The sequence below is a fragment of the Bufo gargarizans genome, chromosome 2, assembly GCF_014858855.1.
Source record: "Bufo gargarizans isolate SCDJY-AF-19 chromosome 2, ASM1485885v1, whole genome shotgun sequence".
In the NCBI taxonomy this organism is placed as follows: Eukaryota; Metazoa; Chordata; class Amphibia; order Anura; family Bufonidae; genus Bufo; species Bufo gargarizans.
This window is the reverse complement of record NC_058081.1, coordinates 8,222,826-8,294,914: the sequence shown is the minus strand read 5'-3', so window position 1 is coordinate 8,294,914 and position 72,089 is coordinate 8,222,826. Positions and strand designations below refer to the sequence as shown.

At 43.7% G+C, this 72,089-nt stretch overlaps 1 protein-coding gene across 1 annotated transcript; it reads right to left on the bottom strand.

Annotated features, from left to right (window-relative positions):
* Positions 1–19,911: 19,911 nt before the first annotated feature.
* On the bottom strand, positions 19,912–57,747 carry LOC122929486 (olfactory receptor 2B2-like). Its single transcript, XM_044283084.1, has 5 exons — positions 57,713–57,747; positions 57,522–57,611; positions 57,314–57,461; positions 49,923–50,816; positions 19,912–20,853 (listed from the first exon to the last, which is right to left on the bottom strand). Exons 1-5 carry the CDS (start codon positions 57,745–57,747, stop codon positions 19,912–19,914), a joined length of 2,109 nt encoding a protein of 702 aa, XP_044139019.1.
* Between the last annotated feature and the right edge of the window lie 14,342 nt (positions 57,748–72,089).

Here is a 72,089-nt window from a genome sequence, read left to right as displayed (position 1 = left end):
CTTACGAACAGAAAAGGACTGAAGCAGGTTGAGGTCAGGTGAGGACACAAGGCCTGCTCCCGAGCCAAGCCAACTAAGCATCATGTCAGAGGAACCCACCGACTCTTGGCTGGTGGTGTCTGATGTCACTTGGGAGGAAGTGGATGACCGAGTCAACCATTCAAGTACTGCTGGGTTGCTGGTCAAGACACGACCACTAGATGACACCGGAACCTCAGGCCTCTCGCTACAAACCATGCTGCCACGCCCCCTTACTCTGCTGCGTCCTGTGCCAGAAACATTTAGGCCTCTGCCACTCCCTTGTGCAGGGCCTGGCACTTCTCTGTCTGACATACTGTTAGAGCAAATAAATAAATAAAAAGGAGATTTAAAACACCCCAAAAAAACTCTGTAAGTTTGTCACTTCAACACATAACGGAAAATACTTTTTTTGTGGCAGTATCACACGCCAACATGGCTTTAGGACATATAACAGCACCACTGACTGGCAAATATATTTTTGGTTTGCCACTAATACATGGTCAAATTGGCTTTAAAACAGATAACTGCTCCGCTGAGCGGCAAATGCATTTTTTATTTTTCTGATAATTCACGTCACAAAAGGCTTTACCACAGATAACTGAACCACTAAACGTAAAAAATACATTTTCTTTTTCTGCTAACACACTACAAAAGGCTTTAACTCCTTAAGGACATAGCCTTATTTCACCTTAACCACCTCAGGACCGCCGTACGCAGGATTGCGTCCTGCCGGCGGTCCTGCTCTTCTGGGTGGACGCATATACGCGTCCTCCCGCGAGAGCCGAGATTTCCTGTGAACGCGCGCACACAGGCGCGCGCGCTCACAGGAACGGAAGGTAAGCGAGTGGATCTCCAGCATGCCAGCGGCGATCGTTCGCTGGCAGGCTGGAGATCTGAATTTTTTAACCCCTAACAGGTATATTAGACGCTGTTTTCATAACAGCGTCTAATATACCTCCTACCTGGTCCTCTGGTGGTCCCTTTTGTTAGGATCGACCACCAGAGGACTCAGGTAGGTCAGTACAGTCGCACCCAACACCACACTACACTACACCCCCCCCCCGTCACTTATTAACCCCTTATAAACCCCCGATCACCCATGATCACCCCATATAAACTCCCTGATCACCCCCCTGTCATTGATCACCGCCCTGTCATTGATCACCCCCCTGTCAGGCTCCGTTCAGACGTCCGTATGATTTTTACGGATCCACGGATACATGGATCGGATCCGCAAAAAGCATACGGACGTCTGAATGGAGCCTTACAGGGAGGTGATCAATGACAGGCGGGTGATCACCCATATACACTCCCTGATCACCCCCTGTCATTGATCACCCCCCTGTCACTGATCACCCCCCCCTGTAAGGCTCCATTCAGACATCCGCATGATTTTTACGGATCCATGGATACATGGATCGGATCCGCAAAACACATGCGGACGTCTGAATGGAGGGTGATCAATGACAGGCGGGTGATCACCCATATACACTCCCTGATCACCCCCTGTCATTGATAACCCCCCTGTAAGGCTCCATTCAGACGTCCGCATGCGTTCTGTGGATCCGATCCATGTATCCATGGATCCGTAAAAAATCATGCGGATGTCTGAATGGAGCCTTACAGGGGGGGTGATCAGTGACAGGGGGGTGATCACCCTGATTACCCTGATCACCCCCTGTCATTGATAACCCCCCTGTAAGGCTCCATTCAGACGTCCGCATGCGTTCTGTGGATCCGATCCATGTATCCATGGATCCGTAAAAAATCATGCGGATGTCTGAATGGAGCCTTACAGGGGGGGTGATCAGTGACAGGGGGGTGATCACCCTGATTACCCTGATCACCCCCTGTCATTGATAACCCCCCTGTAAGGCTCCATTCAGACGTCCGCATGCGTTCTGTGGATCCGATCCATGTATCCATGGATCCGTAAAAAATCATGCGGATGTCTGAATGGAGCCTTACAGGGGGGGTGATCAGTGACAGGGGGGTGATCACCCTGATTACCCTGATCACCCCCTGTCATTGATAACCCCCCTGTAAGGCTCCATTCAGACGTCCGCATGCGTTCTGTGGATCCGATCCATGTATCCATGGATCCGTAAAAAATCATGCGGATGTCTGAATGGAGCCTTACAGGGGGGGTGATCAGTGACAGGGGGGTGATCACCCTGATTACCCTGATCACCCCCTGTCATTGATAACCCCCCTGTAAGGCTCCATTCAGACGTCCGCATGCGTTCTGTGGATCCGATCCATGTATCCATGGATCCGTAAAAAATCATGCGGATGTCTGAATGGAGCCTTACAGGGGGGGTGATCAATGACAGGGGGGTGATCAGGGAGTCTATATGGGTGATCACCCCCCTGTCATTGATCACCCCCCCCTGTAAGGCTCCATTCAGACATTTTTTTTGGCACAAGTTAGCGGAAATTTTTTGTTTGTTTTTGTTTTTTCTTACTAAGTCTCATATTCTACTAACTTGTGTCAAAAAATAAAATCTCACATGAACTCACCATACCCCTCACGGAATCCAAATGCGTAAACATTTTTAGACATTTATATTCCAGACTTCTTCTCACGCTTTAGGGCCCCTAAAAAGCCAGGGCAGTATAAATACCCCACATGTGACCCCATTTCGGAAAGAAGACACCCCAAGGTATTCCGTGAGAGGCATATTGAGTCCATGAAAGATTGAAATTTTTGTCCTAAGTTAGCGGAAAGTGAGACTTTGTGAGAAAAAAACAACAAAAAAAATCAATATCCGCTAACTTATGCAAAAAAAAATAAATTCTAGGAACTCGCCATGCCCCTCATTGAATACCTTGGGGTGTCTTCTTTCCAAAGGGGGGTCACATGTGGGGTATTTATACTGCCCTGGCTTTTTAGGGGCCCGAAAGTGTGAGAAGAAGTCTGGGATCCAAATGTCTAAAAATGCCCTCCTAAAAGGAATTTGGGCCCCTTTGCCCACCTTGGCTGCAAAAAAGTGTCACACATGTGGTATCGCCGTACTCAGGTGAAGTTGGGGAATGTGTTTTGGGGTGTCATTTTACATATACCCATGCTGGGTGAGAAAAATATCTTGGTCAAATGCCAACTTTGTATAAAAAAATGGGAAAAGTTGTCTTTTGCCAAGATATTTCTCTCACCCAGCATGGGTATATGTAAAATGACACCCCAAAACACATTCCCCAACTTCTCCTGAGTACGGCGATACCAGATGTGTGACACTTTTATGCTGCCAAGGTGGGCAAAGGGGCACATATTCCAAAGTGCACCTTTCGGATTTCACCGGTCATTTTTTACAGATTTTGATTGCAAAGTTCTTCTCACACATATGGGCCCCTAAATTGCCAGGGCAGTATAACTACGCCACAAGTGACCCCATTTTGGAAAGAAGACACCCCAAGGTATTCCGTGAGGGGCACGGCGAGTTCCTAGAATTTTTTATTTTTTGTCACAAGTTAGTGGAATATGAGACTTTGTAAGGAAAAAAGAAAAAAAAAAGAAAAATCATCATTTTCCGCTAACTTGTGACAAAAAATAAAAAATTCTAGGAACTCGCCGTGCCCCTCACGGAATACCTTGGGGTGTCTTCTTTCCAAAATGGGGTCACTTGTGGCGTAGTTATACTGCCCTGGCAATTTAGGGGCCCAAATGTGTGAGAAGTACCTTGCAATCAAAATGTGTAAAAAATGGCCTGCAAAATCTGAAAGGTGCACTTTGGAATATGTGCCCCTTTGCCCACCTTGGCAGCAAAAAAGTGTGACACATCTGGTATCGCCGTACTCAGGAGAAGTTGGGGAATGTGTTTTGGGGTGTCATTTTACATATACCCATGCTGGATGAGAGAAATATCTTGGCAAAAGACAACTTTTCCCATTTTTTTATACAAAGTTGGCATTTGACCAAGATATTTTTCTCACCCAGCATGGGTATATGTAAAATGACACCCCAAAACACATTCCCCAACTTCTCCTGAGTACGGCGATACCAGATGTGTCACACTTTTTTGCTGCCAATGTGGGCAAAGGGGCACATATTCCAAAGTGCACCTTTTGGATTTCACCGGTCATTTTTTACACATTTTGATTGCAAAGTTCTTCTCACACATTTGGGCCCCTAAATTGCCAGGGCAGTATAACTACCCCACAAGTGACCCCATTTTGGAAAGAAGACACCCCAAGGTATTCTGTGAGGGGCATGGTGAGTTCCTAGAATTTTTTGTCGCAAGTTAGTGGAATATGAGACTTTGTAAGAAAAAATAAAAAAAATAAAATCATCATCATTTTCCGCTAACTTGTGACAAAAAATAAAAAGTTCTATGAACTCACTATGCCCATCAGCGAATACCTTAGGGTGTCTACTTTCTGAAATGGGGTCATTTGTGGGGGTTTTCTACTGTCTGGGCATTGTAGAACCTCAGGAATCATGACAGGTGCTCAGAAAGTCAGAGCTGCTTCAAAAAGCGGAAATTCACATTTTTGTACCATAGTTTGTAAATGCTATAACTTTTACTCAAACCATTTTTTTTTTTGCCCAAACATTTTTTTTTTATCAAAGACATGTAGAACAATAAATTTGGCGAAAAATTTATATATGGATGTCGTTTTTTTTGCAAAATTTTTCAGCTGAAAGTGAAAAATGTCATTTTTTTGCAAAAAAATCGTTACATTTTGATTAATAACAAAAAAAGTAAAAATGCCAGCAGCAATGAAATACCACCCAATGAAAGCTCTATTAGTGAGAAGAAAAGGAGGTAAAATTCATTTGGGTGGTAAGTTGCATGACCGAGCAATAAACGGTGAAAGTAGTGTAGTGCCGAAGTGTAAAAAGTGCTCTGGTCATGAAGGGGGTTTCACCTAGCGGGGCTGAAGTGGTTAAGGACCAGGCATTTTTAGCAAATCTGACCACTGTCACTTTAAGTGGTGATAACTTTAAAACACTTTGACTTATCCAGGTCATTCTGAAATAGTTTTTTCGTCACATATTATACTTCATGACACTGGTAAAATGAAGTAAAAAAAAATAAAAAATAAATTTTATTTATTAAAAAGTACCAAATTTACCCAAAATTTGTAAAACATTTCCAAGTTTCAATTTCTCTACTTCTATAATACATAGTAATACCTCCAAAAATAGTTTTTACTTTACATTCCCCATATGTCTACTTCATGTTTGGATCATTTTGGAAATTATATTTTATTTTTTGGGGATGTTACAAGGCTTAGAAGTTTAGAAGCAAATCTTGAAATTTTTCAGACATTTTCAAAAATCCAATTTTTAGGGACCAGTTCAGGTCTGAAGTCACTTTGTGAGGCTTACATAATAGATACCACCCAAAAATGACCCTATTATAGAAACTACACCCCTCAAGGTATTAAAAACTGATTTTACAAACATTGTTAACCCTTTAGGTGTTCCACAAGAATTAATGGAAAATAGAGATATCATTTCAAAATTTCTCTTTTTTGGCAGATTTTTTTTTTTTTTTTTCAGTTACAAAGCAAGGGTTAACAGCCAAACAAAACTCTATATTTATTGCCCGGATTCTGTCGTTTACAGAAATACCCCATATGTGGTTGTAAACTGCTGTACGGGCACACAACAGGGCGCAGAAGGAAAGGAACGCCATACGGTTTTTGGACGCAGGTTTTGCTGGACTGTTTTTTTTTTTACACCATGTCCCATTTGAAGCACCCCTGATGAACCCCTAGAGTAGAAACTCCATAGAAGTGACCCCATATAAGAAGCTACACCCCTCAAGGTATTCAAAACTGATTTTACAAACATTGTTAACCCTCTAGGTGTTCCACAAGAGTTATTGGCAAATGGAGATGAAATTTCAGAATTTAAATTTTTGGGCAAATTTTCCATTTTAATCCATTTTTTCCAGTAACAAAGCAAGTGTTCAACAGTCAAACAAAACTCAATATTTCTTGCCCGGATTCTGTAGTTTACAGAAACACCCCATATGTGGTTGTAAACTGCTGTACGGGCACACGACAGGGTGCAGAAGGAAAGGAATGCCATACGGTTTTTGGAAGACATATTTTGCTGGACAGTTTTTTTTTACACCATGTCTCATTTGAAGACCCCCTGATGCACCCCTGGAGTAGAAACGCCATAAAAGTGACCCCCATCTAAGAAACTACACCCCTCAAGGCATTCAAAACTGATTTTACCAACGTTGTTAACCCTTTAGGTGTTCCACAAGAATTAATGGAACATAGAGATGCAATTTCAAAATTTAATTTTTTTGGCAGATTTTCCATTTTAATATTTTTTTTTCCAGTTACAAAGCAAGGGTTAACAGCCAAACAAAACTAAATTTTTATGGCCTTTATTCGGTAGTTTACAGAAACACCCTATATGTGGTTGTAAACTGCTGTATGGGCACACGGCAGGGCGCAGAAGGAAAGGAATGCCATACGGTTTTTGGAAGGCAGATTTTGCTGAACTTTTTTTTTTTTTACACCATGTCCCATTTGAAGCCCCCCTGATGCACCCCTAGAGTATAAACTCCAAAAAAGTGACCCCATTTTAGAAACTACGGGATAGGGTGGAAGTTTTGTTGGTACTAGTTTAGGTTACATATGATTTTTGGTTGCCCTATATTACACTTTTTGTGAGGCAAGGTAACAAGAAATAGCTGTTTTGGCACCGATTTTATTTTTTGTTATTTACAACATTCATCTGACAGGTTAGATCATGTGGTATTTTTATAGACCAGGTTGTCACGGACGCGGCGATACCTAATATGTATACTTATTTCTTCATTTATGTAAGTTTTACACAATGATTTATTTTTTGGAACAAAATCATACTCTGAGAACCATAATTTTTTTCAGTTTTTGGGCCATTACCTTGGGTAGGGTATTTATTTTTATTTTTTTATGGCATTCACCTGAGGGGTTAGGTCATGTGATATTTTTATAGAGCAAGTTCTTACAGACGCTGCGATACCAAATATGTATACTTTTTTTTATTTATGTAATTTTTACACAATGATTTCATTTTTAAAGCAAAAAAAATAATATTTTAGTGTCTCCATAGTCTGAGAGCCATAATTTTTTTGGCACTATTTTGGGGTGCATGTGACTTTTTGATCGCTTGCTATTAAACTTTTTATGATGTAAGGTGACAATTTTTTTTTATTTAGCACAGTTTTTATTTTAAATTTTTTACGGTGTTCATCTGAGGGGTTAGGTCATGTGATATTTTTATAGAGCCAGTGTATATGGACGCGGCGATACCTAATATGTATACTTTTTTTATTTATGTAAGTTTTACACAATAATATCATTTTTGAAACAAAAAAAAAATCTGTTTTTAGTGTCTCCATATTCTGAGAGCCATACATTTTTCAGTTTTTGGGCGATTATCTTAGGTAGGGTCTCATTTTCCGCAGAATGAGATGACGATTTGATTGGCACTATTTTGTGGTGTGTGTGACTTTTTGATCGCTTGCTATTACAGTTTTTGTGATGTTAGGTGACAAAAAATGGCTTTTTTGACACTTTTTTTTTTTTTTTTCACGGTGTTCACCTGAGGGGTTAGCTCATGTGATATTTTTATAGAGCAAGTTCTTACGGACGCTGCGATACCTAATATGTATACTTTTTTTTTATTTATGTCAGTTTTACATAATAATATCATTTTTGAAACAAAAAAGAAAATCATGTTTTAGTGTCTCCATATTCTGAGAGCCATAGTTTTTTCAGTTTTTTGGCGATCATCTTAGGTAGGGTCTCATTTTCTGCGGGATGAGATGACGGTTTGATTGGCACAATTTTGGGGTGCATATGATTTTTTTGATCGGTTGCTATTTCACTTTTTGTGATGTAAGGTGACAAAAAATTGTTTATTTAGCACGGTTTTTATTTTTTATGGTGTTTATCTGAGGGGTTAGGTCATGTGATATTTTATAGAGCTGGTTGATATTGACGCGGCGATACCTAATATGTATACTTTTTTCATTTATGTAAGTTTTACACAATAACAGCTTTTTTAAAACAAAACAAATATATGTTTTAGTGTCTCCATATTCTGAGCCATAGTTTTTTTTTTTTTTTTTGGGGCGATTGTCTCAGGTCAGGGCTCATTTTTTGCCGGATGAGGTGACGGTTACATTGGTACTATTTTGGTGGGCAAACCCCTTTTTGATCGCTTGCTGTTGTACTTTTTGTGATGTAAGGTGACAAAAAATGCATTTAGCAGTTTTTCTTTTTTCTTTTTTATGGTGTTCATCTGAGGGGTTAGTTCATGTGATATGTTTATAGAGCCAGTTGATTCGGACACGGCAATACCTAATATGTATGCTTTTTTTCCCCCCTATTTTTTATTTTTCCATCTTTTTTTCACTTTGTCCCACTTTGGGACTTCAACTTTTTGGGGTCTAATCCCTTCACAATGCATTCCAATACTTCTGAGTATGCGGGATATTAGACAATCTCGACATAGTCAATTTATACTCGACTTACTTAACTTCATTCTAACCAGAAACTACTTTGTCTTTAATGACCACTTTTACCACCAGCTCAGGGGCACCGCGATGGGCTGTTCCTGTGCGCCATCATACGCAAATCTGCTCCTGGGCTGGTGGGAAGCCAATATAATTGGCTCAGAAGAGATGGAAAGGTGGCAGGACAAGATAGTTTTATGGCTTAGATTCATTGATGATGTCTTTGTAATGTGGCGAGGGACGGTGGAAGAATTTGGGGAATTTATGGAGTCAATAAATGATAACAACATGGGCTTAAAATTTACATCTGAACATAGCTATAACAATCTAGCTTTTTTAGATGTGCTCATAGAGAGAGGACCCAATAATAATATTATAACATCTGTATACCGCAAGAAAACAGCGACAAACAGCTTACTCCGCTGGGATAGTGCCCATCCCTATTCCCTACGGAAAGGTATACCGAAAGGCCAGTACCTAAGAATCCGACGAAACTGCTCGACTTTCAAAAAATTTAAGAGTGAGGCAGAAGAATTAAGATGCAGATTTAGAGACAGAGGATACCCAGAAGGTGTACTCCGAGTGGCCTATGAGACGGCTGTCTCAGAGAATAGGGATTGACTATATGACCTCCTCTAAAAACACACGGATCATAGGGACCTTTGATAATGCCCATCAACAAGTAAGGCAGATATTTACAAAATACTGGGACATATTAAAAACTGATCCTGACCTTGAAGAGATTATTGGTCCACACCCAGCAATAACCTATAAGAAGGGTAAAAGTCTGAAAGACAGACTAGTCAACAGTCATTACCTACCCCCCACTAGTCCTGGGAACTGGTTATCTAGGAAACCTACGGGCACATTTAAATGTGGCAGATGTCTGGCGTGTAGCCAGATAAAGAAAACAAAGACGTTCACGTGCTCACATACAGGAAGAGAATATACCAACCGTGACTACGTGAATTGTTTAACCACAGGGGTAGTATACCTCGCACAGTGCTCCTGCCCGTTAGACTATGTAGGAAAGACCAAAAGAGAATTCAGGAGACGTATTAGAGATCATTATAATGATATACGAAATAAGAAGGACACATCAGTGGCTCGACACATTAACCAATGCCATGGAGGCAACACGGCCTGCCTTCAGTTTATGGGGATCCAACATGTCCCTAAACCCAAGAGAGGAGGAGACTGGGATAAATTAATTCTGAAGGCAGAGGCCAGATGGATTTATAGACTCAAGTCAGTCACACCAAACGGCCTGAATGAATATCTCTCCTACAAACCCTTCCTATAGGTAAATAAATTAATATTCTCATAAGGTCCCTATAAATATATAAGCATTAAAATATAAGTATTTAGGACCCATATATTTATACATAACAATGTATTATATTATAAATATACTAGAAATCAGCATATAAACTGCATGATTTTATAAGAATTCATACAGTTACCAATATAAAATAAGATGGCCGACAATTTTAATTGATGACTATTAAAATAATATAACCCTGTGGATAATACCTAAAATGATGGCTACTATGATAGCTAATAATACAACATAACTCAGCAAATAATACAGGATTATCTATTCTGTGTCCATCTAGAACAGCCCTGATTGATTTCTCTATTAATCTAATCGAATTACCCACAGGATTCCAGGAGATAGGAATATCTTGCGTAATAGTAAGCCGGCCGGGGACGCGGCTTGAGATCCCCATGACTACAAACCACTCCCACACGCCACGTCACCTCCTGACTAGAGCGGAGCATAGCCGGACAGCCTGACGTAAGACGCGGCTCAAGTCTGCGCATGTCTCTGTGAGGAAGCAGACTGGTGAATATTCATAAGGGGGAGTGCCAACAGTACTTCCGAACCTGACTCGATGATTGGTTTATTCCATAGAGGGGAGGAGCGAGGCGCACAAAAGTGAGACACAGCTTTACAAACGCCGCCACTGCCGCATGATCGAACCGGATGAGAGCCACTGCCTGCAATACCGGACAATCTTCCTTAGTCCCTGAGGAGCCTAATCAGGCGAAACGCGTCGGATACAAGGAAAGGGATTCAACAGCAGAGAGGTAAGAGAATAGGGAATTATAGAACAGGTCCGAGGTTCCTGAGGCTGGGGGTCGTCTTTTTAAAGACGAGTGCCACGACTACAGCCATTTAGGTAATCACCCTGACTAGAGTAGGTCAAGTAGGGTGGAGATATAGGGAATTCTAGTAAAATACACTAGTGTCGTCCTCTATATACAAACTGACCATTAAAATAGGCATAATACCTCTAACCTGTACTATACAATTGGTCCCTTCTGTCTCTAAAACAGTGCAGCAGTTTCACTAAATTCAGCTGTTTCATATTTATTTTAAATAATAAGAATAAAAGTTAAATCTTTTATTAAATACATAAAGGCAAACTCAGTTAACAGTATACAGATACTTCTGTATTGGAATGCATTGGCTGTATGAGTAATACAGTGTGTATTACTCATGCATCTTCTGGCCTGTGAGATCCAGGGGGCTGGATCTCACAGGCTCGTCACCGGAAGGCAGCACAGATGCCTCAGGAAGGCATTGGAACCCGATGGCATGCCTGATCACCGCCGCAACCACAGGTAAATGCTGCAAACCTCAGGTCTGAATCAGTGGCGTAGCGTGTGTTGCCAGCACCCAGGGCGAACCTAGTATGGCTCCCCCTAACTTTTGTGCATGCGCCTTTTTATAGAATGACACCCCACAGGCATACCAACCCGCAATAGGATCCGGCACTAATACATTCCTATGGGAAAAAATGCTGGATCCGGCGTTCAGGCAAGTCTTCAGTTTTTTTTCACCGGAGAGAAAACCGTAGCATGCTGCGGTTTTCTCTTTTGCCTGATCAGTCAAAACGACTGAACTGAAGACATCATGATGCATCCTGAACGGATTACTCTCCATTCAGAATGCATGGAGATATACCTGATCAGTTCTTTTCCGGTATAGAGCCCCTGTGACGGAACTTTATGCCGGAAAAGAAAAACGCAAGTGTTAAAGTACCCTTAACTGACTTTTTTCACAGTCGTGTGCATATAGCCTTAGTCCCTTGGCTAGGTGGCCACACAAACAGGGCAGAGGGCATCACCAAGGTGAGGTACATGGCTTCTGCATCCCAGCAAGGCTGGAGACATACCGCCCCTAAACTTAGTCACAAAGGTCTATAAAGAGCACCTTGTGACCACACACACCCAGACCAAGACCATTAACCCCATCAGAATTAAACAGGGAGGGGAGCCCGCATGAATACTGAAGTGAAAGCACAGGCTGCATTACTGGACGTTGCTCCTAGCAACCAGCATTCCGGAGATTGAACAGCCTGACGTATCTGTCCCACCACTAGTTTACACGTGACGTGCCTCTGGACTGACGCTCCATTACCATTGACTATAATGGGGGTGGTGGCTGAGTTCCGGCGGCAGTATGGCAGCGCACAGTAAGAGGCCGCCAGAACTCCACCACCGCCCCCATTATAGTCAATGGGGATGGATCGTCAGTCCGGGGGCACATGTAAATCACCGGCAGGATCCGACAGCCTGCCCTGCCGCTAATGAGAAATTAGCCTAAAACTTGGTCAGCGACTGCAAAGATACTTGTCTGGACATGAGGTTAAGTGAAGACTGAAGAGGAAGCTGCTAGCCAAACAGCAGGTACTATGCAGTGAAGTGCCATGAGAGCCAGGCAGGCCAAGCAGGTGGCAGTCAGGGTGCTGGTGAAGGGTGACCAGAGACAGTACTGACTCTAGGATGCCATCTTCCGCCCATCTATGCTGTCCATACCAGCCCAGCCCCAGCGTAGGCCTAGTATAGAGATGGGCAGATGGCATCCCAGAGGCAGTACTGTCTCAGTGCCCCTCTACAGTTATCCTGCCACATCAGAACCATGAATGCCAAACTGCCATTCCACCTATTTGGCCTGGCAGAGATCTGGCACTTCACTCATTGATTTATTACCATTATTATTGCATGTTCAGTCTGGCTCAGACAGTGGTGCACACTGTAAACCCACCATCTGAGCCACCATCCCCCCACACACAGACTCAGGGACAGGGAGGGAGGGTCATCATTATGACATGGCATGGCCACCCAACTTAATCACTACTAGTGCCACTATTTAATTTCCACTAACTCAGCCTCGGCGTGGGGCAGCAGCTGCCTGGCTCCCTTTCTACCTCTGCTCACTGTAGTAGTCAGTCTGGACTCTTCTAGGGTGGCTCACTGGCTCAGAGCTCACTCAGACTCAGCCTCAGGGCCTGGTCAATCTGGCTCAACAGTTCAACACAGTGCACAATGCTGTCCTCTGTCTTCTGCCGCAGCGCCGCCTCCTGCTCCTGGCAATCTTCTGCTGGCTCTGGCTCCCTGCTCCCGCGCTCCGCACTGTGTTTTGGGCGGAGCCGGAGGGAGCCAGGCCAGCCTAATGAGTGCCACTAGGAGCAGGAGGCGGCGCCGACCATGTATGTTAATAGTGCACTGTTAACAGTTAACTAACCAACCAGTGCGCCCGCCGCGACCGCACAAATGAATCATCAGGGCCGGGCGGGCGCACTAAAAAGTTGCTCTCTGCCTCCTCAGACTCTGGCTGTTGCGCAGGACCCGGCACTCGTCTCTGGCAGAGTGAGCCGCGTCCTGTAAAAACGTTACTATTATAAACTTTCAGTCGGCGTCGGAGCGCCCCCCTGCAGTTTGGCGCCCGGGGCAACGGCCCCCCTGGCCCCCCCACACTACGCCCCTGGTCTGAATTGACCTGCGGTTTGCGGTGATCGACAACACGCGGGGGTCACGGGACCCCCCCGTGCATTTAGCCAAGGTGTCTGCTCAATGGATTGAGCAGGCGCCGGGTTCCGATCACCGCCCGCCGGGCGGCGGTGATTGGAACTATACATGACGTTAATAACACAATATAGTCAGATAAAGGGAAGTTTAAATGGTTTAGTGGGTAGAGAAAAATTATTGAAAATATGCTGGAGAGGGGAAACAAATCACTTAGAGGTTTTGGAGTCAGGAACACTGGTGAAAAATGCCACAGAAAATTGAATATTGAACTCAATGGAATATATATGGGTGGAAGTTAAAAAAATATTAGATATTAAAGGTTATTTGCAGTATACACCTATTTGGAAAAATATCAATTTAAAGGAATTGCAAATGATTATGTCTTATATAGACTGGGATAAAAAGGGGATGAAATATCTAGGTCAAGTATTTGAGGAAGATAAACTGAAGGATTTTGGCACCTTGGTAAGGGAGTTTGGGATCCCCTAAAAGGATATTTATAAATATTTTCAGCTTAAAAATACTATGAGGACGTCGGCGAGTTTAGATAAATATAGAAGGAACAACCAGATAGAATATATAAATTTACTAATAAAGGAGAAAAAAGAGAAACAACGGCAAAAAGATATGGGATTTTGATGGAAGGGAAAAAAAAACAGATCACAATACTTGCCAGAGGAAAATGGGAAAAAGAGCTTCCGTCTTTTATGGAAGAAAAATGGAACGATGCTCTTAGAAGTTATACTGTGGTGTCGGAAAGGGGTTCACATAAGATCTCTCCTTTTTTTAAAGTTCATAGGCTACATCGATCTCCTTGGGCGTTAAAAAGAATGGGTGTGAGAACTTCTGATAAGTGCCCAAAATGTAGGGGAGAGAAGGCGGATGTCATACATTGTTTTTGGAGATGCCCTAAACTTTTTAGGTATTGGAAAGAAATTGCAGAGATTGTATTAGTATTTCTGGGTGTTCAAGTTTTTAAAGACCCAGCAGTTTGTATATTAGGGGCTACAGAACATGAAATAAATAAAGAGATACGATTGGTTTTAGGTAAAGTATTATTTCAAGCCAGACAGTCGCTAATTTGATTAAATTGGAACGGGTGTCTGAGAGATATAGTGAGAGTGCAGAAAAAATTGATAAAATATGGAAAAAATGGTTGAACTAGGGCCGGATGTGTGTGTTTATTTATTTTTTTCTCTCTCTCTCTCTCTCCAAAGGGTGGGGGGTGGGTATTTGGAGTAAAATGTTATTATATTACTGATTTATGTAATAGGCTTTTTGAAATTTTCTGATTTTGTATACGTTTCTTATATAATTGAAATAAAAGAATAAAAAAAACTGAAAAAAATAAAATTAAATTCATGACGTACCAGAACGTCATGTGTCCTTAAATACCGGGACAACATGCCGCATCGGTACGTCATGTGCCCGGAAGAGGTTAAAAGATATACGTTATCTGCACCGCTAAACGGCAAATATATTTTGGTTTTGCCACTAAAACACAGAAAAAATTGCTTTAAAACAGATAACAACACCGCTGAGGGGCAATATATATTTTGTCTTTTTACGGTAATTCACGTCACAAAAGGCTTTACGATATATACGGTAACTGCACCTCTAAACGGCAAATATATTTTGGTTTTGCCACTAATACACGAAAAAGAGGGCTGTAATTTTTGCACTTCACCAAAAAATGCTTTAGAACATATAACTGCACTGCACAAGGGCAAATAAGATATAAATATTTCCCTGTAATAAACCCTGTTGATGCCTGTTTCAAACAACACTTGCTCCCTAATAAGAACGGTTTGCTGGAATTACAGAGCTGTATAATGGCAATTTGTATCCCCAGTCAGTGCAGCAAGGTGTAATAGGATTGTTCCTATTACCCAGGTTGTAAACCACTACAGAACCCTTTTCAACATAAAAACTGTGGAATTATTCCTCCCTATCCTTCTATCCTTTCCCTACACCTTGAACAATCTTTCTATCACGTCTTGTATGGCAGGTACAAGACGCACAACGCAGAATGAAGGGAGACCGGGTGCCCTAACACGAGGGAGAGAGAGGAGTGGTGACCCCTAACTCACCTAGCACTGACACCTGGCTGAGCTGACGTCCCTAGATGGGTTGCTCACCTGTACGCCGATCACGTGCATGGCTTACCCTGACAGAAGCCCTAGGTAGTGAGTAGGGCGATGGGAGCACTAGTCCTCACCACTGACTCCTAGGGTAACAACAGGGAGTGGACAAACAACACAAACACCACATATAATTCCCAAAGGGAGACAATAAACAGTAGGAAACAAACTGGAGAAAACCGGAGATCCAACCGCACTGCTTCCAACAGCTCCAGCAGGCTCCACAGCAACACCACCTAAGGTCAGAATAGATAACCTGAAAGGAAGGTCTATATCTGGCAACAAGGGAAGTAGGAAGAGAGAATATATGGTGGCTGGGAGTGGTAGACAAAGAACAGCTGAAAGGAAAACTACTGATACCTAGATAGGACAAAAAGGGTCGCAAATCAAAACAGGAAAACGTAGACTGGAATCCATTCCCACAACTAGGTCATGGAGCGATCCCTAGAAATCGGGTTAGTAGTCACCCTCTGCGACCTTCTGACCCCAGACACCACAGGGTCAGCGATAGGTCGTGACACCCTCATGATACTTTCCCTGCACTGGTAAATCGCATTTTCTGCACAATCAAATTGTATTTTTCTAGCACTGTCCCTAGCGCCTGCTGACGTCTCTCCCTGCACTAAGTACACTGGTAAATGGCAGAATCTAAGATGGTTGCAGCTATTTATAGGGCTGTGACATCACAGGGCTGGCTGGCTGCTGATTGGCTGCATGCATACATGTCAATCTGGGCAATCCCTCCTTACAAGAGTTCCTTTCTCCATGTCCTCACATGTGCAGCAGCCATTTTATTCTGGGCGTTGACACGAAGCACGAGGAAATTAGGCTTCGGTGTGAATCAAATTTTTCCTGAAATTCGGATTGAATTCCACAGACTAATTAACTACATTTTTACAGTATGATTGATGCAAAGGAGGTCTTTTAGTAACATAGTAACATAGTACATAAGGCTGAAAAAGCCCTCTGTCCATCCAGTTCGGCCTGTCATCCTGTAATTTGATCCAGAGGAAGGCAAGCAAAAAAAAAACTGTGAGGCAGAAGCCAATTTTCCTCAATTTAGGGGAAAAAAATCCCTTCCAGACTCCAATCAGGCATCAGAATAACTCCCTGGATCAACGACCCCTCTCTAGTAGCTATAGCCTGTAATATTATTACGCTCCAGAAATACATCCAGGCCCCTCTTGGATTCCTTTATTGTACTCCCCATCACCACCTCCTCGGGCAGAGAGTTCCATAGTCTCACTGCTCTTACCGTAAAGAGTCCTCTTCTATGTTTGTGTACAAATCTTCTTTCCTCCAGACGCAGAGGATGTCCCCTCGTCACAGTCCTGGGGATAAATAGATGATGGGATAGATCTCTGTACTGATCCCTAATATATATACATATATATATATATATATATATATATATATATTTATAGTAATTAGATCTCCCCTCAGTCATCTTTTTCTAAAGTGAATAATCCTAATGTTGATAATCTTTCAGGGTACTGTAGTTGCCCCATTCCAGTTATTACTTTAGTTGCCCTCCTCTGAACTCTCTCCAGCTCTGCTATGTCTGCCTTGTTCACAGGAGCCCAGAGCTGTACACAGTACTCCATGTGTGGTCTGACTAGTGATGTGTAAAGTAGTAGGACTATGTTCTCATCATGGGCATCTATGCCCCTTTTGATAAAACCCATTATCTAATTGGCCTTGGCAGCAGCTGCCTGACACTGGTTTCTACAGATTAGTTTGCTGTTCACTAAAATTCCTAAGTTTTGAACACCAAAAATAGCTTTATGACACAATTAACAGACTGATTAACTCTTCAATTATGGATGTAATTGCGGAATTTTTAATCCCAAAAATGGCTTTAGGTTACCTATAGAATTAACAGCTTGATTAACTATTGTATTTCCGTGTCACTGGTGCAAAGGAGTTATATTGCACCGACCAAAAATGCCTACAGGTCACCCACAGACTAAAAAGCATGATTATGTATTGTATTTCTCTGTCACTGGAGCAAAGGAGACTCTCCCTGGAACAGCGTCCTGTCCTTACACTAGTTAGAGCAGTGATCCGGCATTAATGCATGCAGGGTCACGTGCTGCGCTGGCCAATCACAGCCATGCCAATACTAAGCGCCTCTGCACCCGTCTACATCTCCTACTCCATCAGCGCTGCAGAATTCCATAAAACAAATAAAAAAGAAGGTGAGCTAGCAACATGACTTCAGTCAGGAAAACACAGCTCCACCACACAGCTAGTAAAAAAAAGGTGAAATGCTGAATATTATATAAAAAACAACACTAATAAAAATCTTAATGAATTAGTAAAAAACTGAATTGATATTTAAATAAAATTACGGATTCTAATGGAAAGTAGAGGAAAGAACAGATCCGTTATTAAAACGCAAATTTCTAATAAAATTGTTAAAATAAACTGAACACATAGCTTCCATTTTTTTCCGTTATAAAAATTGATCTGTTAAGGAAAAAACGTATCTGTCTCATAACGGAAATGAAACCGCTGGTGCGAATGCGCCCTAATCTGTAATCCAGTTGCCTCTTATGTGTACACTAACTGTGAAGCCTGTTGCTCCACATAGGATCAGTAAAAACCATTGTTCATGTCATGTTCTAGCGAGGACCTCTAAAACATATGTCAGGCAAACAAACACAAGGTATGCAATCAGACAAGGCAAAGACCAACACAAATACTTTATTTACAGAGAATCAGGAAATGACAGTAAGCTGGACCAGCATGTAAGGGTATAGTGGCAGGTAATACCTCTGGACCAAGTGAACCGGTTTGACTTTAGGGCCAAACCCAGAGGGCAAAGACTTAGTGAGCCCCGTTCTTCACAGAGCCCCTGATGGTGGGGATGAACTTAACCGAGGCTCACTGGTTGCACCTCCAGGATGCATTTGGCCGCTTACCTGCAGAAACTCCAGCGGTCCACACAAACATAAGGACTGGAACCTAGGCACATGAACTGGAACCCAAACAAAACTGCACAGAACACAGTACAGACAAGACAAACGGGAACCAGAATACAAGCAGATGCCTGGATTCCATGTGAAACGGATGCATGGCGGTTATGGGCAGAGCTGTCCACACAGGCAGACAAGAAGATGCCTGGACCCCCTGTGGAACGACATCTGGCGGTCACAGGTAGAGCTGCCACATAGACTAGATATCCTCCCTCCAGAGAACCTAGGAGCCCTCTCACCAAAGGCATAAAACCGGACTAGCAGATGCCTGTTCCCCGTGCCGAGTTAGTCCATGGGTGAGCAGACAGCTGCACCACAAAACACAGAACTAGACAAAGTGACCTTGATGTCTCACTATGTGGCCTCACAGACAGGACAGATGAAATATCCCCAGGTCAGGTGCATAGCTCCTACATACAGAAAACCTGGAGACATTCTGACCCTCAAACCCACAGCTCACAGGTGTATAAAGAACAGGATAACGACTTCATCTGACACCTAGAAGATACACCCAGACCATACTATTAACCCCACCAGGACCCAGGTGGGGAGCATGCATACACAAGGAGCAGTTCACACATAGACTGCTACAACTACATGTAGCCCCTGGCAACCAGCCTACATGGAATCCACCACAGCCAGTATGCCAGAGAGCTACTAAAGTGAGTACGTAAGGCAACCTGTGACACAGTGAACTACCGACGCTGCTGCCCCTACCCACGGGGACGGCCACCGGGCTCCCTCTTTCCCTCCTGCTGCCATGTGCCATGCTGATGCAGGTAGATTAACTGTTGCATCTGTGCTCCATGCCAGATTTTACTTCCTGCTGGAGACCTGTACTGGTTGTCAGGGCTTCCATGGGTGTGTCTCTCCTCCCTTGTGAGGCAACACGTACACGCCCTCTGCCTCACCAGCCTATGGCTTGATTGCAGGAAGTATTCAAAGGCACTTCCTGCCCCAGAAAGATGTCTGAGCAACTCATGCTCACTAGCTTGTATAGGTACTTGTGTGAAGATGTTTTTGAAGTTCTGCTTTTCTGTGTACCGGACGCTGCTTTAGGATTTATCGGATCTTGTTTGCTTGCCACCTGCCTCTGACCTCAGACTTTGTTTACAGACTTTGATTGATCGCTGCCTGCACTGACTTCGGACTTCCTGACCACATACTTCCCTTCAGTGCTTGCACTGGTATCATTGACTCCCTGGTCAGCTGCCACTGATTCGGGGACTGCTCTGGAGTGGCACCTGGTAACTACCCTAATGGCTCAAGCCTATCCTCACCATCAGAGGCTCTAGTGAAGACCAGGTAGTTGCTTAATCACGCCCCTCCAGAGTATAGCCAGTCAGTGGCACAGTGGGTCCACACCCGCTTGCATAACAACTGTGACAGTTCCATTACTGTGTCCACCTGCTTCTTTATGCCATCCTTAAGTAGGGAGCCATGTGAGGACTACTGTGTTTGTAGGTGCAACCAAAACATATTGATTCATGGACAATTGCCACGAAAGACATATTTATGAAATGTTTCTTGCAGCGCTTTCATAATCTCTATATTCCTCAGACTATATATAATGGGGTTGATTAATGGGGTAAATACAGTATACAGCAGGGACAGGATTTTACTGATGGTTGATGACTGTCCTTTAGTTGGGACAACATAAACACTAAACAAGGTGCAGTAGAATATGGAGACCACAATGAGGTGGGAGCTACAGGTGGAGAAGGCTTTCTGTCTACCAGTACTGGATGGGATCCTTAAAATTACAGAAATAATTTTAACATAAGACATAATGATTATTATGGTTGGTAGGATGACTGCTGGTATGCCTAGCAAGGAGACTCCAAGATGGACGATGTAGGTATCAGAGCAGGCAATTTCTAGCAAGGGGACAAGGTCACAGAAAAAATGATCAATAATATTTGGACCACAAAATTGTAACTTTAATGTCATTTGTGTGTCAATAAAAGTGGCAGAAAATCCCAACAACCAACAGGTGATGCCCAATTTCATGCACCATGCATTGGTCATGATAGAGTTATAATGAAGTGGTTTACAGATGGCCAAGTATCTGTCATAAGACATCACTGTGAGAAGAAAACACTCAAATACTTCTGAAGTACAGAAAAAGTAAAACTGACTAATGCAATTAATAAAAGTGATGGTCGCCCCATTATTCAGTAGGATGTGGAGCAGGTTGGGGACAATAGTTGTGGTCAATAAGATGTCACTGATGGACAGTTGTGAGATGAAGAAGTACATTGGAGTGTGAAGGTTCTTGCTGATGGACACCAGGGTGATGATCAGGAGGTTCCCACATATTGTCACATAGTAAACCACAAGGAAAAGGCTGAACAGGAAAATTCTTAAACACCGGTTCATCTGAAATCCTAAAAGGAAAAACTCTGAAACCACAGTCCGATTGTTCTCCTACAATAAAAAAAAAAAAAAAAAGAAGAAATTATGTCATTGTTAAGTAATACTAGAGAGATGGAACGCTATACTGACTTTACTTTTGCCTCGACAGATTAGGTCTGTTCAACACTCAGCATGTGTAATATACGATAGTCAGATTGTTTGTCTTTTCATACAAAAAGTACATAAAAAAAGAAAAGGAAGACAGAACTGAATAACTAAAATTCATAATCTCTCTACACTAGTGATGAGCGGCATAGGCAATATTTTAATTTGTGATATTTTGCTAATTTGTGGCCGAATATTTGCCATAAATTCGCAAATTCGAGAATTCGTGATCTCCAGTCATTGTTTACTTGATTGCGAAAATCGACAATGTAATATATTCAGAATAAATTAGCGATTAGAATATTTAACACTATTTGCAAATACGAATATATAGCACTATATTCTAAATATTTGCAAATTCTCTGTGGCGATATTCGCGATTAAAATTCACGATTCAAATATTCGCACTCAACACTACTCTACACCACCTCATTTATATGCGTCATACTTATTACTCTTACTTCTAAAGATGAGTGGTGTTTCTGAAACTTAACCTGAATAACATTGAAACTGCCCTGATTGCCAAAAAAAGTCATATACTCTGGAAAAAAAAAAGGATCTTATATAGTAAAGAGTTGGCAACTTTCCTATTGGTTGCTAGGGATGTTGCTAAGCTCAGACAAAGACATTGCTGCCTTCTCATTGGCCCAGAAGCAAGAAGCAGGTAGGGATGAAGGGTTCAGATGAAAAAAAAATCTATAATATTTGCTAATACGTATACAGTTGCAAGAAAAAGTATGTGAACCCTTTGGAATGATATGGATTTCTGCACAAATTGGTCATCAAATGTGATTTGATCTTCATCTAAGTCACAACAATAGACAATCACATTCTGCTTAAACTAATAACACACAATGAATTAAATGTTACCATGTTTTTATTGAACACACCATGTAAACATTCACAGTGCAGGTGGAAAAAGTATGTGAACCCCTAGACTAATGACATCTCCTATAGCTAATTAGAGTGAGGTGTCAGCCAACTGGAGTTCAATCAATGAGATGAGATTGGAGGAGTTGGTTACAGCTGCCCTGCCCTATAAAAAACACACACCAGTTCTGGGTTTGTTTTTCACAAGAAGCATTGCCTGATGTGAATGATGCCTCGCACAAAAGAGCTCTCAGAAGACCTACGATTAAGAATTGTGGACTTGCATAAAGCTGGAAAGGGTTATAAAAGTATCTCCAAAAGCCTTGCTGTTCATCAGTCCACGGTAAGACAAATTGTCTATAAATGGAGAAAGTTCAGCACTGCTGCTACTCTCCCTAGGAGAGGCCATCCTGTAAAGATGACTGCAAGAGCACAGCGCAGACTGCTCAATGAGGTGAAGAAGAATCCTAGAGTGTCAGCTAAAGACTGACAAAAGTCTCTGGCATATGCTAACATCCCTGTTAGCGAATCTACGATACATAAAACACTAAACAAGAATGGATTTCATGGGAGGATACCACAGAGGAAGCCAGTGCTGTTCAAAAAAAAACATTGCTGCACGTTTACAGTTTGCACAAGAGCACCTGGATGTTCCACAGCAGTATTGGCAAAATATTCTGTGAACAGATGAAACCAAAGTTGAGTTGTTTGGAAGAAACACACAACACTATGTGTGGAAAAAAAGAGGCACAGCACACCAACATCAAAACATCATCCCAACTGTGAAGTATGGTGGTGGTGGCATCATGGTTTGGGGCTGCTTTGCTGTGTCAGGGCCTGGACAGATTGCTATCATTGAAGGAAAAATTAATTCTCAAGTTTATCAAGACATTTTGCAGGAGAACTTAAGGCCATCTGTCCACCAGCTGAAGCTCAACAGAAGATGAGAGTTGCAACAGGACAACGACCCAAAGCATAGAAGTAAATCAACAACAGAATGGCTTAAACAGAAGAAAATACACCTTCTGGAGTGTCCCAGTCAGAGTCCTGACCTCAACCCGATTGAGATGCTGTGGCATGACCTGAAGAAAGCGATTCACACCAGACATCCCAAGAATATTGCTGAACTGAAACAGTTCTGTAAAGAGGAATGGTCAAAAATTACTCCTGACCGTTGTGCACGTCTGATCTGCAACCACAGGAAACGTTTGGTTGAAGTTATTACTGCCAAAGGAGGTTCAACCACTTATTAAATCCAAGAACTGGTTTGTAGGGTCACATACTTTTTCCACCTGCACAGTGAATGGTTACATGGTGTGTTCAATAAAAACATGGTAACATTTAATTCTTTGTGTGTTATTAGTTTAAGCAGACTGTGATTGTCTATTGTTGTGACTGAGATGAAGATCAGATCACATTTTATGACCAACTTGTGCAGAAATCCAGATCATTCCAAAGGGTTCACATACTTTTTCTTGCCACTGTATATTGCACTATATTCTACATATTCGCTAATTCTTGAAGTGGCAATATTCGCAATTCGAATATTCGCGCCCAACACTAAATTCGTAATCACACTGATCGCAGCCCCTCAATTGTGGCATCTGAGGCGGCTTTACCCAGAAAAGCTGCACTCCTGGGTCCCCAACGACTTCCTTGCACTAATATGGGGGAAGATGTTCATTCCTGATAAGTCCATGAGTCTTTCTGAAGAGTTACACGCCTTAAAAATAAAACTCACAATTGTGAGAATTTGTTTTTTCTTTCATCTCTCATCGGTGTTTATATGGAAATGGTGGTATCAGAAGGAGCAACAGCTTGTAGTTTTTAATAACAGTCCAAAATAACAGTACCAGAAATTGAAGAAGCAATGACTTTTCACAAAAGCTGTCAAAACAGTATCCCTTTTGAAGAGCAGTTACAGGTTTGTTATACTGAGCAGGGTAGTGTTCCCAGCAGCAGCAGTACAGTATGGAACCTAATGGACAAGACAGAGATGTGCAGTTGTGTAGGTGTAGTAGTAGTGGCAGCATGACCATATAGAACATGATAAACAAGGCAGGAGGTATGTAGTTGTAGTAGCGGCAGCAGCATTACTGTATGAAACATGATGAACAAGGTGGAGATAGGCAGTTGTGTAAGGGTAGTGGAAGCGGCAGGAGGACCTTATGGAATATGGTTAGTCATGAGATGTGTAGCTGTGTTGGGCTACTTGTAGTGGCAGCAGAATCACCTTATGAAACATGATGGACAAGGTAGGAGATGTGTGGCTGTGTTGGTGTGGTAGTGTATGTAGCAGTGGCACAGACAGTGTCCACTTTTGATGCACATAATGAATACTTCAGAGGTGCTTTGATAATAAAATAAAATAAATTAAAATTAAAAAGGTCTAAAATCCACTGTAATTGTTGAACATACAGGGAGTGCAGAATTATTAGGCAAATGAGTATTTTGACCACATCATCCTCTTTATGCATGTTGTCTTACTCCAAGCTGTATAGGCTCGAAAGCCTACTACCAATTAAGCATATTAGGTGATGTGCATCTCTGTAATGAGAAGGGGTGTGGTCTAATGACATCAACACCCTATATCAGGTGTGCATAATTATTAGGCAACTTCCTTTCCTTTGGCAAAATGGGTCAAAAGAAGGACTTGACAGGCTCAGAAAAGTCAAAAATAGTGAGATATCTTGCAGAGGGATGCAGCACTCTTAAAATTGCAAAGCTTCTGAAGCGTGATCATCGAACAATCAAGCATTTCATTCAAAATAGTCAACAGGGTCGCAAGAAGCGTGTGGAAAAACCAAGGCGCAAAATAACTGCCCATGAACTGAGAAAAGTCAAGCGTGCAGCTGCCAAGATGCCACTTGCCACCAGTTTGGCCATATTTCAGAGCTGCAACATCACTGGAGTGCCCAAAAGCACAAGGTGTGCAATACTCAGAGACATGGCCAAGGTAAGAAAGGCTGAAAGACGACCACCACTGAACAAGACACACAAGCTGAAACGTCAAGACTGGGCCAAGAAATATCTCAAGACTGATTTTTCTAAGGTTTTATGGACTGATGAAATGAGAGTGAGTCTTGATGGGCCAGATGGATGGGCCCGTGGCTGGATTGGTAAAGGGCAGAGAGCTCCAGTCCGACTCAGACGCCAGCAAGGTGGAGGTGGAGTACTGGTTTGGGCTGGTATCATCAAAGATGAGCTTGTGGGGCCTTTTCGGGTTGAGGATGGAGTCAAGCTCAACTCCCAGTCCTACTGCCAGTTTCTGGAAGACACCTTCTTCAAGCAGTGGTACAGGAAGAAGTCTGCATCCTTCAAGAAAAACATGATTTTCATGCAGGACAATGCTCCATCACACGCGTCCAAGTACTCCACAGCGTGGCTGGCAAGAAAGGGTATAAAAGAAGAAAATCTAATGACATGGCCTCCTTGTTCACCTGATCTGAACCCCATTGAGAACCTGTGGTCCATCATCAAATGTGAGATTTACAAGGAGGGAAAACAGTACACCTCTCTGAACAGTGTCTGGGAGGCTGTGGTTGCTGCTGCACGCAATGTTGATGGTGAACAGATCCAAACACTGACAGAATCCATGGATGGCAGGCTTTTGAGTGTCCTTGCAAAGAAAGGTGGCTATATTGGTCACTGATTTGTTTTTGTTTTGTTTTTGAATGTCAGAAATGTATATTTGTGAATGTTGAGATGTTATATTGGTTTCACTGGTAAAAATAAATAATTGAAATGGGTATATATTTGTTTTTTGTTAAGTTGCCTAATAATTATGCACAGTAATAGTCACCTGCACACAAAGATATCCCCCTAAAATAGCTAAAACTAAAAACAAACTAAAAACTACTTCCAAAAATATTCAGCTTTGATATTAATGAGTTTTTTGGGTTCATTGAGAACATGGTTGTTATTCAATAATAAAATTAATCCTCAAAAATACAACTTGCCTAATAATTCTGCACTCCCTGTATAACTGTGACTTGGTACCTACTAAAATGGATAATACCTCCCTGATGCAGTTTGACTCTGTGATTGTGAATGATGTGATGAAGATTTGGGAACTGGGGTCATTCACACTAATAATAAAGTAACTGTTATAGCTTTAAATAAACTGGATGATAGAGTTGAGCGAACACCTGGTTGTTCGGGTTTGAGAAATTCGCCGAACTTCCCGGAAATGTTCGGGTTCGGGATCCGAACCTGACCCGAACTTCGTCCCGAACCCGAACCCCATTGAAGTCAATGGGGACCCGAACTTTTCGGCACTAAAAAGGCTGTAAAACAGCCCAGGAAAGGGCTAGAGGGATGCAAAAGGCAGCAACATGTAGGTAAATCCCCTGCAAACAAATGTGGATAGGGAAATGAATAAAAATAAAATAAATAACAATTAACCAATATCAATTGGAGAGAGGTCCCATAGCAGAGAATCTGGCTTCACGTCACCCACCACTGTAACAGTCCATTGTCAGATATTTAGGCCCCGGCACCCAGGCAGAGGAGAGAGGTCCCATAACAGAGAATCTGGCTTCATGTCAGCAGAGAATCAGTCTTAATGTCATAGCAGAGAATCAGGCTTCACGTCACCCACCACTGTAACAGTCCATTGTCATATATTTAGGCCCCAGCACCCAGGCAAAGGAGAGAGGTCACGTAACAGAGAATCTGGCTTCATGTCAGCAGAGAATCAGTCTTCATGTCATAGCAGAGAATCATGCTTTACGTCACCCAACACTGGAACAGTCCATTGTCAGATATTTAGGCCCAGGCACCCACGCAGAGGAGAGAGGTCCCGTAACAGAGAATCTGGCTATATGTCAGCAGAGAATTAGTCTTCATGTCATAGCAGAGAATCATGCTTTACGTCACCCAACACCGGAACAGTCCATTGTCAGATATTTAGGCCCAGGCACCCAGGCAGAGGAGAGAGGTCCCGTAACAGAGAATCTGGCTTCATGTCAGCAGAGAATCAGTCTTCATGTCATAGCAGAGAATCAGGCTTCACGTCACCCAACATTGGAACAGTCCATTGTCATATATTTAGGCACCGGCACCCAGACAGAGGAGAGGTTCATTCAACTTTGGGTTGCCCGCAATATAATGGTAAAATGAAAATAAAAATAGGATTGAATGAGGAAGTGCCCTGGAGTACAATAATATATGGTTAAGGGGAGGTAGTTAATGTCTAATCTGCACAAGGGATGGACAGGTCCTGTGGGATCCATGCCTGGTTCATTTTTATGAACGTCAGCTTGTCCACATTGGCTGTAGACAGGCGGCTGCGTTTGTCTGTAATGACGCCCCCTGCCGTGCTGAATACACGTTCAGACAAAACGCTGGCCGCCGGGCTGGCCAGCACCTCCAAGGCATAAAAGGCTAGCTCTGGCCACGTGGACAATTTAGAGACCCAGAAGTTGAATGGGGCCGAACCATCAGTCAGTACGTGGAGGGGTGTGCACACGTACTGTTCCACCATGTTAGTGAAATGTTGCCTCCTGCTAACACGTTGCGTATCAGGTGGTGGTGCAGTTAGCTGTGGCGTGTTGACAAAACTTTTCCACATCTCTGCCATGCTAACCCTGCCCTCAGAGGAGCTGGCCGTGACACAGCTGCCTTGGCGACCTCTTGCTCCTCCTCTGCCTTGGCCTTGGGCTTCCACTTGTTCCCCTGTGACATTTGGGAATGCTCTCAGTAGCGCGTCTACCAACGCGCGCTTGTACTCGCGCATCTTCCTATCACGCTCCAGTGCAGGAAGTAAGGTGGGCACATTGTCTTTGTACCGTGGATCCAGCAGGGTGGCAACCCAGTAGTCCGCACACGTTAAAATGTGGGCAACTCTGCTGTCGTTGCGCAGGCACTGCAGCATGTAGTCGCTCATGTGTGCCAGGCTGCCCAGAGGTAAGGACAAGCTGTCCTCTGTGGGAGGCGTATCGTCATCGTCCTGCGTTTCCCCCAGCCACGCACCAGTGATTAAGTGCCACCCCGCTGTGACCATGCTTCATCCTCATCCTCCTCCACCTCCTCCTCGTCCTCCATTAGTGGGCCTTGGCTGGCCACATTTGTACCTGGCCTCTGCTGTTGCAAAAAACCTCCCTCTGAGTCACTTCGAAAAGACTGGCCTGAAAGTGCTAAAAATGACCCCTCTTCCTCCTCCTCCTCCTCCTCCTGGGCCACCTCCTCTTCCATCATCGCCCTAAGTGTTTTCTCAAGGAGACATAGAAGTGGTATTGTAACGCTGATAACGGCGTCATCGCCACTGGCCATGTTGGTGGAGTACTCGAAACAGCGCAACAGGGCACACAGGTCTCGCATGGAGGCCCAGTCATTGGTGGTGAAGTGGTGCTGTTCCGCAGTGCGACTGATCCGTGCGTGCTGCAGCTGAAACTCCACTATGGCCTGCTGCTGCTCGCACAGTCTGTCCAGCATGTGCAAGGTGGAGTTCCACCTGGTGGGCACATCGCATATGAGGCGGTGAGCGGGAAGGCCGAAGTTACGCTGTAGCGCAGACAGGCGAGCAGTGGCAGGATGTGAACGCCGGAAGCGCGAACAGACGGCCCGCACTTTATGCAGCAGCTCTGACATGTCGGGGTAGTTGTGAATGAACTTCTGCACCACCAAATTCAGCACATGCGCCAGGCAAGGGATGTGTGTCAAACCGGCTAGTCCCAGAGCTGCAACGAGATTTCGCCCATTATCGCACACCACCAGGCCGGGCTTGAGGCTCACCGGCAGCAACCACTTGTCGGTCTGTTGTTCTATACCCCGCCACAACTCCTGTGCGGTGTGGGGCCTGTCCCCCAAACATATGAGTTTCAGAATGGCCTGCTGACGTTTACCCCGGGCTGTGCTGAAGTTGGTGGTGAAGGTGTGTGGCTGACTGGATAAGCAGGTGGAAGAAGAGGAGGAGGAAGCCGAGGAGGAGGAGGAGGAGGCAACAGGAGGCAAAGAATGTTGCCATGCGATCCTTGGCGGTGGAAGGACGTGCGCCAAACAGCTCTCCGCCTGGGGCCCAGCTGCCACTACATTTACCCAGTGTGCAGTTAGGGAGATATAGCGTCCCTGGCCGTGCTTACTGGTCCACGTATCTGTGGTTAGGTGGACCTTGCCACAGATGGCGTTGCGCAGTGCACACTTGATTTTATCGGATACTTGGTTGTGCAGGGAAGGCACGGCTCTCTTGGAGAAGTAGTGCTGGCTGGGAACAACATACTGTGGGACAGCAAGCGACATGAGCTGTTTGAAGCTGTCTGTGTCCACCAGCCTAAATGACAGCATTTCATAGGCCAGTAGTTTAGAAATGGTGGCATTCAGGGCCAGGGATCGAGGGTGGCTAGGTGGGAATTTACGCTTTCTCTCAAATGTTTGTGAGATGGAGAGCTGAACGCTGGCGTGTGACATGGTTGAGATGCTTGGTGACGGAGTTGGTGGTGTTGGTGGTACATCCTCTGTTTGCTGGGCGGCAGGTGCCAACGTTCCTCCAGAGGCGGAGGAAGAGGCCGAGGCGGCGGCAGCAGAAGATGCCGAGGCGGCAGCAGCAGAAGAGGTAGCAGGGGGAGCCTGAGTGACTTCCTTGTTTTTAAGGTGTTTACTCCACTGCAGTTCATGCTTTGCATGCAGGTGCCTGGTCATGCAGGTTGTGCTAAGGTTCAGAACGTTAATGCCTCGCTTCAGGCTCTGAAGGCACAGCGTGCAAACCACTCGGGTCTTGTCGTCAGCACATTGTTTGAAGAAGTGCCATGCCAGGGAACTCCTTGAAGCTGCCTTTGGGGTGCTCGGTCCCAGATGGCGGCGGTCAGTAGCAGGCGGAGTCTCTTGGCGGCGGGTGTTCTGCTTTTGCCCACTGCTCCCTCTTTTGCTACGCTGTTGGCTCGGTCTCACCACTGCCTCTTCCTCCGAACTGTGAAAGTCAGTGGCACGATCTTCATTCCATGTGGGGTCTAGGACCTCATCGTCCCCTGCATCGTCTTCCACCCAGTCTTGATCCCTGACCTCCTGTTCAGTCTGCACACTGCAGAAAGACGCAGCAGTTGGCACCTGTGTTTCGTCATCATCAGAGACGTGCTGAGGTGGTATTCCCATGTCCTCATCATCAGGAAACATAAGTGGTTGTGCGTCAGTGCATTCTATGTCTTCCACCGCTGGGGAAGGGCTAGGTGGATGTCCTTGGGAAACCCTGCCAGCGGAGTCTTCAAACAGCATAAGAGCCTGCTGCATAACTTGAGGTTCAGACAGTTTCCCTGGTATGCATTGGGGTGATGTGACAGACTGATGGGCTTGGTTTTCAGGCTCCATCTGTGCGCTTTCTGCAGAAGACTGGGTGGGTGCTGGATCCACTGTCGGCCACCCAATTGACTAATGCCTGTACCTGCTCAGGCCTTGCCATCCTTAGAACGGCATTGGGTCCCACCAAATATCGCTGTAAATTATGGCGACTACTGGGACCTGAGGTAGTTGGTACACTAGGACGTGTGGCTGTGGCAGAACGGCCATGTCCTCTCCCAGCACCAGAGGGTCCACTATCACCACCACGACCATGTCCGCGTCCGCGTCCCTTACTAGATGTTTTCCTCATTGTTACCGTTCACCACAATAAGAAAAATATTATTTGGCCCAATGTATTGAATTCAAATTCAGGCCTTTTTTTACAGACACCTAACACTATCTGGCTATCTATTTAGGTACCGTATTACACTAATAAAGGCACAGCAGTAACCACAGATTTAGCTGACTATAAATTTGAGGCCTAGTATTTAGGCGCTGGATTACAGGTATATGTTTACGGACAGAATTAAACTTGGAAATGCACGGTAGCGTGTGTGTGAAGTTATTGAGAATGACCCTATCAGCACCTTGAATCTAATATACCCTTTTAGGGATAGATTTAAAGTAGCCCTGATACAGCAGAAACCACTAATTTAGGAAATTGCTAAGTTGGGAATTGTATTTTAACCCTGAACAAAAATATATCCTTTGCCAGACAGCAGACAGTATTACAATTGGCTAGCCACAGCTGAAACACCAGATTTAGGGTACTGCTATTTTGGCAATTGTATTTCACCCCTCAATAAAATAGCAAGCACAGCTAAGCCCCTGATGTAGGATATAGCCCAAAAATAACCACACTATTGATGGTTAAATGCACTTGGTGACAGCTTGCCCCTGATGTAGGATATAGCCAAAAAAATAACCACACTATTGATGATTAAATGCACTTGGTGACAGCTTGCCCCTGATGTAGGATATAGCCAAAAAATAACCACACTATTGATGGTTAAATGCACTTGGTGACAGCTTGTCCCTGATGTAGGATATAGCCAAAAAATAACCACACTATTGATGGTTAAATGCACTTGGTGACAGCTTCCCCCTGATGTAGGATATAGCCAAAAAATGACCACACTATTGATGGTTAAATGTACTTGGTGGCAGCTTGTGCTGGCGCACCACAAGACAGAAAATGGCCACCGATCACCCCAGAAAAAAGTGGCTGAAAAACACTCTGGGCAGCCTAAAAACAGTGAGCAATTGAATAGCAGCAGTTCAATGATCCACAGCTGTAGATCGATCACTGACTTAAGTGTTTTGGAGGAGTTAATCACTGCCTAATCTCTCCCTAACAGTCGCAGCTGCAACCTCTCCCTACACTGATCAGAGCAGAGTGACGGGCGGCGCTACGTGACTCTAGCTTAAATAGAGGCTGGGTCACATGCTGCACTGGCCAATCACAGCCATGCCAATAGTAGGCATGGCTGTGATGGCCTCTTGGGGCAAGTAGTATGACGCTTGTTGATTGGCTGCTTTGCAGCCTTTCAAAAAGCGCCAAGAAAGCGACGAACACCGAACCCGAACCCGGACTTTAACGAAAATGTTCGGGTTCGGGTCCGTGTCACGGACACCCCAAAATTCGGTACGAACCCGAACTATACAGTTCGGGTTCGCTCATCCCTACTGGATGACAGCGTGCCAGGGGCAGCCTAATCTACTTAGTGACACACTGACTCCTGTCTGTAAAACATAAAATCTCTGTGTAAAATAATGATAAATCTAGCTAGCTATTGTCTTCTCCTCACTGGGAAAGAAAATCTCTGTGCCTAAAATACGTGTATTCTGTGTTTTAGGATATCTCTCCATCTATCTCTCCTCAGATGTGCTATCCCTCCAATGTACGAGCCTAGTAAAACATGGCAGATCCTGGTTGGGGTCTTATACTGTATACAGCTAGTTGGCATACATTATGGGTTAGTCCAACAGGACATGGTCATGTGATCCTCCATCCTCTCATCATCCTGTATTCTGATATGGAAAATCGTAGATGCTACTTGTATTGATTTGTGTGATACAAATCCTAAAAACTATCCCAAAACTGAAGTTTTCCAAACCATTACAATTTCTGATGTTTTGCCAGTTGTACTTTCATGTTCATAAAAGTTAACTGCAAATTCTTAGGAAAGTCATTTTCTACTCTCTGACGTCAACACTAAGCAGATATCCACAAGGGTCTAATGATATGTTTGTGTAACGTTATGCAAAATTTGCCTGATTTCTTTCCAGAATTCTTTATAAACACAGTCCAACCACATGTGCCATTATTATGACTGCCTCTACTAAGTTTTAGGCTGGTTCCACACATACTGTGTGAAGCCACCATTAATTAAAAATAAATAAATAAATAAAATAAAAAGGAAAAAGAAATCACTACATGCAAAACCAATCTTTGCGACAAACAGCTACGCCTGTATGCCGAGACATAGAATGACAGCTTTCAATCATTAATAGGGCCTTCTTCACCTTCTTCACTTCAAAGTCCAGAATAAGCAGGAATTTTAATAAACAAAACATAAATTAGGCTAGGTTCACATCACCGCTTATTGAAGAGAAGTGCCAAATAGGGCACATAACTGACCCAATTGGAGCTAAAAAAAATCAGTTGACTACAATGAAGTCCATTCAGTTTCAGTTTGGAATCCTGTCTTCTTCCTGTCTTCTTCTCCGGGAAGTAAGAAAATGAAAATACTTAAATTTTACCTCTTTATAAATAAATTACCAAATAACTTTTATTAGTTATAATGGCTCGGTTTGTCCAGGGAGCAATCATTAGGAAAAAAAAAATGGCCGCCGTCCTATTAGTCCACACATAACCTGTCCTAATCACAGAGGAAGACAAGTTACAGAGCTGTGCCATCTTCCTCTCTTACTTGTCAGGGATTATGATCCTAAATACAGTTTAATATGATTTTCAGATGAATCTCTGTAGGAATGGAGTCCGTGAGGAGACATGAAGTACAGAGAGAATGTGGGGGTGTGGATAATGATCAGCAGTACTTGTATGCAATCTCTATTACCACAGCCCCACATTACCCTAGTCTGTCCTGTCCATCCTCTCTGTACTTCATGTCTCCTCATGAACTCCATTCCAACAGAGATTCAGCTGAAGATCTGATCTGTATTCAGGATCATAATCCCTGACAGGTAGAACAGAGAGGAGGATGAGGCAGCTCAGTGTTGTAAAGTAACTTGTCCTCCTGTGTGATTAGGACAGGTTTTGTGTGCACTAATAGGATGGCAGCCATTTTATTTCTCCTAATGATTGCTCCCTAGACAAAATTAACCATTATAGCTAATGAAATGTATTTAGGAATATATTTATACTAAAGTAATATTTAAGTGTTTTCATTTTCTAAATTTCCAGTGAACCGCTTTAAGTTGATCTCAAAAGAAAGAAAGATGGTCCAGCTTCACTGAAAAATACTTGAGGCTTTATTCAATCCCGTGCAGATAAAAACCAACATACAGCAATGCAGAAAATCGACCGGTTTCGGATCACTGTAGATGCGGATCCTTAGTCATGATGTGCATCAGTGGGAAGTGAGGTCGAGACTAAATAGTGAACCACCAAACACAGGTGATCACAATCAGGTACAGGACACACCTCCTGATGACATCCTTCACAGATAAAATGCATAGTAATTACAACATGCCAAAAGACATAGAAAAATAAGATAAAATTTACAAATTGCAATGATAAAAAAAGAAGAGGAGTAAACATATTAGTAATGTAGAATTGTATCATGACGCCTGTTCAGTCCTGATGGTATCCGTGAGCCTAATTTGAAAATCCAAAAGCACTCACGATTGAGCAACTTTTTCTTGTGATCACTGCCTCTGTTTGGTCTGTTAACCCTTTCCACTCCTTGCACTGACATGCTGTCTGTATTACCATCATGGACCGCAGCAAAATGCAGACTAGCGGCAGAGACATTTTTTATTTTAGCATGAGGTACGTCAGAGATGAGACGGCAAATTCGAATTTTCAAACAGTTGGATGTGCACCCGACGTACTGTAAATTACACAGAGAGCATGTTATGCAGTATACCACATATGTGGTGGTGCAGTTGATGTATTGCTGAATAGTATGAGTGGTGTGGTTACTTGTAGACACAATATGCGAGCCCATCCTCATATATGAGCAACATGTACATCTTTTATGCCCACATTTAAAATTACCTATGTTTCTCAGCCAAGTGGGCTGGGAGCCAGGTTTATCCTGGTATAGAGAGGGGCTCACCATATTTGCTAAAGTAACAGCACGTCAGGCAACACCGCTTTTCACAACGTCACCCCACGCTTGGTCATATTTGAGAAGATGAAGATGTCTTTTGACAATATTACATATTTGTGAATATTCACAGCTATAACTCGTGGAAAAAGTAACTTGCTTCTCTTTATGACCAAGCCTGGGCGTTTTGTTGGGAAAGATTAAATTATCCCGAGACATGGTAGAAACCATATTCTTTGATCGGTTTAAAAGTCTGCTGGGATAATTTCTGGCTAGGAGACGAGTGGTGACAGTATTCATTTCTTCAATGCAAGTTTCACTAGAGGAACAATTGCGCAAAGCGCGAATGTATTCGCCCCTAGGGATATTATGGACAGTGTGTGCAGGATGACAGGATCCCGCATGTAGGATGGTATTTCCTGCGGTTTCCTTTTTGTGCGTACGACTGTGTACTCGGCCACCCCCCACGTCCCCCACCAAACACAAATCCAAAAAGGATATTAGGGTCTTATGAGAGTTTAAAGAAAAACGTAAATTACAGTTGTTAGCATTGAGGAAGGATCCGAATGATGGTACGGCCGCCACATCGCCCGACCAAACAAAGAGCAGGTCATCGATGTACCGACCGTACCACCGGACGGATCCACTCCATGGGTTGGAATCAGAGAAAAGAAAATGATGTTCCCACCATGCCATATAAATGTTTGCAAGCGATGGTGAGAAACGGGCCCCCATAGAGACTCCTCTGCATTGGAGAAAAAATCTCCCATTAAACATAAAATAATTGTGTTGCATAAGAAATAATACAACTTTGCAGAGGAAATCTCTAAAGGGTAATGAGAAATTAGAATAAAGACTCAAAAAACAACCCAAAGAGATAATGGCAAGATCCTGGGGGATGGCCGTGTATAGGGAAGCAACATCAGCCGAAATCCAAGAAAGGACCACTGGAAGGAATGAAAAGCCTGCAAGACTGAGGCAGTATCCCGCAAAAAACCAGGAATACACTGCACTAGTGGTTGCAACATGCTGTCCACCCAGGATGACAAATTTTCCGAAAAAGACCCAATACCCAAAACTATAGGGCGCATGGGGGGAGGGAATCCCTCTTTATGTATCTTGGGGAGGGAATGGAAGATGGGGACCACTGGATAAGAGACAAAAATATAATCAAATTGTTTTTGGTCCAAGTAGCCACTATCCAGTCCCTCCTCCAAGATACTCCTCAAAAGGGTTTGGAAAGGAGCGGTGGGATCCTGTGTCAACCTGGTATAGGTGGCCGAATCAGAGAGCATAAGCTCATTTTGTGCGGCATACACGGGTCTGTCCAGGATGACCACTGCTCCCCCCCTTATCAGCTTTTCTCACAATTATATCAGACATACTCTTCAGTTCTTTAAGTTGATCTGCTCCAAAACCCCCAAATGGAGCCTCCAACTCATATGTGATCATGCCCTTATACCAGGCATGTCCAAAGTGCGGCCCTCCAGCTGTTGCAAAACTGCAACTCCCAGCATGCCTGGATAGCTTACAGCTATTAGGGCATGCTGGGAGATGTAGTTTTGCAACAGCTTAAGGGCCGCACTTTGGACATGCCTGCCTTATACTGAATGTTTTCCCAAAAAAACATAGATCAATCTGTTCATTTCCTCATGCTCTACAACATGCTGCCAGCAGATTACACTGCACATTCTGGTGATAGATTCCCTTTAAAGTAGACAATTAAATAATATTTCCTTTCTAGTCTACTGCTAAAATCCTTTAATCTCCGGAGAACTGGATACAGGCCTACAGGATCCATCTGATTTTAACTAATAATAAAAATACTAATGATAATTTTATCAGTGACATTCAAATACATGCTAAAAAGGAAGCTTTAGGACTGGACTCCCACATACAGTTCTTTTTTTTTTTTTTTTTTTTTTTTTTTTTTTATCCTGACTTTTACTATTATTTTGGTGGCGTTTTTCATTGTGTAACATAAAAAAAATAAATAATAATAATTGGTATTTTTAAAGCCTATAGAAATTCATATGGAAAACTGCCAGACTCAGAAAATGCCACAGTAAAAAAAGACAAAAACTGTGCAGAATGTGTGTGTAGATTTTTTGAGAATGGAAAAAAGCAGCTATGTATCTCAATAAAAGCAATACATTCCAAAGTAAATCCAACCAAATCCAACAGTGTTGAGCCCATTGTAGTCATGAGTATATCACAGTCCACATCCAAATATGTACAAGAGACAATAGGTGAGGTGAAGGGTAACATTAAGAAGCCGTCATGGAAGACATCCCTAAGACATCTGCAACGCGCCCCCCCCCCCAGGGCCGATCGTGTCCCAGGTTTAGTAGACTGCCGATTGGTGTGGAGCGGCCCTTAATAGTCTTTGTGTGTGTCAATGTGCTCCTACCTGGATACTGTCACTCCCCAGGGTTAGGCTCCAAAGCAATAAGTGGGGAGAGTTAATGGTAGAGGTGAGAATAAATATTGAGTCCAGACCTTGATAAAGTTCGACAGTTTTACTTCGGTGAACTTGCATCCGGACAATATTCAGGCTTTTCTTACATTCAGGCTTTCTTTTGGTTCCAGCAGGTTTTGGCATAAACTGGCAGACAAACTTGGTAACTGTGCTTTCTCTCTTTCTCTGCTGGGCTTACAGGCATGCTTGATAACTCTGCTTACTTTCTCTCTACTGTACTAGACTCTGCTTGGGTCTGGTGACTGGACTTTTGGTTGGTTCTGGTATCCCTGGATTGGGGTGCCTTCGGCTGTTTTCCCCCTCCTGACACTCAGAAAGTAAATGAGCAAGGAGTCAGGGGGCTCTATGAGCTACTTCCCTTTGGAGACTCCTGCTGCAGCTACATAACACTTTCCTCTTGCTGCTACCTCTGGGTGGTGGAATGGTAAGTTCTATTCTATCTAAAAATAGCTCTGCCACATAGACACTGACACCTGCTGGTGAACCAGGCATATTACATGTACAAAACAGTTCCATAACAATAATACAAATGCACAGTGTAAAGGACCTGGAAATAAATACACATATGGCATTTATGTTAGATAATAAGAGACAGTAGCAGGGTGAAGGAATGGTAATACTATTCTTGGGTATTACACATCTATACACAACAATTTATATGTTCAATATAAAAAAAATCCTAATTCTACTTGCAATGTGCATTTCCATGGTCCTCAAAAAATATATTAATTTTAATAAACTTAAATCCTATTTTCCAAAGTCATAGCATTACCATGAATGATGATATCCTGCGTGTCCCATCTAATGATGTGTAGTAGACTCTTGGACATTTTATATAGCATGTGCCGTGGATTGATTGCAGGTACCTCTACTTATACTTAGCAAGAATGGAAGGGGCCTATGGGAAAATATTAATTTGTTATTGCCTTACAGGTCTCCTGGGGCTCAGTCTAAACCTGAACTACTGAGAATTAGCAGCCGGTTCCCAAAATCACACAGATTAATTATTTCATAAAATAGTCTTTTACAATGTTGCTTATCAGTGTTCACTCAAGGAAGTTGTCAAAGATTAGAAAAACATGACAGATTTCTTCCAAAAACATCCTCACACCTGTCCACAAGTAACTCAATTCTACAGATTGAATTCTGAATTCATCAAAAATTTCACACAAAAAATCTTCCAAAAAAAGGTTCCAAAGTTTTGGTGATTTCTTTTGGATGAATTGCTCAAAGCGTCACCCTCCATTTTACATTTAAAATTCAGTACAGTAATGTGGGAAACAGAGTAGTGAGAATGAAGACTTAGGACTCATGAATTTGGGACCGGGACCATGTCAGCTAACCTTAACCCCTTAAGGACTCGGCCCTATTTCACCTTATGGACTTGGCCATTTTTTGCAAATCTGACCAGTGTCATTTTAAGTGCTGATAACTTTAAAACGCTTTGACTTATCCAGGCCATTCTGAGAGTGTTTTTCCGACACATATTGTACTTAACGACACTGGTAAAATGAAGTAAAAAAAAAATCTTTTTTATTTATAGTAAAATTCCAAATTTACCAAAAATGTTGAAAAAATTCAAAATTTCCAAGTTTTTATTTCTCTACTTGTCCCATTTGAAGCCTCCCTGATGCACCCCTAGAGTAGAAACTCCATAAAAGTAACCCCATCTAAGAAACTACACCCCCTCAGGGTATTCAAAACTGATTTTACAAACATTGTTAACCCTTTAGGTGTTTCACAAGAATTAATGGAAAATATTGATACAATTTAAAAATTTCACTTTTTGGGCAGATTTTACATTTTTATATATTTTTTTTTTTGCTTTTACAAAGCAAGCGTTAACAGCCAAACAAAACTCAATATTTATGGCCCTGATTCTGTAGTTTACAGAAACACCCCATATGTGGTTGTAAACCGCTGTACAGGCACACGGCAGGGCGCAGAAGGAAAGGAATGCCATACGGCTTTTGGAAGGCAGATTTTGCTGTTTTTTTTGACACCACGTCCCATTTGAAGCCTCCCTGATGCACCCCTAGAGTAGAAACTCCATAAAAGTGGCCCCAACTAAGAAACTACACCCCTCAAGGTATTCAAAACAGATTTTTACAAACATCGTTAACCCTTTAGGTGTTCCACAAGAATTATTGCCAAATGGAGATTAAATTTCAGAATTTCAATTTTTGGGCAAATTTTCCATTTAATCCATTTTTCCCAGTAACAAAGCAAGGGTTAACAGCCAAACAAAACTCAATATTTATGGCCCTGATTCTGTAGTTTACAGAAACACCCCTTATGTGGTCGTAAACAGCTGTATGGGCACACGGCAGGGTGCAGAAGGAAAGGAATGCCATACGGATTTTGGAAGGCAGATTTTGCTGGACTGTTTTTTTTGACACAATGTCCCATTTGAAGCCCCCCTGATGCACCCCTAGAGTAGAAACTCCAAAAAAGGCCCCATTTTAGAAACTGTTGGTACTAGTTTAGGGTACATATGATTTTTGGTTGCTCTTTATTACACTTTTTGTGAGGCAAGATAACAAGAAATAGCTGTTTTGACACTGTGTTTATTTTTTGTTATTTACAACATTCATCTGACAGGTTAGACCATGTGATATTTTTATAGACCAGGTTGTCACGGATGCGGCGATACCTACTATGTATACTTTTTCTTTATTTATGTAAGTTTTACACAATAATATCATTTTTGAAACAAAAAAAAAATCATGTTTTAGTGTCTCCATATTCTGAGAGCCATAGTTTTTTTAATTTTTGGGCGATTATCTTAGGTAGGATCTCATTTTTTGCAGGATGAGATGATGGTTTGATTGCATGCTATTACACTTTTTGTGATGTAAGGTGACAAAACATGGTTTATTTAGCACAGTTTTTATTTTTTATTTTTTACGGCGTTCATCTGAGGGGTTAGGTCATGTGATATTTTCATAGAACCGGTTGATATGAATGCGGAGATACCAAATATGTATACTTTTTTTTATTTATGTAAGTTTTACACAATAACAGCTTTTTTAAAACAAAAAAAAATAATGTTTTAGTGTCTCTATATTCTGAGCCATAGTTTTTTATTTTTTGGGACATTGTCTCAGGTAGGGGCTCATTTTTTGCGGGATGAGGTGATGGTTAGATTGGTACTATTTTGGTGGGCAAACACCTTTTTGATCGCTTGCTATTACACTTTTTGTGTTTTAAGATGACAAAAATAGGTTTATTTAGCACAGTTTTTATTTTTTATTTTTTACGGTGTTCATTTCTTTTATTTAGCAAAGTTTTTATTTTTAATTTTTTACGGTATTCATCTGAGTGGTTAGTTCATGTGATATTTTTATAGAGTCTGTCGATACGGACGCGGCGATACCTAATATGTATACTTTTTTTGTTTCCCCTATTTTTTTACAATTTTTTTTTAACTTTATTTGGGGAAAATTATGTTTTTGTTTATTTTTACTTGAAACTTTTAATTTTTAGGGGGAGAACTTTATTTTTTCAACTTTTTTTTCACTTTATTTTTTGTTCCACTTTGGGACTTGAATTTTTGGGGGTCTAATCCTTTACAATGCATTCCAATACTTCTGTATTGGGATGCATTGGCTGTAAGAGTAATACTGTGTGTATTACTCATACAGCTTCCGGCCTGTGAGTTCCAGGGGGCTGGATCTCACAGGCTCTTCACCGGAAGGCACCGCAATGCCTTCCTTAGGCATTGCGCTGCCTTCCATGCCATCGGGTCCCCTCCATAGCCCCATGTAGGTGAGAGTCTGATATGTTGGGGCAGCGAGTTCCAGAGTATGGGGGATGCACGGGAGAAATCTTGGAGTCGATTGTGGGAAGAGGCGATAAGAGGAGAGGAGAGAAGGAGGTCGTGTGAGGATCAGAGAGTGCGTGTGGGGGTGTATCGGGAAAGTAGCTCAGAGATGTTATGGACGCCCTTGTATGTATTTGTTAGTACTTTGAAGTGAATTTGTTGGGCAATGGGGAGCCAGTGAAGGGATTGGCAGAAGGGAGAGGCAGAGGAGTAATAGGGTGAGAGGTGGATTAGTCGGGCAGCAGAGTTCAGGATAGATTGGAGGGGTGCGAGAGTGCTATATGAGAGGCCACAGAGGAGAATGTTGCAGTAGTCTAGGCGGTAGATAATGAGGGCATGTACAAGCATTTTCGGAGATTCAAAGTTAAGGAAAGCACGGATGCGGCAGATGTTTTTGAGTTGGAGGCGGCAGGTGGTGGAAAGGGCTTGGATATGCGGTCGGAATGAAAGGGAAGAATCCAAGGTCACTCCAAGGCCTAGGTCTGTTTGGGGGGTTGAACAAGATGGGGGAAAGATTATGAATTCTGTCTTATCCATGTTAAGTTTTAGAAAGCGAGAGGCGAAGAAGGATGATATAGAAGATAGACATTGTGGGATTCTTGATAGTAAGGTGGTGATGTCTGGACCAGAGAGGTAGATTTGTGTGTCGTCAGCGTAGGAGTGATACTGAAAGCCATGGGACTCTATGAGCTGTCCTAGGTCAAAAGTGTAGCTAGAGAAGAGCATGGGTCCTAGGACAGAGCCTTGCGGGACACCAACAGAGAGGGAATGAGACAAGGAGGTGGTGCGAGAGTGGGAGACGCTAAATGTCCGGTGTGTGAGGTATGATGTGATACAGGAGAGGGCCAGGTCAGTGATGCCAAGAGATGAGAGAGTTTGCAACAGAAGGGAGTGGTCAACAGTGTCAAAGGCAAAGGACAGGTTAGGAGAAGGAGGACAGAGTATTGTTTCTTGGTTTTGGCTGTCAGTAGGTCATTGGTGACTTTGGTAAGGGCAGTCTCGGTCAAGTGGTGGGGTCAGAAGCTAGATTGTAGGTGGTCAAAGAGGGAGCAGGAGGAGAGGTGGGAGGACAGTTCTGAATGGACATGTTGTTCAAGTAGCTTTGAAGGATACAGAAGAAGTGATATGGGGTGATAACTGGACAAGGAAGATGAATCAAGTGAAGGCTTTTTAAGGATGGGTGCAATGGTAGCATGTTTAAAAGCAGAGGGGAAGACACCAGAGTTTAGTGATAGGTTGAAGAGATGAGTTAGGCTGGAATAAACACTGTGGTGAGGTTAGGGATGAGGTGGGAGGGGATTGGGTCAAGTGCACAGGTGGTCAGATGAGATTTGGAGAGTAGAGTGGAGAGTTTTTCTTCTGTAATGGTGGAGAAGCGGACTTTGGGAGAAGAGGACTGAGCAGTTGTGTAGAGGGTCTGTGGGGACTGTGCAGTAAAGCTTTCTCTGATGTGGACTATCTTTTGTTTGAAATATTTGGCAAAGTCCTCAGCTGAGAAGAGAGGAGAGGGTGGGGGCGCTGGGGGACGGAGAAGGGAGTTAAAAGTGCTAAAAAGTTGTTTAGGGTTGTGTGACAGGGAAGATATGAGAGATGAGAAGTAGGCCTGTTTTGCATCAGCGAGTGAGGATTTGAATATGAGGAGGAATTGCTTGTATGTGGTGAAATGATCTTAGAATGGGATTTCTTCCATCGCCGCTCAGCAGCCCTGGAAGCTTGTCTGAGTTTTTTGGTCAGGTTGGTGTGCCAGGGTTGTCTGTTGATTTTTCAGGTTTTGCTGTGTGTGAGGGGGGCAACAGTGTCCAGAGCTGTACTTATTGTGTTGTTATATAGGGTGGTAGCAGCTACTGGGTCTTGGAGGGAACAGATGGTAGAGAGTGGGAGAAGAGAGTCAGAAAGCAAGCGAAAGTCGAGATGTTTAAGGTTCCTGCGGGGGTGTGCTATTGTGTGGACCAGGGGAGCTGCAGAAGAGACCAGAGAAGAGAAGGTGAGTAGGTTGTGGTCAGATAGGGGGAGAGGCAAATTAGAAAGGTTTGATAGGGAGCAGAGGCAGCTAAAGATCAGATCCAGAGTGTGACCATCTCTGTGGGTGGGAGCTGAAGACCACTGTGATGGGCCGAAGGAGGAAGAGAGTGACAGGAGTTTAGAGGCGGCTGGGTGGCATGTGTCAATAGGGATGTTGAAGTCAACCATGATGATAGTGGGGATGTCGGCAGAAAGAAGTGTAGTAGCCAGGTGTTAAAGTGGTCAAAAAAGATGGTGGCTGGGCCTGGAGGGCGGTAAATGACGGCTACTTGAAGGTTGGAGGGAGAGTAGATGCGAACAGAATGTACTTCAAATGAGGTGAGCGTAATAGAGGGTGGCAGTGGAGTTCCGCTGTAGGAGCAGGTGCCTGATAGGAGAAGACTAACTCCTCCACCATGTTTGCAGCCGGGGCGGGGGGTGTGAGTGAATTTAAATCCACTATAAGAAAGTGCAGCAGGGGAGGAGGTGTCTGAGGGTGTCAGCCATGTTCCTGTGAGACCCAGAAAGGAAAGGTTTTGAGAGATGAAAAGTTCACGAATGTATGACAGTTTGTTACAGACAGAGTGCACGTTCCATAATGCTCCTGCAAGAGGAACCAAAGGAGCAGGGGTCAGAGGACTGGTAATTAGGTTTAAGGGGTTGCAGAAATTTGCAGAAGGAGATTTGTAGTGGGACATGGAGGTGATAGTGGGGATTTGCTGAGGGGGGCCTGGATTTAGAGAGATATCACCAGCAGTAAGGAGAAGCATAGAAAGTGTTAATAGATGAGAACAAGAGAGGGCATGAGGTGTCTGTGTGTGTTTGGGAAAGAAGTGTTTTATGTTAGCAAACAGGTTTGTGCAAGCTGTCAGATGAGAAGGTAAGATGTAGGAAGAGATGAATAGTTCCTTGCTGGGTGAATGGATGTGGGGGTATTTCAGGAGGTTGTGGAAAAGTAGCAGGAGTAAGAGGAGAATTTTAAACATTGTTAGCATTGACTAGGTCTGTAATTACCTGTGGTCCCCTTCTGGTCCAATTCTGGTATAATTCAGTCTTGCATATGTTTTGCGTCAATAGCAGAGTATAGTTTGGTTGCATCTAAGGGGCATCGACTAGGGCCTGTATTTTTTCCAAAAAACTATTGCAGTTTTTCTATCATATATATGTGTTCTACAAAGTGTATTTTAATGCTTCAATAGCAAAGTATAGTTTGGTTGCAGCCAAGGGAAGTCAAGGGATGCTCCTCTTCCATCTACTCCTCATTATCTATTTCGCCAGCAATCACTGAGGCGATTGAAAAAAACAAAACATTATATGTGCACTCTTCCAATGGCGCAGAACGTGCTCCTGGCCAAGTTGCTGGTACTACAGTCTCTTCCTTTCCTTGTGGTTGACTCTGCACTTTTCAGAGAACTGATGGCTTGTGTAGAACCAAGGTGGAGAGCTGTCATTACATCTCCAAAAAGGCTGCACCAGCCCTACACTTGTATGTTGAGCAGAAGGTGGGCCAGTCCTTGAGCCTGTCAGTGTCTTGCAAAGTTCACAGCAGCACCAACGTATGAAGCTGTAACTATGGTCAAGGACAATATATGTCCCTTACGGCCTACTGGGTAAAGGTGGTTCCTGCCCAGCCACACCAGCAACTTGGGCAGGTAAAGCACTGCCGCCTCCAAGTTCTCAAACTGTAAGTCCTGCATGAATGTCCTCCTCTGCCTCCTCATCCTCCACTGTAGGCACAATTTGGAATCATCCTTCAGCATAATTTACATTTAGTCATTCAGACTACAAGTCACCTTGTTTTCCCACTTACTATTTGTATAAGACTTAAAGGGCTTCTGTCACCCCCCTAAAAGTATTTTATTTTATTTTTTAGGCTAATTAAAATCCTTATACTGTGATTTTACAATACATAGGGCTCTTACACTTTTCTGTTGGCTAGTTTCTTTAAAAACTGCACTTTTATAATATGTAAATTACCTCTCTACCAGAAAGTAGGGCGTCTACTTGCTGGTAGCCGCCACATCCTCCTTTCAAAAAAACGCCCCCTCCTGCTGATTGACAGGGCCAGCGAGTGCTCTTCCCCTCCGGCTGGCCCTGTCTGTAATTCAAATCCCGCTCCTGCACCTCATTCGGCGCAGGCGCTCTGAGAGAAGGATGCTTGCTTCCTCAGTGCGCCTGCGCCGATGACGTCTTCTCTTTCGGGTGACATCATCAGCGCAGGCGCACTGAGGAAGTGCTGAGGGAGCGAGCGTCCTTCTCTCAGAGCGCCTGCGCCGAGTGAGGTGCAGGCGCGGGATTTGAATTGCAGACAGGGCCAGCCGGAGGAGGAGAGCGCTTGCTGGCCCTGTCAATCAGCAGAAGGAGGATGGGGCGGCTACCAGCAAGTAGACGCCCTACTTGCTGTAGAGAGGTAATTTACATATTATAAAAGTGCTGTTTTTAAAGAAACTAGCCAACAGAAAAGTGTAAGAGCCATATATATAGAAAGATCGCAGTATGAGGATTTAAATTAGCAAAAAAAAAAAAGACTTTTGGGGGGTGACAGAAGCCCTTTAATTTAGTTTTTATTTTTTAAAAAAAATAAAAATAAATAATATTGTGAGGAAAAGTGTCTTTAAAAATTTCAGTAGGCGGTGCAGTATTGCGGCAAAGCTGTGTTCACATTACATCTGCTGCCCTATAGCTTTGCAGCACAAAGCTAGGATCTGATTAGCTGTGTCAGTGATGGCCGCTTACACACCGGCACTGCTACTTTCCTAATAGTGATCTGTTCCTTTTATATAGTATAGTTTGCCTGGGTGTGTCCCTATACTGATTCCTAAAACGCCTTGCTTGCATGCACTGCCCAATCCCTTGAAGACGCTGGTATTCCGGTGAAACATGTCAGAGGCAGTGCCAGCAAGGCATTTTAGGAATCAGTATAGGGACGCATGCTCACATGCTTCTGCCACTATTCTGATGCTGCCACCGGCCTGATGTCACACCTGCTTTCTCTGCTGCCATCTTTTCCTGCTGCTACTCACCTTCTTGTGCTGTTACTGTCACTGATATTGCCCCCCCACCTCCCTACTTTGTGACAGGGCCACTATGTTGACTTCTCATCCTGTTGCCACCCCCCTTGCTCTGTAAGTGGGCCACTATGTTGACTCCCCATGATGTTGCCACCCTCTCCTCTCTGTGTCTGAGCCACTATGTTGACTCCTCATGCTGTTGCCACCTTCCCTATTCTGTGACGATGCCACTATGTTGACTCCTCATGCTGTTGCCACCTTCCCGACTCTGTGACGATGCCACTATGTTGACTCCTCATGCTGTTTCCACCCTCACCACTCTGTGACTGGGCTACTAGTGTCCCTGTTTGGCCTTGTTGACATCACCATTTATTTAACCCTTTTTCTGATCTGTCAGAAAGAACTGAAAAATAAAAAACACAATGGATCCTAGCCTCTATCACAAGGTCAGTATTTTGCATCAGGATTTACTCATGAATTGTAAGCCAAAATCAGGAGTGGGCCGAAAACACAAAAGACATTCAAATATTCCCATCACGTGTCATCTCTGTTTTGGACCCACTCCTGTTTTTTTTTTTGCATTACAAATACAGATCAATTTCTGACCAAATACTGACTGTGTGAAGGCAGATGCTCAAAATACAGGATCTTTTGGGGGGAATTGTTGTGACAGATCAGAAGGGAAAAATAAACTGTGATGTCGGCTCAAACTTACTGCTGACACCCTCTCCAGTCTGTCATTGGCCAAGTACTTGTATCAGTGTGTAACAGAACTGGTTCTGTAGAAATCTATGTAGAATCAGCAGATTTTCACTCTGTAGTAGAATCTTGGGCCATATAACATAAAGTAAATTCGAAAGATTTGAGAATGAATAAACTTATACAGGCTGAGTGAATAAATATATTTACTAAGTGTGATTAAGTATACAATACTGAATAATAAAAAGTAAATAAACATCACTAGCCTAAATATGCAACATGCAATATGGGGTGACACTCCAGGGTGTACAAAAACGATACGGTAAATCAATACTCACATACTACCTAAAATAAAGTCTTTAATGGAGTGCCCTGAGGGAATGTGTGTCATAGACTTTAAACATTTTAGCCCCTCCTCCAGTGTGCAGCGTGCTTGTCTCTGAGATCACTCAGGAATGTGGGTCTTATCAGCACAATGGGCGATGGGTACTAGATTACAAGGCACATCATAACACAGCATGGTAATAATGAACGGGAACAGAATTAAAGGGACAGAACCAACCAGTATTTAAAAAATATCCTTACAATACAGGCCACTGCCCGGTTAAGTTGATTATACCTGATTACAACATTGACCTGTAAGGCTTCACACTTCACACCTCAGTTATTTGGTCAGTTACTCTATGGTGAGCTAAAATCAGGAGCCAATCCTACTCGCATATAAGGCATTATGAAAAGATCTGCAGCTGTTCTGTGTTTTTGACCCGTAACTTACCAAATAAGTGAAGTGTGAACTAAGCCTAATAGTGACACACAGTAATTCTACAGCTAACAGAAGTGATTCAAAAGCATGTGTTTGTACTGCCACAACATGGCTTAAAGTGTAACTGCCATTCTATTTTTATTTTTGTAATGTATTGGGGCAGTGATGCTGACCATTTTTGTAATATAATTTAAAGAGTAACTAAACCTTTGTGAAACATTTTAATAAGATGTCCCGAATGCCCTAATAAAAGTTTTTCTAATATACTTTATTAATTAAGTTTGTATTTTTATTAGACTTTTTTCTCCCTAAAGTGCACAATTCCCTGTGCGTTTAAAACTCTGTGCATCTCTGACTGCTCAGCGGTGTACAGACTACAGACTGTACATTTTATGAACGGGGCCGCATAAGCAGGGAGTACGGGCAAGATCACATAATGCTGCTCTTGCCTATGCCCCCCAGAGGTTTACTAGCTCCTGGCATAGCACATGGGTACCCTGTACCCATGTGCTATGCCAGGATTAGCTGAGCAGAGCAGACTCCTGCTTATGTCCGTTTTGCTAAGCTAAGAGAACTGCATGTTAGCTGTGAGCTCTTAGCTTAGCGGAGCATAAATGGACATTCCACCTGTTTGTTTAGAGGGTCTTAATATTTCCAATGCATGTTTTAGGCTACTTTCACACTTGCGTTAAGTGCGGATCCGTCCGGTATCTGCACAGACGGATCCGCACCTATAATGCAAACGATGGTATCCGTTCAGATCCGTCTGCATTCTATTTCAGAAAAAAAGTCTAAGTCTAATTGTTAGTCAGACGGATCCGTCCAGATTTTACATTGAAAGTCAATGGGGGACGGATCAGTTTGCAATTGCACCATATTGTGTGAACGTCAAACGGATCCGTCCCCATTGACTTACATTATAAGTCAGGACGGATCCATTTGGCTCCGCACGGCCAGGCGGACACCAAAACGCTGCAAGCAGCGTTTGGGTGTCCGCCTCCTGATGCATTCTGAATGCATCAGGATGCATTTTGAATGGATCCGCATCCATTCAGAATGCATTGGGGATGTACGGATCCATTCGGGCCGCTTGTGAGAGCCTTCAAACGGAACTCACAAGCGGAGCCCCGAACGCTAGTGTGAAAGTAGCCTTGATTGGGTAAACTGATGTCTGGCAATAGGTGTCTGTCAAACTAAATTTTGGAAAGTTTGTTATGAACTTCTTTGCTCATCTTTAGAACAAGTGCAGCCTCTGGCACCTGTGCCATCGGTTCGCCACCAGTGCCATTGACTATCCTAGACTCTCTGTATCTGCATGGACTGCCTCTTGTGAAGTACAGTTGCACCCTGTGATGGATAGTAGTGCTATCGCAGCTCCCTGTAATTGTGGCCGCTATTTACAAAAAAATGCACTTTGTGGCGAAGTAATTCATAATAAAGTGATATTTTTTTTGTAAAATTCATTGAAGCAGCCAAATAGAATTTTCCAAAACTTCTCAAATTTCTAGTTATAACCTTATTCCAGTTTCTTTATGAGAGACTGTTGGCATCAATGCAGTTGACTCTAAAGAGAACTCTGTAACCTGTAAGTCAGTTGCTCTAACTGTGAAGCCTGCTGCTACACATGAGATCAGTAAAAGCCATTGCTCAGAGCTATCACTGGGTCCTTCTGTTTCTTTTCGCCATCCTTAAAGGGGTTATCTCACGAAAAATATTCTACAGTTTTCAAACCAGAACCTGGATCTGTATACTTTTTTAATTGCATATAATAAAATATTTAGAATACCCACTGAGTTATTCAATAACATCTATCTGTATAGCGACACCTGTTGTTTGTTCTTTTTCTTATTTCTTTGTCCTGCTCACTTTCATCCTTCAACTGCCTCCTGAGCTGTGATAGGGAGAGCTGAGACACGCCTCCTGAGGTGTGATAGGGAGAGCATGGACATGCCCCCTGAGCTGTGATAGGGAGAGCTGACACACGCCTCCTGAGCTGTGATAGGGAGAGCATGGACATGCCCCCTGAGCTGTGATAGGGAGAGCTGAGACACGCCTCCTGAGCTGTCATAGGGAGAGCATGGACATGCCCCCTGAGCTGTGATAGGGAGAGCTGACACACGCCCCCTGAGCTGTGATAGGGAGAGCATTGACATGCCCCCTGAGCTGTGATAGGGAGAACTGACACACGCCCCCTGAGCTGTGATAGGGAGAGCATTGACATGCCCCCTGAGCTGTGATAGGGAGAGCTGACACAACCCCCCTGAGCTGTGATAGGGAGAGCATTGACATGCCCCCTAAGCTGTGATAGGGAGAACTGACACACGCCCCCTGAGCTGTGATAGGGAGAGCATGGACATGCCCCCTGAGCTGTGATAGGGAGAGCATGGACACGCCTCCTGAGCTGTGATAGGGAGAGCATGGACACACTTCCTGTACTGCAGATGAAAAGACACTCCCCTTGAGCTGCCAACTTGATATAAATCTAGCAGAGCAATGAATGGGGAGATCTCTGGATCCATGTGAGGTACAGGGCTGGTTCTAGCTTTGTTAGAAAGTGATTGCTGTGTACTATATGATGTTTGATTTTCATTTTTTACAATAATAAAGGGATAACCCCTTTAAGTAGGGAGCCATGTACAGAGTATTTCACTCACTGTTTTTAAAAGATCTTTGGTAAGGACTATTATGTTTGTAGGTGCAACCAAAACAGATTGATTTATAGACAATTGCCACAAATGACATATTTATGAAATGTTCCCCTTACTGCTTTCATAATGTCTTTATTTCTCAGACTGTATATAATGGGGTTAATCAATGGGGTAAGCACTGTATATAGCAGGGATAGGATTTTACTGATGGTCAGTGTTTGTCCTCTTGTTGGAACAATATAAACTGTAAATAAAGTCCAGTAAAATATGGAGACCACAATGAGGTGGGAGCTACAGGTGGAGAAGGCTTTCTGTCTACTAGTACTGGATGAGATCCTTAAGATGACGGAAATAATTTTAACATAAGACATAATGATTATTATGGTTGGTAGGATGATTGCTGGTATACTTAGTAAGGAGACTCCAAGATGGACGATGTAGGTATCAGAACAGGCAATTTCTAGCAAGGGGACAAGGTCACAGAAAAAATGATCAATAATATTTGGACCACAAAATTGTAACTTTGATGTCATTTGTGTGTCAATAAAAGCAGTAGAAAATCCCAACAACCAACAGGTGATGCCCAATTTTATGCAACATGCATTGGTCATGATAGAGTTATAATGAAGTGGTTTACAGATGGCCAAGTATCTGTCATAAGACATCACTGTGAGAAGAAAACACTCAAATACTTCTGAAGTACAGAAAAAGTAAAACTGAGTGATGCAATTAATAAAAGTAATGGCCTCTCCATTATTCAGTAGAATTTGGAGCATCTTGGGGACAATAGTTGTGATCAATATGATGTCACTGATGGACAGCTGTGAGATGAAGAAGTACATTGGAGTGTGGAGGTTCTTGCTGATGGACACCAGGGTGATGATCAGGAGATTTCCACATATTGCCCCAAAGTAAACCATAAGAAAAAGACAGAAAAGGGAAGTTCCTAAACATTGGCTGATATGAAATCCTAAAAGGAAAAACTCTGAGGCCACAGTCCAATTGTTTTCCTACAATAAAAAAAAGCAACAAAAGCAAATTATCTCAATTTTAAGTCAATATATATGTAATACTAGAGAGATGGAACGCTATACTGACTTTACTTTTGGTTTGTCAGTTCAGTTCTCTTCAACATTCAGCATGTGTAATATACAATAGATTTTCTATGACTTCCTTTCCACACAAAAAGTACTAAAAAAAAAGAAAAGGAAGGCAGAACTGAATAACTAAAATTAAGAATCTCTCTACACCACCTCATTCTTATACATAATCCTTATTATTCTTACTTCTAGAGATGAGTGATTTTTCTGAAATTTATTCTGAAAAAAATTGACCTGAATTGAAAGTGCCCTGATTGCCATAAAAAAATCATGCATGATACTCTGTAAAAAAAAAAAACTTTAAAGCTCTTTAACCCCTTCTCATTAACCTCATATTCTTAAAGATGGCATTCGATGCAGAGCAGCATCATAGTCGTCGGGTGCTTGCTGTGTTTATGATTGGTGATCACGCCGATCGCAGACATTTAGCCCCTCAATTAAGGCCATGGCTTCTGAGGCGGCTTTACCCTGAAGAGTTGCACTCCTGGGTTCCCAATGGCTCCCTTGCACTAAAATGGGGGAATCCGTTCATTCCTCATAAATCCATGGGTCTTTCTGAAGAGTTACACACCTTAAAAATAAAACTCATAAAACTTTGGCACAATTGCATTTTTCGCCAGTGCCAACACATTTGGAATATTTTTTAAGCTTCCCATTATATTGTATGCAATATTGAATAATGCCATTAGAAAGTGCAATTTGCCCCACAAAACGCAAGCCCTCCTAGGTCTATGTGATTGGTAAAATAACAAAGTTATGGTTTTTGGAAAACAGGGAGAAAAAAATAAAAAAAGCCAAAAAAATGGAAATATCGCCTGGGGCAGAAAAATGTATACCAAGACAGCATTAGTAATGTCTGACAGTAACATATATAGCTATGGGTAAACAGATTATTTTTTTCATCTCTCCCCCTTTTTGGTGGTGTTTTTGTTTATATACAAATGGTGATATCGGAAGAAGCAATAGCTTGTAGTTTTTAATAACAGACCAAAAGTTATTCCATTTTGAGTAGCAACAGGTTTGGTGTTATTTTAAAGAAAATATATATCATACCATAAAGTAAAGAAGCAATGGTTTTTTCACAAAAGCTGTCAAAACAGTATACCTTTTTATGAGCAGTTTCAGTTTTATTATACTGTGCAGAGTAGTGTTCCCAGTAGTGGTACCGTATGGAACCTAATGGACAGAGGTGGGACGACGAATCCCTCGAATCTACGAATCCCTCGAATCTTGTTGGATTTCGAGGGATTCGTGGACTCGAATTCCAACCTCATTTACTAAATTCAAATCCGACGAATCCATGGCAGCGCGGACCGCTGCAGTCCCTGTATTCTAATGCACTGGCCCCACTCACTGTAGTATAGGAGGGAGGAGGCAGGACGGGCGGGCGGCGCGTCACTCACTACGTCACGTGCCTGCGCCGCCCACTTTATGAATGAAGCAGGCGGCACGGGCACGTGACATAGTGAGTGACGCCCCGCCCGCCCATCCTCCCGGCCTGCCTCCTCCCTCCTCTCTGCTACGGAACTTAATGTTGTAATGTAAGTAATACAGATGGATTATTATATCTTAACAATGCAGGTTAGATCATAAGAATATACTACAGTGAGCGGGGCCGGTGCATTTGAATACAGGGACTGCACTGGTCCCCGCTGTCATTCCTAATCAAGATGCCGGCCCCCAGCCCCTGTATTGCAGGGACACTGTTATGGGGGGGATCTGTGGATGGCACATAGCATAAGATGCTATATATGTGTCATCCACAGATCCCCCCATCACAGTACCATCCAGAGATCCCCCATAACAGTGCCATCCAGAGATCCCCCATAACAGTGCCATCTAGAGATCCCCCATAGCAGTGCCATCCAGAGATCCCCCATAACAGTGCCATCCAGAGATCCCCCATAACAGTGCCATCCAGAGATCCCCCATAACAGTGCCATCCACAGATCCCCCCTATAACAGTCCCATCCACAGATCCCCCCTATAACAGTGCCATCCACAGATCCCCCCTATAACAGTGCCATCCACAGATCCCCCTTATAACAGTGCCATCCACAGATCCCCCCTATAACAGTGCCATCTACAGATCCCCCCTATAACAGTGCCATCCACAGATCCCCCATAACAGTGCCATCCACAGATCCCCCATAACAGTGTCATCCACAGATCCCCCCCATAACAGTGCCATCTAGAGATCCCCCATAGCAGTGCCATCCAGAGATCCCCCATAACAGTGCCATCCAGAGATCCCCCATAACAGTGCCATCCAGAGATCCCCCATAACAGTGCCATCCACAGATCCCCCCTATAACAGTCCCATCCACAGATCCCCCCTATAACAGTGCCATCCACAGATCCCCCCTATAACAGTGCCATCCACAGATCCCCCTATAACAGTGCCATCCACAGATCCCCCCTATAACAGTGCCATCTACAGATCCCCCCTATAACAGTGCCATCCACAGATCCCCCATAACAGTGCCATCCACAGATCCCCCATAACAGTGTCATCCACAGATCCCCCCTATAACAGTGCCATCCACAGATCCCCCCTATAACAGTGCCATCCACAGACCCCCCCTATAACAGTGCCATCCACAGATCCCCCCTATAACAGTGCCATCCACAGATCACCCCTATAACAGTGCCATCCACAGATCCCCCCTATAACAGTGCCATCTAGAGATCCCCATAACAGTGCCATCTAGAGATCCCCCATAGCAGTGCCATCCAGAGATCCCCCATAACAGTGCCATCCAGAGATCCCCCATAACAGTGCCATCCACAGATCCCCCCTATAACAGTCCCATCCACAGATCCCCCTATAACAGTGCCCTCCACAGATCCCCCCTATAACAGTGCCATCCACAGATCCCCCCTATAACAGTGCCATCTACAGATCCCCCCTATATAACAGTGCCATCCACAGATCCCCCATAACAGTGCCATCCACAGATCCCCCATAACAGTGTCATCTACAGATCCCCCCTATAACAGTGCCATCCACAGATCCCCCCTATAACAGTGCCATCCACAGATCCCCCCTATAACAGTGCCATCCACAGATCCCCCCTATAACAGTGCCATCCACATATCCCCCCTATAACAGTGCCATCCACAGATCCCCCCTATAACAGTGCCATCCACAGATCCCCCCTATAACAGTGCCATCCACAGATCCCCCTATAACAGTGCCATCTACAGATCCCCCATAACAGTGCCATCCACAGATCCCCCATAATAGTGCCATCCACAGATCCCCCCCATAACAGTGCCATCCACAGATCCCCCATAATAGTGCCATCCACAGATCCCCCCCATAACAGTGTCATCAACAGATCCCCCCATAAGTGTTTGGATCACTTTGTTTCTTACACCGTTCACACAATTCTTATGTACAGGATTCGAGATTCGAAAGATTCAATAGATTCGAAAACCTTTTCGTATTCAGATTCGGATTCGAAAAAAATTGGATTCGTCCCACCTCTAATAATGGACAAGGCAGGACCATGGCATCTGGGGTGGTGGCAACGGCATCACTGTATGAAACATGATGAACAAGTTAGGAGTGGCTGTGTTGGCGTAGTAGCGTCTGTAGCAGCAGCACAGCCAGTGTCCAGCATAATGCACATAAACAATATGTCAGACATGCTATGATAAAAATTGCGATGAATACCGCACCTCGCAGCCCCACCTGTCATCAACTACGTCAAGCTCACGTGGTCAGGTTCTCGTCACTGGTTACCAAGACGTGACGTTACGCCTTCCCTGGGAGTGTATAAGGTCAGTTTGACACAGTTTGCACAAACACCTCCTTTCCTTATGGGCACAGGGAGGCACGAGGAGTGAATGAGGGTGGTCCACGCTACCTTTGGTGTGACTCCACACTCGCTCACACCCCTGACAGGCTGAGAGGGCCTTTTCACTGCCCCAGTGAAACAGCACCCTGCCAGCCCGGTTCTAGGTAGACTGCCACCAGTTCCTCGTCAGATATAAGCCCAGTCCGTGTTACAGATGTAGCAGGGTTAACACACAAACTCTTAACTCAAATTTCCTAACTCATCTTGAAACAAAAAGCATTAAAAATCAATTGAAGGTGTTAGCTCAACGAATTTAGTTTAAATAACACGTCTCATAAAGCATGTGTGTTAACTCTACTACATCTGTATGATGATGAATTCTTGGTTGCTATAATCCTTAGCTGTAGTCACCTTGGGGCAGTGATATCAGCAGTTTCCAGGTCTCCCTAAACACATTACACAATGTGTCCCCCTTCAGAGAAAGATGCTGGCCTCTGGCCTGCATGGGTCTTTTCACCTGTAGTCGGCCACTCCCCTACCTCCATCCGGGAGGAGTCCACTCCCCCTTCCTGGTCCTGGTATCTAAAGATCCACAAAACCCATTATGGCTCATAGCTCCATACCGGAAGGTCACAGGATAATGGTTCTGGGACCAACGGATCCGCCTGGGTTCTGGCTACAAGTGGAGACCAAACATGGCGCCGTAATTTGGTTCCTACTAGGAGATCTCTGTATCTCCCCTTCCAGGCACCCTACCCTCAAACGGCGACCAGGGGCATGTCCATTTTGGTCCCAGGGTCGCAGATATGTAACTGGTTTATTCCTATGATGGACGGGCAATTCATAATCCCTTATAATCTCCCTGTTCTATGATGTCGGTTGGATTCTTTTTTTCTGATGACCAACTTAGCCCTCCCACCGGCATTCATCCTGCCAGAGAAGTTGAGTTGCCAGTGGGGCTGAGTGGGGTGTAAACAGTAAACATGTGGTCTGTTTTGAAGCCAGGCTCCCTGTGGAGTCTGCTTCCTATGCTAGCTGACAGAAAATGGCTGGAATTAGATCATAACTTCACATTCCTCACAAAAATGTTTTAATTATCTTTGAAAAATGTAAAAAGATTTGAAATCCACTATAATTGCTGTACATATAACTATGACTTGGTACCTACTGACATGGATAATGCCTTCCTGATGCAGGCTGACTCTCTGTAATTGTGAATTTTGTGATGAATATTTGGGTACTGGGTTGATTCACACTAATAATAAAGTATCTAATGTAGCTTTCAATGTTATAGCTTTAAATAAACTGTCTGACAGCGGGCCTGAGGCAGCCGAAGCTACTCAGTGACACACTGACTCCTGTCTGTAAAATCTATTCTAAATCTAACTACTGTAGCTATTGTCTTCTCCTCACTATAAAATAACCTCTGTGTGCCTAAACTATGTCAATTCTGTGTTTTAGGATATCTCTCCTCTATCTATCAGATGTGCTATCCCTCCAATGTGCAAGAATAGTAAAACATGGCAGATCCTTGTTGGGGTCTTTTACTTTATACAGCTATAGTGACTTATAGTTGGCTGAGGCTGACTGCAAAACATTATGGGTTAGTCCTAGGACATGGCCATGTGATCCTCCATCTTATCATCCCTGTATTCTGATATGGAAAAATGCTCGATGCAACCTTTATTGATTTGTGCAGTACAAATCTGAAAATATTTCCCAAAACTAAATTTTTTGGGGAAATTTTTTGTATTTTTAGTTTAGAATTGATACACTCCGTGATTGATTGATTGATTCAACTTTATTGTCATTACACATGTATAAATACAGGGTAACGAAATGCAGTTTGCATCTAATCAGAAGTGCAAGGAGTAGCATTTGCAATAAAAACACGTTATGTAGAGATAAGGGTAGTGTAGAAGGTAGGAATAGTTATGTACAGATTATGAACAAAAAAGTTAAATATACAAGTGTTTATATTGCTATACAGAGAGCAAATATACAGATGTACTATGAATAAATATACAGATGTGCTGATGTATACATATATACAGATGAACTGGGCAAATATACAGATGTTCTATGAACAAGTATCACAACTATAGCAAGTGTCCCAAACTATAGCAGTAACCAATGTAAACTTACAGTGAATGTTGAGAATGAATGACAGTCATGATCATGGTCCAATGATCATGGAGGAATGGAGGGAAGGAGAAGTGTAGAGGGTAAAGTGAGTGTGGATGGGAAGGTACAGCAGGGGACTGAGTTCAGTAGGGTGACAGCTGTGGGGAAGAAGCTGTTCCTAAACCTGCTGGTTTTAGTCTGAAGGGTCCTGTAGCGCCTTCTGGAGGGGAGGAGTCCCTAAGAATGATGCGTGCCCGTCATAGACATCTCTTCTTGTGAACATCCTCAATGGCAGGAAGTGGAGTCCCTGTGATGCGTTGGGCGGTTTTCACCACCCGCTGCAGTGCCTTGCATTCAGCAACAGAGCAATTCCCATACCAAACTGTGACACAGTTGGTCAGGATGCTCTCTATCACACAATATGTCAGCAGACAGGTGGTTTTTCTTCAGTGTCCTCAAGAAAAAGAGGCGCTGATGTGCCTTCTTGACCAGGCTGGAGATGTTGGTTGACCAGGACAGATTCTCAGAGATGTAGGTCCCCCGTTCAACAGCTGTGCCATTAATGTGGATGGAGTCATGGTTGTTCCTTTTCTCCTTCCTGAAGTCCACAATGAGCTCTTTTGTCTTGCTGGTATTCAGAAGCAGGTTATTGTCAGCGCACCACACAGCTAGGTGCTTTACCTCTTACCTATAGTCAGACTCATTGTTGTCACTGATGAGACCGATCACCGTGGTGTTATCTGCAAACTTGATGATGGAGTTGGATCCATACCTAGGCCTGCAGTCATAGGTGAAAAGGGAGTAGAGGAACAGGCTCGGCACACAGCCCTGTGGAGTGCAGAGTTCAGTGTGATGGTGGTGGAACAGTTATTTACTGACGTAACATGCTGGGGTCTGTTGGTCAGAAAGTCCATGATCCAATTACAGATAGGGTTGCTGATTCCAAGATCCACAAGTTTAGTGATCAACTTGGAGGGAATGACTGTATTGAATGCTGAGCTGAAGTCAACAAACAGCATTCTTGCATAAGAATTCTTGTTGTCCAGGTTTGAGAGTACAGAGTGAATCGCTGTAGATACTAGTGTTGATCACGAATATTCTAATTGCAAATTTTTATCCCGAATATTGGCACTTCGAGAATTAGCAAATATCTAGAATATAGTGCTATATCTTAGTAATCGCGAATATTCTAGATTTTTTTCATCAGTACCAATTATCTCTCACTGCTTCTTGCTTGTGGGCCAATGAGAAGGCTGCAATATCTTTGACTTAAGGAGTGGTGTTGATTGCAAATTTTCGTTTCGCGAATTTTCCAATTGCCGATTTTGCAATCAAGAAGATAATGACTGGAGATCACGAATTCTCGAATTTGTGAATATATGACGAATATTGGCCCAAATATTCGCGACATATTGTGAATTTGAATATTGCCCCTGCTGCTTATCATTGGTAGATACAGCATCCTCTGTACTCCTATTGCTTCGATAGGCAAATTGGTGAGGATCCAGTGTGGTGGGCAAGAATTACTTGAGGTGTGCCAGGACCAGTCGCTCAAAGCACTTTAAAACTATATGCGTGAGTGCTACAGGTCGGTAGTCGTTCAGGCAAGTTGGTTATGAGTGTTTCGGCACTAGCACAATGGAGGTGGTCTTGAAGCATGATGGTACTACTGCCTAGGCAAGCGACAGGTTGAAGATGTCAGTGAAGACCCCTGCAAGCTGCTCAGCACATGCTCGAAGCACACATCTCTACTTACTTCCTATGTTTTCTCTTTCATAATTCTATAGTTTTCCAATCCATTACAAGTAATTTCTGATGTTTTGCCAGTTGCACTTTCATCTTCATAAAAGTTAACTGCAAAATCTTCGAAAATACCTTTTCTACTCTCAACGTCAACAATAAGAATATATCCACAAGGGTGTCTAATGATATGTTTGTATAACGTTATGCAAAATTTGCTGGATTTCTTTCTAGAATTCCTTTTAAACACAGTCCAACCACATGTGCCATTACTATGACTGCCTCTACTAACTTTTAGACTAGTCCCACACATACTGTGTGAAGCCACCATTAATTTACAAGAAAAAAGAAAAACAAATCTACATGCAAAACCCATTTTTATGACAAACAGATGTCTGTTTACACAGTCATTGAGTGACAGCTGTCTGTCTCACTGATAGGGCCACCTCCATGACTTCAAAGTCAAGAATGAGCAGGAATTTAAATAAATAAAACATAAAATAGGCTGAGTTCACATCACCTCTTATTTTTTGTGCTCTGCTAGAGGAGCAAAACAACGGGAAAAACAGAAGGACACATAACTGACCCAAACAGAGCTAAACAGAATCCATTGACTACAATAAAATCTATCCAGTTTCAGTTTGGAACACTTTCTTTTTATGGCCCCTTTCACACGAGCGAGTTTTCCGCGCGGGGTCGATGCGTGACGTGAACGCATAGCACCCACGAAGAATCCTGATCTATTCATTTCAATGGGTCTGTGTACATGAGCGCTTTATTTCACACATCAGTTCTGCGTTGCGTGAAAAACGCAGCATGTTCTACAATCTGCGTTTTTCACGCAGCCCTGGCCCCATAGAAGTGAATGGGTCTTCAGTGAAAAACGCATTGCATCCGCGTGGAAAACTCGCTTGTGTGAAAGGGGCCTTATACTGTATTTTATCCCAAAAAACATTCATCAATCTGCTTATCGCCTCTTGTTCTACAACATGCAGCCAGCAGATTACACTGCACTTATTGGTGATAAATTCCCTTTATAGTAGACAATTAAATCATCATTCCTCTCTAGTCTACTGCGAAAATCCTTTACTCTCTAGAGAACCTCATACATGCCTACAGGATCCATTTGTTTTTAAATAATAATAATAATAGTAATAATCTAATTAGTAACATTCAAATACATGCCAAAAATGAAGCTCCAGGACAAGACTTTCACATACAGTTCTTCAGATAGTTTTTTGGAAATAGTTTAGCATTTCTGTAAAGTAGTCAAAGCCAAGTGTGGGTCTAAAGGGATACAAGAACGGAGGTCGTTTTTTTTTTTTTTACATCCTCACTTTGCTTTGAATTTCAAGCATTTTTCCTGAGGTTTTACAAGTATTTTGGTGGCTTTTTTTTTCCATTTTGCAACAATTAAACATTTAGTTTTTTTAAAGACTTTAGAAATGCATATAGAAAATGCCTTACTCAGAAAATGCCACAGGACAAAAAAAAGCAAAAAACTGCACAGATTTGCTTGTATTTTTTTTTTTTAGGGTAAAATATAGCAGCTAAATATACCAATAAATGCAATAAACTCTGCTCAAATCCAACAGTGTATGCTGAGCCCATTGTAGCTATGAGAATTTCACAGTCCACATCCAGATAAATATGAGACACAGTCAGTGCGGAGAAGAGCAACATTAAGAAGCTTTCATAGAAGACATCCCTCAGACATCTATACACAACTAGTGTTGAGCGAACTTCTGTTTTAAGTTCGGCGTCTAAAGTTCGGCTTCCGGTTAGCGGAGAATCCCGATATGGATTCCGAATTCCATTGTGGTCCGTGGTAGCGGAATCAATAATCGGCCATTATTGATTCCGCTACCACGGACCACAACGGTATTCGGAATCCATATCGGGATTCTCCGCTAACCGGAAGCCGAACTTTAGACGCCGAACTTAAAACAGAAGTTCGCTCAACACTATACAAAACTAGTGTTGAGCGTACCCGAACTGTAAAGTACCCGGACCCAGACTCCGAACTTTGCTGAAAAAGTTTGGGTTCGAGTTCGGTGATTGAGTATTTAATAAAGCTTTCGAAAGGCTGCAGGGAAGCCAATCAACAAGCTTTTAAGCTGTGGGCACTTAGAAGCCATCACAGCCATGTCTAGTAATAGCATGGCTGTGATTGGCCGTTGCATCATGTGACCCAGCCTCTATACAAACTGGATCACGTGTAGCACCGCCCATCAGCTCTGAGTAGTGCAGGGACAGGAAGCAGGCAGCTGAAGCGAGGGAGAATGTTAGGAATCTGGCTATTTCTTTTGTGGGTGACCTATAGTGATTTTTTTGTGGGTGCAATGCACCATCTTTGTACCCCTGACACAAAAATATAATAGTTAATCCATCTGTTAGTTCGATGGGTGACATATACCCATTTTTGGTGTGAGATACACGTGCACTCTGTACGTGACAGGAAAATTAATATAGTTAATCTGACTGTTAGTTCGGCCGGTAACATATTCCCATTTTTGGTGTGAGGTACACCTGCACTGCATATGCAACAGGGAAATAATATAGTTAATCCGTCTGTTAGTTTGCTGGGTGACATATACCCATTTATAGCGTGAAGTACACCTGCACTGCATACGTGACAGGGAAATTAATATGGTTAATCTGTCTGTTAGTTTGCTGGGTGATCTTAAAGAATGAGGAGAGCATCAAATAGGGGACATGACCCTGGTTGTGGTGGTGCTAGTGCTGGTGTAGCTCCTGTTGCAGGGAGAGGATGTGGTTGTTCTATGCCATATACAAGCCCAAGTGAACCAGCTTCCTTAAATGCACATAGACGACAGGACGTTCAGAGTCATTTTGTAGGCCAGAATACCGGTGTATGAATGGTGAGGCCAGAACAAGTAGAGGCGGTAGTAGATTGGATGGCTGACAGTGACTCGAGTTCCTTCACATTGTCTCCCACTCAGTCCCCTGGTGAAAACACAGAGTTGGCCCTGCAGCCATGGGCATCTGTCTTTCACCTCACCCCCTTGCAAAATCAGCCAAGCAGTCTGAGCCCCAAGTCATGCAGTCAGTCTCTTTATGCTTTTTGATGACTCTGCTGGCAGAGGTTTCCGTGGGTCCCATCCACCTAGCACTGTCACCAGACAGGGGAAGAGATTGAGTGCACTGATGGCCCACCACTTATGTTTTCAGGATGATGGACATGGGAGGACCACCCATCTAGCAATCTTTGATGATGATGAAACACAGGTGCCAACATGGCTTTCTGCCATGTGTAGTAAGGAGGGCAAGGGTGAAGAGGTGGGTGGAAGATGATGTGGAGGATGATGAGGTCCAGACCCCACATGGAATAAAGGTCATGCGAGAAGTGTGCAGTTCAAAGAAGAGTGGTGTCACACGCCCTCAAGCAGAGGAGTAGGTGCAAAGCAGAATGCGTTCCTACCGCACCCAGGGACTGAGCACACCAAAGCCAGCTCCAAGGAGTTCTTCAGACATTGTCTGACGACAAGACGCAAGTGGTTTTCAATCAGAGCCTGATGCGAGGCATAAATGTTCTAAACCTGAGCACCACCTGCATGACCAGGCATCTAAATGCAAAGCACAAGCTACAGTGGAGTACACACTTAAAAAAACACAAAAGATCTCAGGCTCCTCTTGCTACCTCTTCTGCTGTGGTCTCAGCCTCTTCCCCCCCTCCTCTGGAATGTGGCACCTGCCACCCCGCAAACAGAGGATGTGGCAGCAACACCACCACCTCCACCACCACCGTCACCCAGCATGTCCACACTGTCCCATGGAAGTGTTCAGCTGTCCATCCCTCAAACACTGGAGAGAAAGAGGAATTGCCCCCCTACCAACACGCAGTCCCTGGCCCTGAATGCCAGCATTTCAAAATTCCTGGCCTTTGAAATGCTGTCATTCCGTCTAGTGGACATAGAGACTTTTAAAAACCTTATGGTGGTGGCTGTCCCACAGTACGTGGTTCCCAGCTGCCACTACTTTTCCAGGCTAGCCATCCCTGACCTGCACAACCAAGTGGCCGACTAAATCAGGTGTGCACTGCACAACACCATCTGTTGCAAGGTCCACATAACTAACGATATGTGGACCTGTAAGCATGGGCAGGGAGGCTATATCTCTCTAACTGCACATTGGATAAATGCATTGGTGGCTGGGCCTGAGGTGGATAGCAGTTTGGCGAATGTCCTACAGCCACTGAGGATTGCAGGACATTTTCGTTGCCTCCTGTTGTATCCTACTCCGTTTCCTCATCTACCGCCTCCTCATCCAGTCAGCGTAACATCTTCACCACCAACTTCAGCACAGCCAGGGGGAAATGACAGCAGGCTGTTTTAAAAAACTCATCTGTTTGGGGGAAAAACCCCACACCGCGCAGGAGCTCCGGACAGGCAATGAACAACAGACCGATGAGTGGTTGATGCCGCTGAGCCTCAAGCCTGGCCTGTTGGTGTGTGATAATGCGCCAAATCTCGTAGCAGGTCTCAGGCTAGCCAGTTTGACGCTCATCTCTTGCCTGGCACATGTGCTGAATTTGGTGGTGCAGAGTTTCCTGGAAAATTACCCCGATATGTCAGAGCTGCTGCAGAAAGTGTCTGTGCGCGCTTTCGGCGTTCTCACCCTGCTGTTGCTCGCCTGTCTGTGCTGTAGCGTAACTTCGGCCTTCCCGATCACCGCGACGTGCCCACAAGGTGGAACTCCACCTTGCACATGCTGGAGAGACTGTGCGAGGAGCATCAGGCCATAGTGGAGTGTCAGCTGCAGCACGCACGGTGAGTCGCTCTTCGGAACAGCACCACTTCACCACTAATGAGTGGGTCTCCATGTGGGACGTGTGTGCCATGTTGTGCTGTTTCAAGTACTCCACCAACATGGCCAGTGACGATGACGCCATTCTCAGCGTTACTATCCCACTTCTATGTCTCCTTGAAAAAACACTTAGGGCAATGATGGAAGTGAATGTGGCACAGGAGGAAGAGGGATAATTTCTACGGTTATCAGGCCAGTCATTCACAAGTGACTCAGAGGGTGGGTTCCTGCACCAAAAGAGGCCAGGTACACAACTGTCCAGCCAGGGCACCGTTCTGCAGGATGAGGAGGAGGAGGATAATGAGGAGGAGGAACCGTGTTCACAGCGGGCTGGCACCCAAAGCAGCTTATGGGCATCAATGGAGCATGGGTGGGGGGATACAGAAGACACAGACGATACATCTCCCACAGAGGACAGCTTGTCGTTTCCTCTGGGCAGCCTGGCACACATGAGTGACTGCATGCTGCAGTGCCTGCACAAAGACCGCTGAGTTGAGTTGCCCACATTCTAACCAGTGCTGATTAATGGGGGGCCACGCAGCTGGATCGCGGCTACAAGGACAATGTGCTGCCCTTAATTTCGTCACTGGAGCATGATCAGAAGATGCGCGAGTATGAGCACACGCTGGTAGACTCACTGCTGTTGGCATTCACACCTGACAGCGGGGGATCAGTGGAAGCACAAGGTGAAGGCAAAGGAGGAGGAGGAGGAGGAAGTCGCCAATGCAGCTGGGGCACCACCAGCACCTCAGAAAAAAAGGGTTAGCATGGCCGAAATGTGGAAAAGCTTTGTCAGCACGCCACAACAACCAGCACCACCAGCTGATATGGAACGTCTTAGCAGAAGGCACCATTTCACCAACATGGTGGAGCAGTATGTGTGCACACGCCTACATGTACTGACTGATGGGTCTGCCCCATTCAACTTCTGGGTCTCCAAATTGGGCACATGGCCTGAGCTTTCCCTTTACACCTTGGATGTGCTGGCCTGCCCTGCAGCCAGTGTATTGTCTGAATGTGTGTTTAGCACGGCAGGGGGCATCATCACAGACAAGCGCAGCCTCCTGTGCACAGCCAATGTGGACAAGCTCATGTTCATTAAAATGAACCTGGCATGGATCCCACAGGACTTGTCCGTACCTTGTGCTGAGTAGACAAGTATACCGGCCTTACCCAGCCAATGTTATACTCTAGTGCACTTTCTCTTTGCATTCTCTTTTCTATTTCCCAACGTTTTGGGGTGTTGCCAAATAAAAAAAATTAAATAAAGTAAAGGAAAAAAAAAAAAAAAAACAGCGTTGGCTATCTCTTCCTCCTCCACCACCGCTTCCACCTACACTGCCACGTCCACTGTCTCCTCAACCTCCTACTCCATTTTGACAGTCGCCTCCTAGTTCAAGATTATTATTATTTTTTTCTATTCTATGTTATTTTAAGTCATTTCACTATCCACATTTGTTTGCAGGGCAGCTGTCCTGCTCTTACCCCCATTTTGCTTCTTTTTTAAGTCCTCTAGCCCTTACTATGAATATTTTACTGCCACTATAGTGCACCAAAGTTCAGGTCCCCATTGACTTTAATGGGGTTCGGGTTCAAGTTCGGGTCAAGTTCGGGTCACGAACCCAAACTTTGACCCGAAGTTCGGCGAACCCGGTGAATCCGATCATCCACGTGTCCGCTCATCCCTATACACAACAATTTATTGGCAAAGAAAATTTTAACAGTGCTCACCTACAATCCACCCAGGAAGCACAGAAATGCCTGAGACATATTGAACAACTTCAAGTAAAGAGGAAAAATCCAGCTTCTAATAAAAGCAGAGACCTTTATTTTCAAGCGGTTAAAATTTAACTGACACAGAACACACTTATCTACACGTTTCGGATCACAACATGAAGATCATTACTCATGGATTTTAACAGCTTGAAGATAAAGGTCTCTGCTTTTATTGCTGGATTTTTCCTCTTTATTTGAAGTTGTACAACAATTGATATCTACAATATAAAAAAATCCTCCTGACTGTACTTACAATGTGCATTTTCATGCCCCCAGAAAATATATTCCTTTTAATAAAATGAAATCGTATTTTTCAAAGTCATAGAATTTCATGAATAATGAAATCCGGTGTGTCCCATCAGATGATGTTCAGTAGTCAGACTCTTGGATATTTTATATAGGATGTGCCGTGGACTGACTGCTGGTACCTCTACTTATACGTATTAAGAAGGGAAGGGGCCATGGGGAAAATACTCTAAGGAGAATCCTTTATCATTGTCTTATGTGTTTCCTGGGAATCAGTCTAAACCTGAACTACTGAGAATTAGCAGCTGGTCCCCAAGATCACACAGATCAATTATTTCAGAAAAATAAAAATGTTTTACAATTTTGCTTATCAGTCTTCATTCAAAGAAGTTTCGAAAAGTTACAACAACATGACTGATTTCTTCCATAAACACCCTCACACCTGTCCACAAGTAACCCAATTCTACAGATGAGGAAATCAATTCTAAATTATTTGAATTTGCCACAAATTTCACACAAAAAATCTTCCAAAAAATCCAAAGTTTTGGTGATTTCTTTAAGATGAATTGCGCAAAACGTCACCCTCCATTTCATATTTAAAATTCAGTACAATAGCGTGGGGAATAGAGTAGGGAGGATGAAAACTGAGTCCCTGCAGCACACCGAACATTGATATACATATATATGAATTTTGGACCAGGACCATATCAGATAACTTAAAAGGGGTTTTAGTTTTGTAGGATTTTATGGGGTTTTTTTATTTTTATTTTATTTTATGTATTATTTCAATTGCTTCAGATATGAATGTTTTTAATGATATTTCTTAAATAAAATAATGATTAATAATTGCAAGTGGGTTACTTGAGGAGCAATATACTTTCTTCTGGTGTATTATCTCCTATTTGGCAGAGATTGGATATTCTGCAGTATAGCGCACTCGCTACCCATAATCCCTGTCTCAACTGGTGAGCCACCTGATTGTATACAATACTAATCATATGTGTGCAATAGGCATATTTCCCAGCATCAACAGCGGTTTGCATTTTGTTTCATACGCTGCGCAAATGTGCCATTTTCTTTCCAAAAACCTGTTGTAATTTTTCTTCCATAAATAAGTGTGCAACTAAACATATTTTTGTGCATCAATCGCAGAGTATACTGTAGTTTGGTCACATCTAGGGGACATTGAATAGGGCCTGTATTTTTTCCAAAAATCTATTGCAGTTTTTTTACCATAAGTGCTCTACTAAGTTTATTTTACTGCATCAATAGCAAAGTATAGTTTGGTCACACTAAGGGACGTCAAATTGGGTCCAAACCTGTTGCAATTTTTCTACAATTTATAAATGTCCATATTTTAGTGGTCATTATTAGTGTACAGCTAGGTTGCAGCCTGGTGACGTTGAATTCGTCCTTTTTCCCCCAAAAAAAAGACTGTTGCAATTTTTGTACCATTTAGTAGTGTGCAACTAATAGTATTTAAGTAAGTCGTTACCAGTGTATATGTAATTGGGACCCACTGTACCAACTAACCATTTCAACTTTAAGGGAGTTCCTGGCAGTCCCCTGGTTTTCACCCTTTAATCCTTATACAGGAATATGGTCTTCACTGCAGGGGAGGCAGCAGGCCACCAGATTTTGACATAGACCTGATGTAGTTGGGGGCTGACCCACGGGGGTCAGAGACACCAGTGGAAAGCACCGAGGAGTCAGGCAACATTTGTAGTCTGGTAGAAGGCCACGGTCAGGGCAATGCAGCATACAAATAAATCAAAGAAAGAAGTCTGAGGTCAGAGCAGGTGGCAATGGGGCAATATGAGAAACAGGCTATGGTCATGGCAGGCAGCTAAGAGTCAGAGTCAGTTGTCACACATTAGTACCATACACAGGCAGTCAGACAGAGTATCACACATTCACTGCTAACCAGAGACTAGAATGAGGTTGGATTGAGGAACTGGCCTGGTGTGTAGTACAACACCTGTGCCCACAAGGAGAAACGAGGCAGGGGCGGACACTGGATGCCAGAACAAAAGTATAGTTTGGTTTCAGCCAGGGGACGTCTAATTAGGCCTGAATTTTTTCCGAATTATGTGTTAAGTTTTTCCTACCACTTATAAATGTGCAATTAAGCATATTTTAGTGCATCAACAGCAGTATATAGTTTAGTTGCTTCAGGGGATGTCCAATAACGTCTGTTTTTCCAAAACAGCTGTTTCTACCATTTATAAGAGAACATTTAGGCTTATTTTAATGTGTTATCGTCTTAGTGTATAGTTTGTTCTCAGCCAGGGGATGTCCAATATTGTAAAACACCTGTTGCCAATTTTCTTTAGTAAATTAGTGCACAAATAAGCGCATTTTAGTGTCCCATTTCAATACATATTTTGGTTAAAGCCAAGGGATGTCTAACTGGGCCTTTGTTTTTGTTTTCAAAATAACCTGCTGCAATTTTTCTACCATTTATAAGTGAGTAAATAATCTTGCTTTAGTCGGGTGCCAAGAAGGGGAACTACAGAGATCTCATAGTAGGAACCTAATAACAGCACCATGTTTGGTCTCCACTTGTAGCTGGAACCCAGCTGGATAAGTTGCAGCCAGAACCCTATCCCTGTGATCTTCCGGTGAGGAGCTATGATCCATAATGGTTTTTTAGAGTCTTAGCTGCCTCACCGGACAAAGGGGAAATAGGGTCCTCCTAGGGGGAGGGAGGGGAGTGGCTGACTACAGATGAAAAGACCCATGCAGGCCAGAGGCCAGGGTCTTTCTCTGAAGGGGGCCACATTGAGTAATGTGTTTGGGGAGACCTGGAACTGACCCCAGGTGACTACAGCTAAGTACTATAGCAACCCAGAATTCATCATAATAACCCAAATGACTACTCATCCACCTGGTAACTGACTTTTGCTCTGTTTAACCCTGTTTGTACCATGTCATCTGTATTTGCACATCCGACCATTGTATATATTCTGTGTGTATATAGTGTTATGTCTAGTGCACCCTTAATGCAATTAAATATATAATTTAATCTTGCTGGTCTTGTGTCTCGATCATGAATCCCCACGTCCGTCTTTCGGCATAGTTATAAGCTACTTGGGGTCGGCTTCTGACTTAATATAATCCCACTAGCGGACCGGGCTTATATCTAATGAGGAACTGGCGGCAGTCTACCTAGGACTGGGCTGGCAAGGCACTGTTTCACTGGGGCAATGAAAAGGTCCTCTCAGCTTGTCAGGGGTGTGTGAGAGTGTGGAGTCACAGACCACCTTCACTCACTCCTCGTGCCTCCCTGTGCTCATGTGGACAGAAGGTGTCTGTATAAACTGTGCCAAGCTTACCTTACGCACTTCCAGGGAGGGCGTAACGTCATGTCTTGGTAACCACTGACGAAACCGGACCACGTGAGCTCGACGAAGTTGACGTCAGGCGGGACTGCGAGGTGCAGTATTCGCCACAGGTGTCCACATTGTGTCACTACCAGAGCTTTGAGACGTTCTCACAGCTCTGTGTCTCCACCCATGTGATGATGTCACTTAGAGTTTGGAGGTGTTCTCACAGTTCTGTTTCTCCGCCCCTGTGATGAGGTCTTTACTCCCAGCTGTCTCTCCTGCGTTTGATTTCCCTGCCTTTAAATCACCCCTCCTCCTATTGCAGGGCGTGGATTATATTTCTCTTTTCAGTTGTAGCTCTGCCTTGAGTATCTTCACTTCTTAAGCTACTAGTTCTCTGGACCTGTGTTCTGCTGCTGCAAGCACTCCGGATATTGCCAGCGGCCCTTGGATCCGTCTTCTCTGCGGCTGCAGCTCCATCAGCTAAGTGTGCAGACTTTGTTGTGTACCTGGTGATTTCCTGACTGGATCTGAGGTGGCCACGGTTCCCTCCATATTCTGAGCAGGGCATCGGTGGCCGTGCCCCTTCCACTATTGTAGGGGTTACAGGGCTCATCAGTCTAAGGTACGCGGGCATGCCTCGTTCCACCATTTGGATCCGGGCATGTGCTTTAGCAGCATAGGGAGAGTGTTGAGGGTCTGACAGGGGTCACCCTTTCTCTTCCCTAGTTTGGGTCCGGTCAGTAGCTCTTCTTACTGTGTATGCTCTGGTTACCCTTAAACAGCCGTGACATTATAATCCACCAAAACCGTCCTTGTTGACATGGATCCGCTTTCTGGCTTGGTTGACCGCATGCAGGGTCTTTCTTTGGAAGTAGCGGATCTCCGTCAATCTGTGACTCAGCTACAAACATTGGGCTCTGCTCCGGCTCATGGAGTCTGTTGCGAGCCAAAGGTCTCACTTCCGGAAACGTTCTCCGGGGGCAGTGAGAATTTTGTTCGCTTCAGAGAGGCATGTAAACTCCATTTTTGTTTGTGTCCCCACTCCTCTGGTAATGAGGAACAGAGGGTGAGGATTGTCATCTCCCTGCTCAGGGGTAATGCTCAGACTTGGGCTTTTTCGCTGTCATCAGGGGATCCCTCCCTTCGATCCGTGGAAAGATTTTTTGTGGCCCTGGGGCAGATATATGATGACCCGGATCGTGTTGCTCTGGCAGAATCGAACTTACGTGTTTTATGCCAGAACAAACTGTCTGCGGAGCTTTATTGTTCTGAATTTCGGAGATGGGCAGCTGATTCAGGCTGGAATGATGCTGCACTCCGAAGTCAGTTCTGTCATGGTCTCTCAGAGGGTTTGAAAGATGCCTTTGCTTTCCATGAGAGACCAACGTCCTTAGAGTCTGCCATGTCATTGGCGGTACGCCTTGACAGGCGTCTAAGGGAAAGAAACAAGACCTCTCCGTCCAGCCATTGTCAGTCTAGGGGCAATGGTGCGGACTCATTCAGTATGCAGGGGTCTCATCCTGTCTCGCTCCCCTCTGAGGAGGAGCCCATGCAGCTAGGCCGACTTGCCCCTGATAAAAGAGGATTTAGTCCTCAGAATATGGTGTGTTTTTGTTGTGGGGGCATAGGTCATTTGGCAAATGTTTGTCCGTCTAGGAGATTCCTGAACTGTACTAAGAGCGATAATAAGAGAAAAACCTCAAGAGGTAGATCATCAAGTTCTGCTTCATCTGCTACTTTGGGCAAAGTTGATGTGGGAATTGATGCTATTCCTCTGACCTGCAGTTCCCGTTTTCTCCTGTCTGCCAGGGTGGCGCTAGAGAGCAAAGTCATTCCTTGTGAGATTTTTGTCGATAGTGGAGCGGCCGTCAATCTTATTGACACTCAATTTGTAGCCTTGCATGGTTTTCAGGTTTGTACATTAGAAAAGGATATACCTGTTTTTGCTATCGACTCTGCTCCACTCTCGCAGAGATCTCTGAAAGGCATTGTTCACAATATCCGGCTAGCTGTAGGTGACACTCATGTGGAGGAGATATCTTGTTTTGTCCTTAACGGATTGCCTTCTCCTCTAGTTTTGGGGCTACCCTGGCTCACTAGACATAACCCCACTATTGATTGGCAAGGAAGGCAAATAAATGAGTGGAGTGACTTTTGTAGAGAGAATTGTCTCACAGCGACTTTTGCAGAGGTGTCTACTAAAACTGTGCCATCATTTCTCTCTGATTTCTCGGATGTGTTTTCCGAGAGCGGTGTTCAGGAGCTACCTCCTCACCGGGAGTTTGACTGTCCCATTAACCTCATTCCCGGCGCCAAGCTGCCAAAAGCACGCCTCTACAATCTCTCACAACCGGAAAGACTCGCAATGCGAACCTATATCTCCGAGAGTCTCGAGAAGGGGCATATTCGTCCCTCAAAGTCACCTGTTGCCGCGGGTTTTTTTTTTGTTAAAAAAAAAGATGGCTCTCTGAGACCTTGTTTAGATTTTAGGGAGCTGAACCGTATCACGATTCGCGATCCCTATCCCCTTCCTCTGATCCCGGACCTCTTCAACCAAATTGTTGGGGCCAAGGTGTTTTCCAAATTGGATCTGAGAGGCGCGTACAACCTGGTCAGGGTCAGAGAGGGGGATGAATGGAAAACGGCCTTTAATACCCCTAACGGGCATTTCGAGAATCTCGTTATGCCTTTCGGCCTGATGAATGCTCCGGCCGTCTTTCAGCATTTTGTTAATAGTATTTTCTATCATTTAATGGGGAAATTTGTATTGGTGTATCTTGATGATATTTTGATTTTTTCCCCTGATGTTCAGACCCATCAGGATCATCTTTTTCAGGTCCTGCAGATACTGCGGGAGAATAAACTGTATGCCAAGCTGGAGAAATGTCTTTTTATGGTATCGGAGATTCAATTTCTGGGTTTTCTCCTCTCTGCTTCTGGTTTTCGCATGGATCCGGAGAAGGTCCGTGCTGTGCTGGAGTGGGAGCTTCCTGAAAATCAGAAGGCATTGATGCGCTTTCTGGGTTTTGCTAACTACTACAGAAAGTTCATTTTGAATTATTCCTCTATTGTCAAACCCCTTACTGACATGACAAAAAAGGGGACGGATTTTTCCTCTTGGTCGGAGGAGGCGCTTGCAGCCTTTTCTAAGATTAAAGAGAGTTTTGCGTCTGCTCCCATCTTGGTGCATCCCGATGTTTCCTTACCTTTTATTGTTGAGGTGGATGCTTCCGAGGTGGGTGTGGGTGCAGTTTTGTCCCAGGGCCCCTCTCCTGCCAAATGGCGACCTTGTGCCTTTTTCTCTAGAAAACTCTCCCCGGCAGAGAGAAACTATGATG

What these genes read in the sequence shown, in the direction of transcription:
- LOC122929486 (XM_044283084.1), bottom strand. Translation starts at nt 57,747, where the DNA reads ATGGACTTTCTGACCAACAGACCCCAGCATGTTAC. An exon ending in AACAATGAGTCTGACTATAG is followed by an intron (nt 57,462 to 57,521) that starts GTAAGAGGTAAA and finishes TCTGAATACCAG; the next exon opens with CAAGACAAAAGAGCTCATTG. An exon ending in TCTCCAGCCTGGTCAAGAAG is followed by an intron (nt 50,817 to 57,313) that starts GCACATCAGCGC and finishes TTTTTATTGTAG; the next exon opens with GAAAACAATTGGACTGTGGC.